This window comes from Erithacus rubecula (genome assembly GCF_903797595.1).
Source record: "Erithacus rubecula genome assembly, chromosome: 14".
Classification (NCBI taxonomy): domain Eukaryota; kingdom Metazoa; phylum Chordata; class Aves; order Passeriformes; family Muscicapidae; genus Erithacus; species Erithacus rubecula.
In genome coordinates this window covers 15538754-15610842 of record NC_136666.1, presented here as the reverse complement: position 1 = coordinate 15610842, position 72089 = coordinate 15538754, and the positions used below count along the sequence as shown (strand labels likewise).

Genomic DNA, 72089 nt, shown 5'->3' with positions numbered 1-72089 from the left:
CATCAACAAAATGTAGCAGTTACTGAATGGCACCATAAATTAGTGAAGCAATTCTGGTGTATCAGTTCAGTATAAAGCATTCATGAGATGGATTCACAAATGAAACAACATTAATCTGGGCAACAAAAAAGTTATGAGAAAGTGAAGAAAGTATAAACTGCAAACTAATTCTTATATCCTGTCAAACCACACAGAATTCTCTTAATAAATCTCCACAAACTGAGCACATCAATCAATATTCTATGTGCTTATGCTAGGAGACCTAGTTAATATGATAATTTGTCATATACTTGCATGGTTTGTGAAACAAATGAGTTATATTTTCATTAGCATTTTACTCCTGTAAGTCTTGTAACCATTTTGCACTTCACATGCAATTTATGCCACGATTCATAAATTGCTCTACAAACTCATACAAATTTCTATCTGCTCTGGAAAATGGCAGAATTTTTTTGCATTTTTCAGAAAATTGCATGTTTGAGATTACAAGATTTCTTTTTATCTCTGTGTCACATTAAGTCACTGTTATACCAATGTTTTTTTATTACTGTACAAATTTATGCTGGCATTGCTATTCAGATCCTTTAATGTTCTCTACCTTCTCTCTGTCAGTGAGCGGTTTACATAATGCTGCTTTATAAAGTTTTTTAAAGCAAATAATATTAATGCCCTCATTATGACAAAAAACACATGCCTTATTCTAGCAACGAGATTTTATTGGACATTAGTGTCTGATGAAAGTTCTAAAGGTGAAATCAGAATAATTGATGTGTCAGAACTTAAATTTCAACTCCAGTTTCTTGACACAGTACTTGTCAGTTTAAGCTGAGCCTTTTTAGTGTGCTATGGTCTCAAGTTATATGGTCTTTCCTGCAGAAAAATCTTTACAGCAATTCACAGAGCTCCTAATAATAAGAGTAGCAGTCCATGGACTGTGATGCTACAGAGGTTTACACAACCTTCAAGTTACTCTTTGAAAAGTAGAGACACCTCCCTAGCAATTGTGTCAACTTGAGAATCAATTACAGCAAAGATCCAGCTACTCCTGATTTAATGCAATTCTATTCTAGATGTTAGTACCTAATTTTATTCCCTTCACCTCTGGCTCATATTTATTGATTTGCATTCTGTGCAATCAATATGTCTTTCAGTATGGATCATGTCAGTATCTGTTCTTTTAGGATCCTCATGGTAGATATCATTAATTAGTCTTTCTTCAGGGCTCCCCAGCACTTGCTGCAGTATTATGTAAGCTGCTTACATGATCAAAATTGGCTTCTGATAAGAGATCACCTCTCTTTCCCATATTCTTTCCCCCAGTTAAGAGCAGTTACAAATTACAGCTGCTGCCAGCTAAGTAAAACCATAAGTAAAGCTTCTTTGACTGTGCAGCACATCTCTACTCACTCTGCTTTCACTGCAGAGGTGACCCAGAGCCTCAACCCACAGACACTTTTCCTTCTGTAAAAACAAAGACTTTTTTTGCAATTTGTTATACCTCCAGTGTAGTTGTACAGCTGGAGCTGTCTGTGGTGAGTGCTGATGGCTCTCAAGGTCACTGCCCTGTACTGGCAGCAGATTGTGTGGGCACATCCAGTGGTGCTGTCTTCTTTGTAGTCTCATTAACACAGAAATGGGGCTTGCTTAAAACTACTGAATGTTTGCAAGAAGTCTGTCTAAGTGCCATTCACCTTGAAATAGGGATATAAAATTAGAGCTACTTTTTTCAATTCATGACATTGTTAACATTGCTGATAGGATAAGTAAGACATAATTGCTCAAAAGATTTTGTAAATGAATTTGAAATCTTTTCCATATCTTTACATGGGTTTCCTCACAAAATATGTGATCTATGTTTAAATCAACAGTCTTGTTCTTCTGCATGTTCTCCTGTGCATAACTATTGCTGTTATATTGGTTATGGCTGCTGTATAAGTATTGCTCATTTACTGTCACAATAGTCTTGGTGTAAGTTGAATTGAGTCTGACAAATTTATTCTATAGATAGTCTGATCCCTGATTATCAGGTTGGGAGCTGGGTATTGTGTGGACTGGCTCAGTATGACCAAGGCATAGTATTTACCCACTAGAGGTGGTGATCCCATGGCCAGGATCCATCTTGGATTGATCCTGGGTGCAGCCCTGGCCAGGCTCTTGTACTGCCCAAGGTGGATCCTTTTAAGGCCTTTCAATAAATACTTATTTTATTCCTTTTAGCTCTGTCTAGTCTCTGTTCCAGATCAGCCTTTCTAAGCATCAGTTCCAACTTTCTCTTGTGATTTATGTATTTCTTAGGGATTGTAGATGGGGAAGATTGTTCAAGAAAAGTGCTACTCATCAAACCAAAAGCATTACAAAAGGTATTTCAGCCTTTTTGTTTTCACAGTAGGAAAAAACCTTATTTATAGCAAGAGTTCAAAACATTTAATACCCTTGTACATCAGTAGAACTACTTAGTCATCTCTGAGTTACCCAAGGTAATGGGAGATAAGAATGGGAGAGAAATTCAGTGTAGTACAAATTGTATGTAAATTAGGCTGATATCTTCAGTAAGTTCATTTTTGAAAAGCCTCTAAGCAGTTTTCTGTAGAGAATAGGTGTGGGCTGCTTTAATCATCAGAAAGCAGAACAGATGCAAGTTCCCTTGTGTGACTGGAAGCAGGGAGGGAAGCAAAGGAAGGACCAGTTCTGGTCCTTTGCTCATCCCAAACTGTGCATTGCTGAGAATGGACTGTAGATCCAACTGCAGCCTCAGACAAGCAGAGAAGGGACAGATTATAAGCAGCACTGAAGCACTAAGTCAAGCATAGAAGAGGATTTATACAAGTGAAAAAGAGATTTCCTAATCACAAGCTGTTGCTGTAACTACCAGCACAGGATCAGGATCTATCTCTGTTGGCTCATTGTGTCTGCTGCACCCTGTTCAGCTGTAACATGCACCAAAGGCCTGCTCCTGTCTTTTAAGGAAATCATAGGAAAGATTAGAAAGCTCCAAACTACATGCTGATTTTTTTCTCTTTTGTATTTTGTCATGTATTTTCTTTCTGAAGTAGGCAAAAAATTCATTAAATGTTCACTAATATTGAGAAAGCTCAGAGGTGCAGGAAAGAGCCATCTATTTCATCCTGAGAGGATTTCCTTGCTGTTAGGATGTGCATTAAAGCCATCTTTTGCCTTTGCACACAGCATCTCCTCACTGGAATCCAGTGACAACGTAAATAAGGAACTGGTTTCATTTTAAATGTTCATTACTGAGCATACAATTTTAAAAATTTTGAATAAACAAGTATTTTAACTATTCTGTGAATCACTGACATTGCTAATTTTTTTCTTCCTGTATATCCTCTGTAATAATTATTCTTACCTGTGCATTTACTGATTACATGGCATCTTCCTATTTATTTTGGTGTGCTACATGCTCTTCAAAATACTCAAATATACACAATGTGCTTTCTCACTCAGAAAGGGATCTATTTACAGAGTTAATACAGACTACATGCTTCTTGTACCTAAAACAAGTAATTTTCTGTTTTCTTTTATTGAAGAAATATCCTGTTTAATATATAGCTGATCTTAATTCCCCTTTTCTTAGTGATAAAATTGCAGAGAAGAGCACATTGGAGTTTGGCATGTGTGGCCTTTGGTCACTGATGACTGTCCTTTGTTGATGATGCCATGGAAGTATTTCCATTATGGTCCTGTACTCTGGAGATCCTTCATTTAAGGTAAATATGTTGCAAAGGAAATTGGGATCTGAATAATAAATTGGCATTAAACCCTCTAAATTATAAAAATACATAGTTTATTAAGCTACAAAAGCAGTTGTTTGAATTTCTTTGAGTGAGCTAAAGGAGAACTCTGAATTAGTTAAAAATGCAGTTGTGGTATTTCTGTCCTCCGAGATTACATATCTTTTCATTTTAATACTTTTCAGATAACAAAATAGAATATTAATTTTTTCTGATTGATATTAATTATTATATAGTTATTAATTTCATTTAAAATTTGCATTTGTATATCCTTAATTAAAATGCAGTATAATGCAATTAGGCTATATTCTGCTGGTAATATCATCTAATACACACCAAAAAAATGCAAATTTAAGGCTTAGTCTGTATCTAAATGTTATCAGGACTCCTTGAGGGTAATGCTCTTTGCATCCAGCTACTCTGGATGTTCTTTGTGCTCTGTGAATGCTCAGTAACTTCTTGGGGCCATGTTTTTTATTCTGTATATTGAAATAAATCATACTCATTCTTTTCCTGTCAAGGTGTTCAGAGTTCTGACAGATAAAGGAGACCATAAAGGCCCTTCATTTGCAGTCAGCTGCATTTCTGCCTTTTAACAATATCTGAGAGTCAGAAGAAAGACTTTCAGTGTTTCAATCCATTTGAATGTGGTTGCAAATATTTCTATTAAATATTGTGAGTTAGCCTGTAACCCTTGAGGAAAATCAGGTGGGTACAGAAGTAGTTGAAGGTTTTTTTTCTCAGGAATTGAAATAAATTCCAACTACATGTTTAATTTACTAGAGAACAAAAAAAATTAATTTTGTGACATGATTGTATCTTCAATGGTCCAGTGAGTTTGAAGGCATGTTGAAGTGCATAGCTATGCCATGAAATGTTTTTTTTTTCTTTAAGTTAAAGTTTTGGAAAGAACTAGTTTGTGCTCTTTGGATTTTATATATGGACTCTTGATCTTTGGAGGAGCTTAAACTTTTTTTCTTGAGAGCATTACCTTTTCCCAGATTCCCAGATACTAAACAGTTCAGGTTTTCTTTATATTGACCACTCCATTTTATGGGTGTCAGTGCAGCAGTGAGCACCATGGTAAAACAGTGTCCTTTCTTGTCATGGCAAAAGTTTACCTTAAAATTTATCTCTTTTTCATTTCGTTCACAACTTGTTCATAAATTCACTTCTGACTGCAGTGTTTGTCCCCACTTCTCTCTCTCCCAGGTATTAGCCACTCATCAGATCTGTCAGCTCAGCTGCTCAAATGAGCCCTGACCTGTTCCAGATAAAAGTGGATCCAAGGGAACTTTAGCAATGCATCAGCTTTCCAAAATAGTGATCAGTTAGTGTTTATTTGATTAATAATTAACACGACCATGCTCTTGCAACTATGCATTTTTTATTGCTAATTCCATTTTGATAGTAATTGAAGGTGATTTATATTTTGTCTTGGTAAACAAGTAAGACTGTGTCCCAGTCTCACTTTGCCAATGTCTGAAATTTCCTTTGTAGACTCTTCATTCCAAAAAAAGAAATAGCTTGAAACAATTATTAATATATCTCGAAAAAAATTTAAGCTTGCTTTAGTTTATGGCTTCTGTCACTTTTATGATGCAGCCTTATAAATATCTCATAGCTTATTGCTTTCTTTGACTTACTTTGTTCCTAACTCCCAATAAATGAGGCTTTGAGTGATGATGCTGATGGAACGGGCAATGAACGACTTCTACTACTGTTTTTTGGTTGGTTGGTTGGTTTTGTTTTTTTTTTTTTAATCTGCTTGGGCATGGTGTCACATTTAGCTACATCAGACTATGGCATTTACATACATTTTATTATCGGTGTTATTTTCCCATAATTTTTTGTATTGCCTGCAAGACACAATGATCCTCTTTTGTTTGCCTCAGATGGTATTCTGTTTCCCACTGAGCTGTAAAACCAGTTTCCAGCTTTCACTTAACAACTTCTGCTTATGTTATTCATGGCTTAAATGGTAGTAATTACTCAAGTGTAAAATAAGTATGCATCCCCTGTGATAGATTAATATGTTTTTCCACTGTGCAGTACTGTCTGTTGATTTATAATGGATAATTATAACCTATTTATATAACCATATTTAACCACATATAACCATGTTTATGTAACCTTTATAACCATGCTCTGCAGATACTTTGGGGGTATGTGCTTTATGATTATGCATCCAGAATAACAGCAGAGAATAGGAATAAATGTGTGTGACTGGGAGCTTTTTACAGCAAGCAAATATCTGTGGAGTGTTTGAAGCTGATTTTACTTAGTGAAACTCCCTAGAAAAGGTGAATGAAACCACAAGTGAAAGTGTTGCCCAATCATGTAGGGTGCTCCTGTTGTACACGTGAACAGAATTGTCTCCAGAGCTTTTCTTCCTGCTTCTGCTTGGGCTAAGAAGGAAAGGAAGCAGTGGCAGGCTTTCTGTAAGGATGGAGTGGGCACAGATGACATGAGTAGGTTGAGCCAGTTTAATGAGGGTAGCCCTGCATTGAGAGATGCTATTTGATCCCAGACTATTTGTGATGTAGCAATTTCATCTAGTTCTCTCCATCAAACCTCAGTGCCTGCAGCCCTGCTCTCCAAAGAGGGCCTTGGTGCTTTGTTATCCTGAGCCATCAGCACAGTTCCCAACACCTCACCAAGACAGGTTAAGAAAGATCTTGTGTCATAGTTCATGTGTTCTACTGATAGAGAGACTGCTGGGGCTAAAATCCTTGTTTCCAGCTTGAAGACTGGATAACTTTAAACCACAGTGGAATTCCTGTGACTGAACTAAGGGAGTGGAGCCAAGCCATACCACCTGTGGCATCATCTCCAGATGTTGGATATTGTGACAACAAGATATGTGGAGATGTGGAGCTTGTCCTGTGCTTCACAGCAACAGGCATTTTTACAGGCACTGAGTGCTGTGTCTGTTGTTGGGAATCTTGCCCCTGTGGTGACCATCCAGAACAAAATCCAGTAGCTTCCATTGGTTATCCAAGCCAGGCAGGCTAAAGTTCTGTTTGTGTCCAAACCAAACACAAGGCAGCACTGAGCAGCTGTAACTCCAAAGGGAAATCTGCCTGATTCTGTGTGCATTCTGTGGGATACTACTAGGAATGTTCTATTAGGAAAACCAGGGCAAAGATGTATGAGGTTTTTCCTGTGTGTACATTAGGAGAGACACTGGGCTTTGCCCAGGTCAGTTCTACTACCCACCAAGGCACAGAGTTTACAAAGTGGTTTTCTTGTACTTAAACAGAAAGAGTTGAATATAAACAAAAGGATTGAATTAAAATAAATACATGGTAATGATTTTTTTCTCCCTGCACAGTTAATAATAATGCTGCTATTCATAGTGCTGATGTGTTCAGAGTTTCAAATTATTAACTAGAGCAGATGAAGATTATTTGGTGCATCCTGAAGTTAGCATAAATTTCCAGAATATTGGGATACACTGATAATTCATGTGGTAGGAGAAGGAAATACTGCTTTTGGCTTTTCTTGTGTTTCCCTAATGCACATCTGTAGCATAATGATGAGATGTTCTGTGTGTGCCTGTTTGTGCTGGTTGCTTACAAAGAACAGCAGCTTGAGGGGCTTATCAATATTAATATACCTCTGCAAGTCTGTAGTTTCTTTCATAAAATGAATACTTACAATAGGAGGCTTGGATACAAGCTTCTAGAGAAATGTATTTAGATGCAGACAGAGAGAAAAGGACCATTAAAGGTAATGTCTAGTGTATGTTTGTGTATATATTATTTTATACATGTGTTTTTAGTATGTGTATATATATATATATATGCATTCATGCATAAATACACGTACTCACATATATATGTGGATGTACAAATTTGTTCTTTGCTGTCAAAGTGTAAAATTAAAGCCCCAGAGTAAGTTTCTTAGGCAGCTGGTGTAATTCTTCTATATTTTCAGGATAAATTTATAAATTATGCTCATGCATCAATGTCAGCCAAGATTTAGTACATAGAATTCAAGGAGTATAATTGCAAAACACTTTGGTGGTATTGTAAGACTGCCATTCTCAGGGCTGACTGTTATCATGGGGTTTCTTTGTGCTTAATTGCTTAGAAGGGGTTTGTTCTGTTTTAATCTTCATCTGACATCACAGCTAAATGCTGTCTGGAAAAAGTAGTGTGGGGTTTCTGTTTAACTCTGTTACTTGCTGAACTTTGGGAAAAGACTTCACAAACTCTGTCTTGAGCTCTGAGATACTCCAGCTTAGTTGGGAAGTTTCTTGAAAACTTTAGCCAAGAATTCTTTCTGGCACTTCTTTGGAAAGGATGCAGAGGCAGCACAGCACTTCTGGAACTGATTGTCCTTCAGTTAGATGAAGTCATTGCAGTCAACCATTGTACTTCAGTAACCAAGGGCATTATTTGGACATGTCTCTGCCAACTATTTGAAATAAGTTTTAAAAACTGTTTTAAAAGGTTACTGTACTGTTCAAAAATTATAGGAAAAATTGTTTTAACTTGACCAAAGGAGGAAAAAATTTAAACCTTTGATCCTTATTTATCTTTTCAGATATCTGTGAATGAAACAGACTTTTTCACATAATGTCCCTGAAAAGATACCATTTGATCAATTGCTTGATTCCAAAAGTAGAGATAATATTTATAAGAGGGAAGAAAAGAAACAAAATCCTGGTTTATTACATTTTACAATAGTGGGGGCACAAAAATATGAATGCTTCAGCCATGAGCCAGTGACCAATGAAGATGTACTGCAGTTGTGCTAAAATGATGTGGTGCTGCTCATGTTTCTGGTATATTGCTAGGTCATTGCTTTGATGCTTTCTTGTTCCCTAAAGAAAGGAGTTATTATGGGATGAATGATGCCATAGTGTGTGTGCCCTTGTTGTTCATCTCTAAAATTATGGCCTATTACTTTGACTCTCAAAATAGAGGGGGAAGGTTTGGTATAAGTAGCTTAAAGATTGCCAGGGAAAGGATTATATCCATGTCCCTGGTGTCTATATGAATACTTGCCTCCATTTCCAGTCAGATTTATAACCTTCTAAATCAATAACTACATTCACTTGATGGATGGTTCCAGCAGGCACAGAGCCCTTGTGCTCAGCTGAAAGCAGTTTACAGATGGAGCAATGTATACAACCAGGGATAGGTTGAGGGCACTTTACTCACTGGAGTTGTGAAGCTGATCCCACAGGCTCCCAAGGAAACCAGACTCCCCCACAGGGCACTTCCAGGTAGCTTGATGAGTCTGTCCTCAGTGCTGAGCTTTCCCAGGAGAAGGGATCCCACTGCAGCTGTGAGGAGCTGCACAGGCTGGGGAGCATCAGGTCTGTCCCTGTGTGCCTATGGACTCCTCCATCCCATACAGAACAGGATACCCTGGTGGTTCTTCCACTGGGAAGGATGTTAGAATGAGTTCTCTATAGACAGGGGGTGCATTCTTCATTTACAATGAAGTTAAATCCAGATAAGAGAGAATCTCACTCAAAACAAAAATTAATAAAATAATTTGCTGTTGGAAGCCTGAATTTATATAAACATAACCTTTATGCCTGCTTTAAGTACAGCTTACAAACAGAACATGTTTGAGAGGCTGCAAACAGTAGGAGTCATCTTGGTTGGTTTAAATGTGCATTCCTCCTGCTGTGATAATTAGCAAAAAGTTGAAAGAGAATTAAGCATGAGGGGTTTGTTTCTTAAACATTAACTTTTGGATGAAGCATAAATAATGTAGCAAAATATGTCCATAATTAATATCATGTCATTCCTACAATTCATTCAGTATTAGATCAAACTGCAGGAGCACTAGAATATTAAGTAGTTTGTTCTGCTCTTTAAGGAGCTGATACCAGACTCCTGTTCACACTTCTTGTTTTTGAGGTCATAATGCAGACCTATTTAGAAATGCACAAGCAGTGAAAAATTCAGCTTTATGTAGGATTGGGAGTTAAATAAGAATTATCTGCTGTTCACAAACAGCCAATTTTAGAATTATTTGGCAGAAATGTAGATTAGGTACTTGATTTTCAAAGTAGTAGTGAGGAATATGTCTTCTCTGTTGCCATTTTGAAATATTATGTGAGGCTGTCCAGGCTTTATCTGGGATAGGATCAAATTTAATATAAAATGATAGACAGCTGTACACATTCTAGAATGCTGAAAATAGATCTGAGCTTTAATTTAGAAATAATAATCTGAACTAGCTCTATGAATTCTTTAATAAATGCACTTTGCATAAGAATGCTATAGATACAGACTAAAACTGTATAAATATAAAAAGACCTAAAATGCTTTTTATGATGTTCTAATCGCTAAATGCTTCTGTGTTACTCACAAAATCATGGTATATAGATGCTCATCTCTGGAGAGGAACTTCAATTTACATGGTTTAAATCAAATCAGGATCAAAGGGATTGTCTTATTAATGACACATATTCAACAATCAGTAAATTCAGAATCAAAATGTTTTCTATCAAATCTCTAAACACAGGTATGCTTTCAAAGTTTTTATTATTTATTAAAATGAGATATCCAAATTCCTTTGCACCTCATTAAACACCAAAAAAACCTTTCCATGCTTGAAATAAAATTATTTCGAGTAAGAGTAGCTGTTAGAGCTAAATACAAAGTTCTGCCTGCCTTTCCTGCTCTCCCAGGGAGCAGGGAGCCAGCAATCAGAAGCTGAGATGTTCCTGCTCTCCTCCTGACCCTGTGCTCTGCTGCTCAGAACAGAATGGGACAGTGCACAGGAAAAAGGTGATACAGGGACAAAGCAGGCAGTGTAGGCAGCAGTGTTAATTATCCTTCTGTCGTCTAGATGCAGCATTTGGGAATTGATAAATTACTTTGGCGGGGATGAAATGTGGCACTACAGTGTTTCAGGGACAATGCAGCTGAGAAGTTGTGGTTTATATTAAGGTAATCCAGTAAACAAGTTTAAGCTCCTTGGTGATTATATGGGACCCCATCCTGATCAAAATGGGATGGTCTGGTTGTTTATTGCAGCAGTGACTTGTGTTGCTTTCTGTAATGTTTAATATTTGGTGAGTTCAGGTCATTAAAAGAACATAATAACCTTGGATCCACATCTCCAGTTTAATTCCTAATAAGCCGGACACTGTCTTGGAGAGGCTGGCAGCTTGAAATCTGTTGCAGATGAAGAAACTTTAAAGAGAGTTTCTCCATTTGGAACTTTGTAGATGATGGCTTGCAGTTCTGATACCAAATTGTACTAATGAACTGAATCTTTCTAACACGATGTCAAATTCTGTTTCATTTTTTATCTTGCATAGGGTGAGATGGTTGCTTTTTCAATAGCAAACAGAATGTACGATCAAAGAGAGCTCTATAACTCAAATGTTCCAAGTATTGATATTGTGCATTAACCCATCTATTTCCAAGTATTTCTTAAAAGAATCTGTTTTTCTGACATGTTTGCAGAGAATTGGGGATACATTGGAACACATATGGTCATGAAACAGTCAAGAAAAGGTTGAGATTTTGTATTTTGTATGTAATCAAGTTATTCTTGAATTTCTATACTTGCTGAACCTTTTGTATTTGATTTTTGGTTTTTTTTTTAAAGGCAACAAATCAATGTGAAGCTGAAGTGTAAAGTGTTTTGCTTTCCCACTTTCATTCTATATTGTTTTTTTCTTATTTTTTCTTTCATATTTTTTCTTTTCTCCATTGATTAGTGTAACCAGGGGCATATTTTGCAGTAGCTTGTAGATCAAGTTCTTCCTGTCTGCAAACAGAAAAGTCTTTGTATTCATGTTGTCTGTATAGTCTCAGTAAGAATCAGGTAACATTTAAGTGCCCTTGGAAGATGAAATGCCAGACCTTGCTCATGCATCAGCTCTGTAGCATAATTAAAGAATGAAAATGCATCATACTGTTTTATGCAGATATTTGAATGCTAAGTGAGGAAAGCTTCAATCTTTTTTCTTTTTAATTACATTGTAGCACAAAGGTTAAATCAGATGAATTATGACTGCTATGCTTATGCTTAACATTTTAGTTACATATATCCTGGATTATATGACTATTAAACATGACAAATTTTTCATATATTCATATATAATTTTATTTATGTGCACATACACAAATACATCAATAGTATAAGACAGTTAAAACATTCAGCCTCATGATTTGTGGAAAATCTGCTGCTTTTCTGTTGGCAGCTTTGTTTCAAATGAGGGAATTGTTGAGTGCTGTAAAGAGATACACATTGTTACAATAACTTGCTGAGCAATTTTTCTTTCTGAACTTCTGTCTTAGAAATAGTCTGGCACCTTAGGGCTTGCATATGTGAATATATTCCTGTGAGTTCTCACCAAGAAATGGAGAGCACCTCACTTTTCCGTATTTTTTTCAAAATAGAGAAAAAAGTTACTGAAAATCTGTATTGCTGGTGAGTGGGAAGACTCTGCAGTCTCCTTGTGTGACTTCTGAAAATTAAACGTGTGCCTAGACATCAGCTCAGATTGAAGGGCCTGAGAAGGGAACAATGCTTAGCTAATTCAATGTAAGGTTATTTTATTGCTAGTTTTACTTAAATATAAACCCTTAGGAAGTAATTAGCTCCTTATTAAGAATGAGATTAGTTAGGGTTTGTATGCAATTTTTAACTTGACTCAGGTAATCATTACACACAATACAGAAACCATTAAGAAGGAAGTAAGTGTGAATTCTCCATTGTTAGTGTGGGAGGCTACTGCAGTTGCTTTAGCACTCAACAAGAGAAGGAGTAAGATTTTTGGAGGTGCTCCATGATTGATTTAGCAAATGAGGAGAATCTTACTTGCCTTCAGACATAGTGAGAGAAGCACATTTCTTCCTGGTTTTCTTCATCAGAGAGGAGTCTGCAAAGACCTGTTGAAAAGTCTTCTGTCACTTTTACATTTGTAGCAACTCATTTCTGTCCTTGCATCCCAAGTTGTCCTTTATGCTGACCATAAAAAGCAATTATGTTCAAGTGCAGACACTTCTGTGGTGGAACCAGAATGCAGGAGAGGAAATGAAGAAAAACATCATTTCCAATTAAGGCTGCAGAGAGAATTTAGAAAGACTGAATGTAATTACGTAGATTGGAATCTGTCCAGTGTTCCAGGTCTAACAGCTCTATAATGAAATAAAAACCTTCTGTTTACAAATATTTTCTTCTCATGGGTGCATCCTACACTCAGCTCCAATCAATTTCAATATTACCCAAAAGAAATAAACGACAGCCTGATGCTGTGAGTGGGAGGAGCATTGCAGGGGCATTCTTTTATTGATTTCTTCGGTGATTTTTGCCTTCTGAACCATGAGATCTAATTTGTCAAATATAATTTTTCTGTTTTTTCATAATCACCCCTACAGTAGATGAAACCTTACTTTGCTGATCTAAAACAGGTGGTTCATTACAGGAAAGACAGATCTGGCAGCATTTTTTTTCCTCCCTGTCTCTCATAAAGGATATTAGGGAGGCAGGAATACCAACAGTTTGGTATTTGCCTTTTGTTGCGATTAACTAGACTTGGTTTAAATCCATTTTGCCTTCCTTGATGAGTCTCCCAAAAACTAAACCTGAAGGTCAATGTAATTGTTTTACCTATTAAAATATTTCTGGTTAGTGTATGGGGATCTTTACCTGGAAAAGTAAGTGCAGTGCAGGGTTTGGGGGCAGAAATCAGAAATTAATTGGAGTTATCAATATGAGCTCAGTCTGTTCTTGAAGGAGATTCTCCCTGGTGTGTTCTTGTGCACACAGCTGAGGGAAGAGTGGTTACTGCAGTGAGTGTTGATAGCCACTGAATAAATAGGTGGATAATCCAGCTGGCACTTGTGATGGATGGAAACTCACTCCCAGTGTTTGAATTAACCGTCTGCAGTGCTGTGTCCTGACAGACCTTCCTTCAAGGAAACTTGCACTCAGACTTGAAGAAGATGGTCCAAACAAAGACAGAGTCTTTATTATTCTACACTGTGAATAATGTATTCAAGTGAGAAAGACATCAAAAATTCATTGACCTTCAGTAGCAGAGAAACACCTAACTCTTTTAAGCTGATAGAAAAATTGGTTTAAAACAACGCAAAAATAAAATGCATTTCTAACCTGAGCAGCTAAAACCAAAATTTCAGCCTTGGGATATCAGTGATGAATCTCCTTTGGAGAAAAGAGAAAAAAGGGGAAAAAAGGCAGTAACAAAAGTGTTAATGGACTGTGACCTACAAAGGATAAGGCTGCATGGTTGGGTGACATTTATGGCACTGTGACTTGGAGCCTTTCACTCTGATATGGCTGGTATACCCTTGAGTGGTGTTTTTAGCATACTTGATATGAATCATGTGTTTAAAAAAAAAAAAAAAAAAGAAAGAAAAAAAGGCCAAGTCTTCCTAAATACAATTCCTTTATCTATTTTGAAAAGGGAAGTGCTAACCAACTTGTTTGTAATGATACAAATTCTTACATTTCAGCCATACATCAACCTTCTAACTATGAGAAAATTGCAACTTACTGAACACTGCTGGAAAGAGGAACTAGAGTGTATTAAATATTAAAGTAACTGAAAAAAATCCTTTCCTGAAAATTATTCCATAGCTATAAAATGCAAGTTTTACTTTTCCATAATAAGATGTAGTCATGCAAGACAGTTCTCCGATTTTATTACAGCAGGCACTTGAGACTTCAAAAAAGGTACCATAGTAGATTAAAGAGTATCAGTAACAGGCTCTGTAGCAGTGGTCTATGAAAAAGAAAGTCCTGAGTACGGAATGTGCAGTTGTAATGAGGCACTGAGATGCAGAGTTTAATACCCAGTTAACTCTTGAATCACTTGTGATGCTTGGTTGCTTTTGTAGTGCTGATACATCAGTCCTTTAGGAAAGAAGCACTTGCAAAGGGGAAAAAATAGTGATGGCTTACAAATACCTGCAGCACAGCACATCCACAGTCAGGAGATTGCATCTCCCTAACACAGCCTGCCTTCACCCTGCCCTCAGTGTTCCCAAAACAGACTTCCTGACAGGATTCCATCATCCATGCATGAGGAGGAACTTGAAAGCTTGAATTGAACTTGAATTTACTTCTTCTGCTTCTTGTCATGATATAGACAGCTGGGTATGAAACTTGGAAGCTATGAAGTGTTTTCCATGGTCAACAGGCATACAAAGATGGGAGCAGAGCCTGTTACTGTGGTGTCTTTTTGATTATCCTTGATACTGCTTTGTTGATTCAAACAAAAGGATGTTGTCATTTAAAACGTGTGATTATTCTTAGTATTTTTCTCACTCTTTTGAATATCTTTAATACATGTACTAACATGAGTGTCCATAACATATGTTTAGGAGCCAAAAAGGTCTTTTTCTTCATTTGTGTAAAGTCTGTCTCTTCATGAACTGTCCACATTGCTGGTATAAGGAGAAAACCAGTGTGACCCAACAGCACACAGTGTGGTGCCAAGTCTCCAGCTGGCTGTTTTCCCCTGCTCCATTTATGTGTTTAGATCTGCAAGCCAGCAAATACAGCAGGAGGAAAGCAGCAGGCACAGATAGACTCCTTATCCAGGTCAGCCCAAGGAAATGTCTTCACATGAAGCTGTCTGACAAAATCAAAAAGCCCCACATACCATGAATGGGTGTACACCTTCATGTAATTATTTCATAAGTAGTTAACCTCCCAAAGCTTCCAGGGGTCATGGAATAACTATAAAATTAAGGTGGTGTTTCATTATCACAAATTTGTATTCCTGTAATGACAAAAATCTGTATCTGCAGATGGTGATTAGTTTATCATATCTGAGAAATACTACATAAACTTTAGATTAGTTGAGAATAATGTAAAACTATGTCTGTGATTTTTCTCATGATTAGTTATAGCTGTGGTGGGTCTGTTTTTAATATACTATTAAATGTCATCTTGAACATGTATTCAAAGGTTGTTTTCCTGAAGGCATTACAGGTACAGATATATTAGTGAAGTTACTACCTGGATCCACCCTTTCACTCCATTCAGTAGTATATGTTCAGCCTGATTTCTGTGGATCTGCAGAATTCAAATGCCAGGGTTTCAGAGGGATGTCACTTCTCTGTGTGTTCTTTGCTATTCTTTCTTTTGCTCATGTTTCCTTCTTCCAGTCCCTTAGTGTAGAAATCATTATGGTATCCTTGGTAGGACCTTCCAGGAATGTTTTAGGACTACAATCTCTGCTTTACAGAATGGCAGATAGAGAACCACTGGGGAAAGGGTAGGGACCACCCAAGACATGCCAGGTACCCAACAGGAGATGGCACCAGCCCGAGTTTTGCTGTTTGAAGCATCCTCACAGTGCATGCACCAGAAAATTAATGCTTTTTCTGCCCACCAAACTTAAAAAACTGATCAGGCCACCACATGCTTTCTTGTTCATATTCTCCAGAGGCTGCTGCAGGGACAGACATTGTTGCCTTTTTTCAGATGGCTCCAGTGGTTTTGAGCCTTCACACTTCTCAGAATGAAGTTGTGTAGGAAGCTGCCTTCTTTTAGGAAGAGATGGATCCAGTGGACTCAGTGGGAATCTTCAGCATTAATGGCTTTAGAAAGCCTAATCTCAAACCCATAGTCAGTTTAATAACCCCATTGCAGTTTAAATTCTGTCTTGTGCCCTTTAATCCTTTTACCATTCCTCATCTTGGAATTAACTTGCTTCTCCAAAGTGAATCTGTCAGTTGAAAGTCACTCTATGTTTTGTTTAATCTGCTTGCAAAATTTTTAATTAGAATAGTTCAAGAACTGAATCCCTCCAAAGATTTTTCCTTGCCTTGCTTTTTTCATCTGTTATTTAGGATTATGCAATTTTCCAGGGAAATACCCTTTTGGAAGACAGAATGAGGTTAGCAGAACAAGCTTTGTAGAGGATTTAGAGAACATTTACTAAAAAATAAATTTCAAAAGAAGTCTCAAGATAATATTACTTTTGTACTTCTTGCAGTACTAATCATGGGTTTGAAATAATTATTTTGTCTCAAAAGTTCTTGTGATTCTCAAAATATGATAAAATAATGCTTTTTTTTAATGGAAAAATGTGTTTGTATAGAGCTATAGCCAATATATATAAGCTATAAAGTGAATTAAATGCATTTTTACAATTGTATTTACAAATTTATAGAGTGATGTGTAATATTGGTTCTTCAAAGAAGTGAACACATGCTGTAACTTATTTCCTCATGCCGAAAATAATAATAGTTTTAAAGAAATTTAAAACCTGAATCATTACTTTCCCTTTTCCTCAGGGCAGACCTCCAGGCTTAAGACTTTTCCTGTCAAGGCAGTTTTTAACTGACATTTTTGATATAACTGTATTTCCTTTATTTTCCAATTGCCTGGAAAGCTCCAGAACCAGAACATTTTAGAGAATCAAAAGAACTTAAGTCCACAGATAGATACTGTGCTTTCCCTGAGTTTTGCAATAAATTCTGAATTATTTAAAGGACCCTGAGGATGGGAATTTGTGATAAAATTCAAGCATCAGGTGCTTACAAACTGATACATTTGAACTTGAAAAGACAAATTTTGGAAGGGGAAGAGTTTAACATCTGAAGAATTTCACATTTCACTGGTTATGCAATCCATATACTACAGTGCAGTAAATACTACAGGCATGGATACATGAGGAGTATGTTGGAAGTTTGCAGAACATATAAAGCTTGTTCAGAGCAGTGTAAACTGCTTTTTTAAACTGAAGAATTGCATTAATAGATTTCTATTCATAGAATAGAAATTTCTGTCTCAGAAATGTTAATTTTATTTTTCTTACATGAGTAAAATATAACAATTATAGATTTTCAGTTGTCAGGTCGCATAGGTACCATTTAACCAACTCTGTGATTGCCAAATTGGAAACTCTTTAAGGTGAAATGAAGCATACTGAAGGGTTGTTAGACAGAATAATAGTGGCTTTTTTCAAGACCTGTTAACTTCAACAGCTAAATTCACTGTCTTGTTGATTTAAGATAATTACTGGAGTGGGAGGAGAGGGAGGGAGGATTGGCTGGGGTCAAGGCATTTCATAATAAGCTTGGTAATTCCTGCTCACAGATTGTCTCTCTTTCCTGCTGGTATCTCTTAGAGTTAATGTTTGATGTCCTGTGGCTATTAATGATCTATAATAGCATTTTAATCCTGCTCCACAGCTCTTTTACAGTTGAATTTTTAGCAATCTTTTTAGTAGGGCACTCTGATGCTTTCTTGGAAGGCACAAGGCCAGGTGTAACAAGAAAATTACTGCAATGATAAAATAAAGAAAAGGATAACTCCAAAAACAGATTGGGTCATACTATAGTGTCATTTTAATTTGAAAATTTTGTACTTCCTCACCTTTTCTTCCAATTTCCTCGATAACTTCAATACACCTTTGTAGCTGCAGCTTCAGGCATTCTGGTTTTGTGCTGCCTGTTAGGTTATGCAATCCTTTTGTGGGAGCTGAGAGCTGACTGGGCTCAGCTCTGGGAGTGCTTCACAGATATGCACTCCAGCAAGGACTGGAGAATGCAGCTGTATATACAGGCAGAATTTTACACAGGATAGAAAAGTAATTGTTACTGTCAAAATTGTATTTGTATATCTATAATACCAACTTATTCTATGCTATAGATAATTCATATTTTGACAAAAAAACCCTATTTAATATATTTTAAGTGTCTTCTTGATGTTAATATTTCACATGCATAGGTCACAGACATTTTCAGGTTAGTAACAGTGCATTGTGCCATATTTTTCCATCCTTATGAGGTTTCTTTCACAGTCAATGTATGGTATTCCACACAGAAATGTTAAAATCCCATCTCTCTTTTTAGTGCAAAATTTGTATATTTACACTGAGGCATTTCAAAATATCCCTGGCCTGTATCCTTTCTGGTGAAATCATCTGGTGTCCCCCAACATTTTCATAAATGAGTACCAATTTAGCTTACAGTAATAAATTAGTATCATAAAGTCAGCTATTTATAATGCAGTAGTATCTGGAAGTCAGTCTCTGCTAAATTTATTATACTATAGCTCTGCTAAATTTATTATACTATAGCTCTTCTCTGGAAGCAGGAGCACTCCCACTCACTTGCTCTGCCTGTAAACAGTGTGCTGAGAGTTATGAGAGCTTTATATGGAGTCAAACTCAACCCTTTTCTTTTGTAGGATGGTATAGACACTCAATTTTTATCAGCACACCTACTATATTTTATTAGCATGATCTCATCAGAAATTCAAAATGCTTTCCCAGAGATAAAATAGGAGGTTTGATAGCCCAGCCACTCCCTTTTACATATAGGTGTCACTGACTCACTGACAGGAAGTATGAGGAGCCAATAAACACCACCAGGAACCATTTGCAGGTTTTCTATGAATCTATGTGTAAATACAAGTCATGTTAGGCCATATCAGTCCATCAATTGCAGTGAAGCCAAAAGAGGAAGAGCAGGTACACCAGGCTGGAGAATGAATTACTGTCATCAAAAAGAACTTGTCTGTGCTCACTGCAGGACTGCAAAGAGGGACAGGATGAAATTCTTCCCCAAACACAAGCACTGAAAAGAACTGTTTGCCAAGTGATAGCCAGTATTTCTCAGGCCTGTAGTGCTTTTAGTCCCTGAGCACATCCTCCAGGAGGGGCATTTTCCTTGGGACTTGTTGTCTCTGCAGAATCAAAGGTCTGTTAGTTTGTTTTGCAACTTAGGCAAGCTTTTCAGTAAAATGAGAAGAAACTATTTAATGAGTATTAGGCACAGTCATATTGGCAATAATTTAAAGAAACATTGCAAAAGAGCTCCTGATAATTCCAGGGATATTTTTTCCCATTTTTCCAAAATGTTTTGCTGGTTTTCACGGGGCCATCCTGTCATCCTACTCGCAAGCTCAATTGTAACTCTTCAGCAAACTGTGATCAGTGAGGTTGTTGACTGAACATTTTTGAGGATGCATTTTTTCAGGAGGTTGCATATCTGTTTCTGAAAACTAATTTTCTGATCCTCACTGTGTTCCAGGTGGCTGCATCACCTGGAGGATTCCTGCCAGGATGCTGCCATGGATCTCATTCTCGTTAGCCACGCAGGCCAGCAGCGAGAGCACGGTGACCTGGGCTGGGCAAAGAGAGGCAAGCACACAGGGACAGGCAAACTGAGGTGAGCAGAGCACACACGAGAGAGTCATGGAAAGAACCATCTCTGAAATGTCAAAGAATTGGTAAGTAAATGAAGCTATTTCTGAGCCCAAGTGGTCTAAATATGGTTTATATATGAAAAAGTACAAAATCTTGGAGAAAACATATTTCTGTTGCTGTTATTACTCTGCCTGCTGTGGAGAGACATGATAACACTATTCTTTGGGTCTTTGGAGCTAGGGGCAGGTTTTGAACTTGCAGAAGTTGCAAAATGAAAATGTGTTTTTTATATAGTACTGAGCTTGATCTCCTGTCATTTACACTGATATAGGATTACAGTTAAAAGGATAAAGCCAATGCATAGGGACACAAATCTCACTGTGCTAGTTTTAGTGCACTAGGAAAAGTGTGTGAGAAAATAAATGGGCACAGATCCAGTCTATCAGAACTGAGGCTGGACACTTCAGATGTCTGCAGTGACATTCATTATGGGTTGGCTCCTGTTAGGCACATCCATTAAATGATTGCAAAGAACAGTGAGCTTTTCTAAAGGCAGGCTGTAGTATGCTTGGCTAAAAGCTGTGCTGGCCGTAGGAGTTTTCACTTATACCTCATTTGACCCACACAGATTGCTTTGAAATTTCAGCAAGAAGGTTGCTACCCCCATTCCATTATCAGCTGGCATAATAATAAAAGCCCTGGCATATTACTGCAACTGAAACCTACTGGAAAACTAGGAATTCCAGTATATTTTTAGCAACAGAAACCATACTGGTTTTGAGCTAACATAGAGATTTCCTCTGCATAGATTTTTCGGAATATTTTACAGATGTTTATTTAAATCTTTATATCCTGTTTCCCTGGAAGAGCTGACTTTATATGTGTATGTAGAAATAGGGGGAGGACACTGAGGAGCTCTCTGAGTCAGATAAAAGGTACTTCAACCCATAACCAGCTCTAGGCTTGCACCTCTGTGTCACCATAAGAAGTGCAGTCCTCACAAATGAGGCACAAGTATGTTAAGGACCCAGACTGAAGCCTGGCCCTCTGTGGCCTCTCTGTCCCCAGTCAGTGTGGACCTGTCCCCTCTCAGCCCCACCTGGCACAAACAGCCAGGCTGTGCTCAGCTGTGGTGGCCAAAGGGACCCTGCTGGCTTTCTGGGCTTTGGGGTGCAGGTGTGGTGCTGATGACATGACATCCACTCACCCTCTGCCAGTCCTTCATGTGCCCTTTTTATCTTTCACAGTTTATTTTTAAAGGTATAGTACTTTGGCTTCTTGTCCTTGTTTCTAATCTCTTCACTGCAACAGCTTTTCAATTATAAACAATATGCACAGTGTAAAAAGTATCATTAAGCAATGTTAGCACTTTGCTAACTGCAAACAGGAATATGCATATTAATCTCAACTGCAGAGAAAAATGAAGTAGATTAACTTCTATAGGTTTTGAAAGTGCTTATCAAAGGGAGAACTACAACCACTGCCCTTACCCTGAATCTGGTTTCAGCTTAGTCCAGTTTGAGACAATTACTGATGGTGTTAAGAAAAGACCAATTGAGCTATATATTGCAACCTGTAATCCTCAAGTATTTTACATTGTTACCTCATGAAAAGAAAATCTTGCTGCCTGCTAAGTAAAGACATCATATACCCATTTTGTCATCGTACAGAGCATAGTCAGAAGAACCAGGAGAAATTACTTTCCATGCCCCATGGAGGGATGGGAGAGCCTGATTTGTTTGCCCTGCCATCTGGGAGGGGCTCCTCCACTGCCCAGGCATCTGTGCACTGCAGGGCTGCCATGAACTTCTCATTGAAACATCTTCCTTCTGGCACAATTTGGCACAATAATATCAGATTTTTGATGACAAGTCAGAAAACTTAAGTCAAGTGTTAAACTTACACAGGATTTCTGAATGTCAGTCCTGTAACATTTCTTCTGATCAAAATAGTCTGCTGATTAGGTTTCATGTGGCTAGAATTTGGAAGAAGGACAGGAAGCAGTGAATGTGCTGTGCTAGCAAAAGCAATCTCAAACTGGAATTCTTTCATAGGAACAAAAGTTGTTATTATTGAAATATTTCATGGCTGCATTTTATACATGTATACTGAGAGATAATATTGTCTTAGGGATGTTGTGCATATGTCCTGCTCTGGGATGTAGAACTTTTTTTTAGCCTAAAACCAATCTAATATAAATATTTAATATTTGGCTTATTCATTTACATACTTACCATGAACCAGACAAACAAAATGATGGCTGTGAGGTTTGTTGGATTGAACATGATCTTCATCCCAGAATTTCAGACTCAGTAGAAAGATCTGTCTGCCTTATATAGGCACTGAGATATTGAGTTATAGCCTTAATTGTTTAGAGACTAAGAGAAAAGCCTCTATAGATGTTATTCTCATGCACATATTTTCCAGAGTAGCATTATAACATGTTGCAATTGTTAAATTCCTGCTGGGTTTTGTTTTTGTTGGGATTTTAAAGGTAAAAATAAGTAGATAGCTCAAATTATTTTGTTGTTTAAACTGTTATTCCTGTAAAGCATCATTACATGGACAATGCAGCTCTGAAAGTCCAGTGATTTACTTGTGATATCTTTACACTGATGCTAAATTTCAGACTACTTCAGAATACTTTCATTTTCTGTGAATAAATTGCAGTTTTGAATGTGTTCATTGGGGCGTGAGAGATTGTTGTTTCTTCTCTCTCTAAGCCATCATCTGCAAATTGCTTAATAGCATACATCAATGTCACATAAATGCTAAAGTTTTCTCTTAAGCAGCAGGAGCAATGTAACAAAAAAAACCCCAAGAAGATAACAGTAAAAGGCTTTCATTTTTTATGGTTGTAATGCTGATGAGATCCTGTTGGATTACTAGGTTAGATTTGTTGTAATGTGGAGATTCTGTTCACAGCCTTTGAAGATTTACTGACTTTTGGATGAGGTTAGGCTGAGAAATCAATATTCTTGAATTAAAATACATCCTGATACACTGAGTATTAAAACTAGGTGGCTGGTACTGCTAATCTCTGTAGCCACAAGACCCAGTACTCTGATGGGCATTGCCACCCAGAGGGCAATGGCATTGAGTGAGCTCCTAAAGCCCAGCAGCTCTGTCTGCTCCTGAGCCACCCAGGTGCCCCAGAGCAGGAGCACACAGTGCTCTGGTTTTCATCCCACTCTGAGGTGGTGCTGAGATGGAGTGTGTGTGATGTGGGTCCATGGACAGTGCTGAAGTCTGACAGTAGATGTGACACAGATTGTCCTGCTCCTCAGCACTGCACAAGGGTGGGGCACGCTGGCAGGGGGAGAAAGACATCTGTCTTCCTGTTATGGCTATTCATGTTTTCTACCACTTGAGTTTTTTCCAGGTTAGGAAAATGAAAAAGAATCAAAAGTCTCTTGATCTAAATCTTTTATTTGTACTGGACTGAAAAGGTATTGAGTTGCTTATATGACAATCAGTACCTGTCAGATGTAAGATCTCTTTCTAATGCCCTTTATGCAATGTTTCATAATGTGAAAAACAGTAAAACAAAGAAAAGAAAATCTGGGGCTTTGGTTTACCTTCTTGTCTTGTTAAAGAAGGTGAAGAATTAAATTGTCACAGGTGAACTGCAGCTAGAGAATGTAAAGAGAATTTAAAGAAATCTTTAAAAAAAGTCTTACATAGTATTATCAATTCCTATATAAAATAATTTAATTTTTAAATACTTTTTAAATAATTTCTCTATATTTAAAACTAAGTTTTTAAAATTTTGTGTTTGGAACCTTTTTGGTATTAACACTTAAATAGTTTTTTTAAATATTAAAAAGTCTTTTAAATATTCCATACATTTCAATATAAAAACAGAAAAAGTAATATACATTGTTCACACGTAGTATTGTACATGACACCTGAGCTCTAGAGTGAGCTTTTGAATTTGTCAGGCAAGTCATAGCTTAGTGGTGAACCACTTCTTACTCTCTATCTGGACTCTTTAAGATTATTACAAATCTTTACCATCAATATGTTGACTTTAATATTATATACACATACTGTATACACTATTTAATTTCCATCTCTATGCCCAGAACTGTAAATAAATATTTTTTTCACAGCATTTAGATCAAAATATTGTTTAGCGCATACACAAATATATTTAAGACACACACAAGTTGACAAGAACCATACCGATTTTGCTCAGCTCAATAACAGGAAAATTGAACTTATAGGTAGCAAATAACATAATGGAGGAATCACTCTTATATTTAAAATGTATCATAAACTTATTACCAAATGTTTACAGGTTTTGCGAACAGTAGGAAAATGAGGGTTCCCTGGTCCCCTTGGTGCATTTCCATTGACTGCCAGCGGCGTGGGCAGAATGCTGGTGTCTCACAGCCCCTTGTCAGCACCCACAGCTCTGACAGCTCTGCTGGGACAGACTCTGGCAGCATTTCACTTAAGGCCTAACTCCACTCTTTAATGGTACACGTCTGCCACTGAAAATGAGGTTTACTGTCAAACTGTAGCTCACTTTCTCCATCCTCCTGTATTTAAGAAAGATGATTTCCACTGATACTGTAAACAGATTTGGGTGGAAAGAGGGGGTCTCTCATGCTTCCTATACCACATGCATCATGTACTATGAGTGCAATAATTGTGTCCTATTGTGCAAAGTAGTTCTCAAAAAATCTTCATTTTTCGTGAAAAGCTGTCCTCCAAGAGGACCCCAAAACTTTATGAAGACTAAATGGAATGCTCTACACAGCTATTTAGGGATACTTGCAGCAGGAAAAAATGCCAATGCAAATCAACATTCTCATCAGGACAACTAGTCTAGAAAGATTTCCCAATAGAGCAGCACATGCCACATGATATGTGCAGTTATTCACAAATGAACAAAACTCACACTTCAGAGTTTGCACTCATAGTTTCCCATTCATATGCAATCTATAAACTAGAAACTATTTGCAGGAATTATTACATGACTTAGTCTTAATAATGTTGCTCCTGAAAACATAACTTCTTTACAAGTAATTCTGATACATGGTTTCAGGATGAAATTACACGAAGGTTTTGAATGTTCTGCTCGTGTCTTTAAAGTGTGACATTCGGAATGCACCTTCAGGAAAACAGAATTCACAAACAGAAATATCCTGCCTGCCTTTCACTCCTCCTGCCCTAGCTCAGACACAAGGGTGCTTGTACAAGGTGTTCAGTCAGGTGAAGAGTGCTACCTGGGGTTACTCTGGGCTTGCTTTCCACGAGATTTGATTCTCCTGCTTTCATGGGAGCAGACTCTAGAAGGAAGTTATTACCTAGGAGGATAAGCATTACAGCCACTTTATTTTAATCAATCTTAAGAGATAAACTGAGGCCTTGAGTTTATTTTACAGTAAAACAGGCCTTTGTGTCTCTGAAGACCTCAGCCAAAAAATTTGGATTCTGTAAGCTAAAGGAAGCAACCAATGCCAAACTAATCTTCTCCCACATCTTTTACCACTTCCAGCACTGGTTAGGAATACTGGTGTGCCAGTGAGGGACTAATTCTCAGCTCTTTTGTACACACAGAGTTTCAGGTTCTGGTATTCTCAGCTCAGCCCTTTTCATTAAGACATCAAAGTGACATCAAAACTAAGCATATATTGACAACAGAATTTCAGAACCAAAAATAACATGAAGTCCTGAACTACTAGTTTGCCTTTGCAAAAGTCTGCCTAGACTTAGGAAACTTTGTATGTAAGTTTTTATCATCCTTTTCTTGGATGTAGCTGCAATGTACATATATAAATATATATTTATACAGTTAGTAGTTTATATCAGAAACAAGAAGCTTTATTATTCATTAGTATCCATCTGATGATAGACTGAGCAGAAAAGGTGCAGTTTTTTGTGTAAAGACAATGCTACAGGGACTCAACAGGAGGAGTTCTATCAAGGCTAAGCATACAACAGATCAAACATTTAATTTTTAAATGAAAACTCTGGATTTAATGGCTTTTCTTGATTTAGATTCTTTGTTTATGCTTCTGCCTGTACAAGATATTGAGTTACTTTTTCCACCCTGGAACAAATGTGGGGGTTGGATTTCTTAAACAAGTAATAATGAAGGCATCTTAAATCAATCATTTTTCTTTTTTATAGTTAAAATGGTTATTAGTTGAAAGAATGCCTTTCTGGGGAGAAGGAAAAAGTAGTAAACACTGCAACAATTACTATGAAGCTTGTTTTAGAATTCAAGCCAGATTTCTAGGTCAAATCCAGATATACTTATGTGGTGTGTCCTCTGAACTTTGAGGTTTCTGGTGTCTCAGACAAATTCAAAATCCTGAAAGTTGTATATGTTGTATGCAAAGTGCATGGAGGGAGTTACAGGGCATGAGTGAGGAGCTGAAGTGCTACATAAGACATTTCTCCCTTTTCTTAGTTGAGCAGCCATTTGGATTTAATCCTCTCCTAAATGTGATCACTCATTCAAATAGATAAGATGGACTGTGCTATCCTTTGCAACAAAGTCTGGAAGAAGTGCCATTTCTGGCATTGCCTACCTCTTATTTTGGAACAGCCAGTTTGAACATGTGTAAGAGATGGTGGTGCAATACCCTGTCATTCTGAAGGGACTTGCAGCCCCTTGGCATTTTCCACAAAAGAGTGCTCAGAGGAGCTATATAGACACAGCCCAGAGAGAAACTCTTGGCTTCCCTTCTGAAATGGTGCCATCCTTCCAAAAGGAACTCAGGAGCGGGGCAGGGGCAAAAGAAAGCAGACAATGAGAAGCATTATACTCATTAAAAACAAGCAATCAAAAGACCCCACATTCTTATTTGCTACATACCAATCAGAGAAGCAGGTTTTAGTTAGGAGTTAAGCAAAATCTTTAGACACAGCCTCTACAAAGTTTGGTGCTGACATTAGAATACCAATTGTACAAATGATTGTGAAGACTGAAAAGGCCATCAAGCAGAGCCGATCCACTACAGAGGCTGCAAATTTCCATTCATTGCAAATGGCTTCCTCTTCATCCTGGTCTCTGAATCGGTTTGCAATGTACCTGACCTCTTCCAAAATCTTAGCCAAATCTGGGTCACCTTCAGAGGGGTGGCCACTGTGCAGCAGGTTTTCTTCATCTGTTGGTGAGCAGGTCATCCTCCCGCAGATGACGCCGGAATCAGTGGTGGGAGTGCAGTGAACCCCTTCCAGCCCCCTGAAGCCAATGTAGAGCATGTTGCCATTGCTGGACTGCTGTGCACTCACAGTGTTCATCTCCACGCTGGACAGGCTGCAGCGACGCTGCTTATGTTGGCAGGCAGGACGCACCTTTTCTTCCCCTGGCCTTTTCATCCTCAGAAACCAAGCACACCAGTTCAGAAGGATGATTCTTGTCTGAAAGAAAAGTTTTGAGAATAAGCATCTCTTCACACAGCCACTGTCTCTGGTGCTGCTGGTATTCAGGCAGCTGGGGTGACTGGTCCATGGTCTCTGCTTAGCCTGCACTGCATTCTAGAAAATGTGCTGGAGTTTTCCAGATGATTCATTTACCAATCACTGGGGTTCTTTTCTTATTCTAGCAGTGATATTGATTGATTCCTCAGGCTGACTGTTATTACTGGGACTGTCCCCTGCTCTGATGGAAGTGTCCATTGTGTTAATTCTTCCCAACACTTGAACAGTGACATGGCAGCCTTTTCCACCTTTACTAAAAACCAGGGGTTAGACAAAACCAAACCAAATCAAATTCTTACTGAAGAACAGTTACTTTTTAATAGTCTTAATAATGCTGCTTTGGATGTCAGTCAATAAAGTTACAATTCTTTTTCTCTTATTTGTGCTGTAATATTAAATTCATTGTTACTGTTTGGGTGGGGCTGCTGAAACAGATTTTGGACTGCACTGGACCACCAAGTCTAAAATCTGATGGCCCTTTTCATATTGTGTTCCCAACAGTTGGTTGCAGATTTTAGAAAAGAGATCTGAATTTAACATGAAGAAAAAATGGAAAAATTACTTTGATTTAAAAAAAAAAGTATTTGCAGAATTAATGTGTGTGTATCATTTTACTGTTTTCCACATTGCCTTAATTCAGCCTTACAGAAAATGCAGGAAAGCCAGAGACTGTTCCACTTCAAATGAAAGCTTCTGTGATTTATTTAATTCAGATTTTAAGAGCTCATTCCAGCATTTCTTTTTCAGAGTTCTAATGAAATATTATTGTATCATATAATATGTAAACCTTTTCCTGTAGTTAATATTAGATTTGGTCCATTTATTCTGACTCTGGATTGTTACTCAGAGTAGATGTTATATCCATGCAAATATCCCAGCCAGAGACAGATCTTGCCCTATTACTTTTTTTACACTATCAAGCTTCAAGAAGGATAATATTCTGTTAATCGAGGGCCTGATCCAAAATCCACCAGTGTCCAAATAATGTTGATTGGACTAAAGCTTCTCAACACTACAGCTCACTCCTCAGCCTCAAGTTTTCTGAGGGTGTTTGGCTCAGTACTAAACATTGTCCCCTTTAGGTCATCAAACACACGTCTAAAGAGATCTACCTTTTATACTCTTCACTGAGATTTATTTTAAAGTCACCACCCCAGAACAAGCCAGGGAATATCTCATTATCTCTTGTCCTCAGGGCACTGCTGTATGCACATTCTTTCCAGCTAGTAAGGATAGTAATAACTCATTGTTCAAGAGAGAAAAAAGAAGAAAGTTTTTCCATCTTCAGAATGCCTGATGCTGCCGTGAGCTGGGTGAAGTCAAAGGAGAGGACATTTAGCTGATGACAGCAATGTGCAGTTATCTAATATCAGCACAATATTCTCTGTAAAACCCACCCCTGATAGAAAGACATCATTTTAAAAGTCTTATGTGCTTAGAAAAAATACTTTAGTTCTTTGGACTTTACAGATGCTCTTGAACAGAGATATAAAGATCAGGATTTTCTGAGCAAATTCCACTTTAACAGCCATCTTTAACTGATGCATTTTAGGCTATGGATGTTTCTGTTTGGGCAGCAGCTAAGTATGTAGCAGCTGCACCTCCAGACTAGTGTGCTTCATGCATTTATCATCTCCTTCAGCACCTTACTCTATTCTTCTACCTGGTTCAATTCTAACATCTGGAGATTATTTGAAAACCACCTTCATTTATATATTTAGGTTTTGACAAAATCCTGAGTTGCATGTAGCTGTTTTGAAGGACATGAGAAGTTAGTGGATGTATATTCATTCTCTCTTGCACACAAACATTTTCTAAGAAACCAACCACATGGAACATACCTGGACACCTCATTTCTAGTGAAACTGCTTTTCCAAACAAAATGTCTGGGAAGGATTTATATGTTTTTAACAGTAGGAGGAAATCATGGGCCACTAGCTACTCAGTCACATCCCTGAGCTGGACATTTATGCAATGGACAGCAAAGGAAAATCAAACCTTACCCATTTAGGCATTTTTCCTCCATCTGGGTCATGGTGGTGGTATTGTAGAACAATAACGGTGACAACAACAGAAAGACCAACAATAATCATAGTGCTGGCAAAATACTGAGCTGCAAAATAATGAAATAATTACAGGAGCATGCTTTGCCTGATATAGCTTTAATAAAGGGTGTTTATATATGCATTCATAGCATTTAGTTCTTCCAGTGTAGTGCTGCTCTAGGTCGTTTTTAAAGATTTCTCAATAGCACAAAGATTGGACATTATTTTGAGGGGATAGTCAGTGTCTAGCTGCTGTTCTAGTGGAACTGAGCACCTGCCTTTTCTAAGAAACCTTGACACAGGCTGCCTTCTAGTTTTCTTTCAGCATTATACAAACTGACTAGTACTTGTTTGAAAAATTTCTTTTTGTTTGAACAATTACAGTGGGAAGATTTAATTATGTTTAGCTCATGTATTCCAATTTCCTAATTGGAATTAGAAATACAGAACACAATCTGGCCAATTGTGTCAAAACTGGAAGAAATTCTTCCACGGAAAATTGATTCTTTTATGCTTTCCCCAAATACACATTGGTTCTCTATTTCATTCAGAGCAGAGAGCACCCATCAATTGGCAATACTTTTCTAATTCAATTGCATTCATCCATTGTACAGTTGGTGATTTGCCTTAATGCTGACCTTTGTGCAAAGTCACTGCACCTTGTTTACTAAAAAATCCAAGTGACTAAAAGCTTACCAATTAAGGGCACAGAGTCAGAGGTTGCTGGCATAATTTCAGCCACAAGCAGCATGAAGACAGTGAGAGACAATAAAACTGTTATACCTGAAAAATAAAGTATGAAATCATATCACTAGCTTGTAATTACAACAGGGAGAGAAACAAAATGAATGTGAAGGAGAGCTCTCTGCAAGATGGAACCCCACTGTAACCCTGCTCCAGCACATTAGGGGTACTCTGTCCTTCCTGGTCCTGGCTCCTCTCTCTCCTTCTCCTTCCTCAAGTTCAGGATAGCAGTGCTGCCAAACCAGTAGCAGTGCTTGCACAGACATGGATATTTTTAGATCCTTGTAATGGTTCAACTTCTATCATCATTTGCTAATTAGCTGAGGCAAATCAAAGCAATTCTTGCACTGTATTAGCTTTAGAAACATGGTGTGAATCTGAGTATTTGAGCATGTGACACTTGATTAATTGTCATAGAGGCTACAGGAGGTATAATACATAAATTTCCTCATAAAAAATCAAAAGCAGATTTGCTGCCTTGCACAGACTTTGGTATCCTTTGATATTAGTTCTGGGTTCTGCAGGGGATTATGCCCAAGCAGGATTGACTCTTGATTTTTGGAGTTTGACTTCTGCTGCTCAGTGATGAGTTCCCATCTTTCTGGAAAAAGACTTAACCCTCTTCTCAGAACTAGACTTAAACAATAAAGAGTCATTGTCAGGTGGGAAAGGATTAAGGAACAAAGAATTAATCTTCAAATATGGTGAAGCACAACTTAATTAAGAAGGCTGCTACTCCTGAAACCATATTCTGGAAAAATATCAATTTTTCTACCTTTAAACAGCAATGTTTACTTAGTAGAAGTCAGTCATTTGAAATTTGTATGAGAAAAAATATTTCTCTACCTATATCAAGTACTCAAAATCAGATTTGTTTCACAAACCATTGCTGAAGTTAAAAGTCACTGTAACAAGTAAAATCGGAGCAATTAGGATGAATTTTTCTGAGAATAAGTCTTTCTGAGAAGGCATCATAGGCTCTTAATACAACTCAGTATTAAAAGGAAGTATTAAAAAGAATTCAGTGTTAAAGTGTTCAAATATGTAAACTTAAGCTTTACCTAATGAATGTGGGATTCAGCAAATAAATGTCAAAAACTGAAAGCCTGCTTCTTAAGGAAGGTGCTCAGGAATTGTTTATGCCTCTGCTGGTTCAGCATCAAACACTAAAAACAGCTCATGAGCCACGACAGGTCACACAAACTATTCCTCCTGCCTAAGACTGTTTAAAAGTAAACTTTAAAAAGACAATTTATTTTGGTTTAGTCATATTTACAATATCCTATTAATACTTTACCTAGAGAGATCTTTTCTCCTGAGTCTGCTGGAAGCAGGAAAACCAACAAGGCAAGTGCTGATATCAGGACACAAGGAATAAGGAGGTTGAGCCCATAGTAAAGAGTCCTGCGTCTCATAGTAACGGTGAAGGTGACATCTGGGTAGGGTTCTTTACAACATTCATAAAAGCTCTCAGTTCTCTTCCCAGGAACTCCTGTGTAGGAGAAAAGAGGAAAAAAACCCAGAAATTAATGGAAATAAACTGTATACTATATAGGGCTTATTTTTTAAACGGATAAATGTAATTTTCCAGGTTTTACTACAGGTAAAACTACTTAAGCTTAATTCCCACTCTTTCTCAGATGGTAAAGGAAAATCAGATAAAAGATACTTACAGAACTCAAGCAGCAAATTTGTGGAGTTTTTTATATCTATTTCCATCTGAGATCTGTTCTCAAGAGTTTCAAATGCCACTGGCTAGGTCATTTATGAATTTAATTTCTGTCTTGATTTCCCAGTTGGTACTCCATCCATTTCAGCAGTGGAGAAAAGGCTGCAAGTTCACAGTGTAAATAAGGAATCAAGAGCTTACCTACTAAATCCCACTCTCCATTTGAAATATAGCCAGATATATCTGCTTCTTGCATTTGTAGGTCCAAGGACCAGCCTCCATAAGTCCAGGATCCAAACTTCAGGTTACATTTCTGAACATCAAAGGGAAACCAGCGCACATCTATGTAGCATGAGCTCTTAAATATGCCTAGGTGAGATTTTAAACAAGAGCACATAATTTAAATGCTTGTTCCACATAATTTCAAATAGATTTTGTAACTAGAACCTGTTCTACATTGTGCCTTCTGTTTTTCATTTATAAAGCATATTTAATCTCAGTCCTGTTTTGGCATGTAAAGAGCAGAAGCCAGTCATAAAGAAGAGAAATAACTGTACCATTAATGTATTGATGTTATTAACTATTTTTAAAGATGCTCTTCCATTTTAACACATAGCAGAAGAATATTCAGAGAAGAACTCAGATTTCTAAATACAGTATTTCAGGAAGAAATGAAGCAGAATATGTAATCTGTTTCTATTTCTTTTACTGACTGAAATAAGAAATGTGGAAATGTAAGAAATCCTGAAATATTTATTTGCTGTTTTATTAGATTTATATGATCTTGATTTACTCAGGAAAGCTATCTTCTTCTTTTTTACTTGTTGAGTCAGACTCTGTCCTTCAGCAGCTTTCAGAACTGAATTGAAAAACCCCCACCAAAAGGAGCATCTTAAGAGAGCATCTTAAATCAAGAAGCAAACCCCTGAAATCCTCTGGATATCTTAGGCAGAAAACCTAATTTGTCTGGAAGTACTGGCTTTACTGCTGTAGTTTACAAAATTCAGATGCTAGGATGAGTTAATTCTAATGATTATGCTAATTGAGTTGGGGAAGAGAAACAGTGCTCCACTGCTATACATCCAGACAAAAATGGTTTTGAAAATTTCAGACAGAAATGCATCCAAGATGTTACTAACCATCTTACTGTAAAGTTAAGATATTAATAAAAGAAACACTAAAATAATGAAATAAAAATTTATTGAGGCATTACCGTTACTTTAATAAACAACATCTTTTTATAGTAAGGATTTCCAAGCTTCTGAAATCATGCATTATGACAGAAGAATTTCCATAATTGTAATAAAACTTGTATGATGGTTTTCATGCAAAGGTGTTAACCATACAACCATTATGCATCTAGACTTATATCTATCAAATCATGTTAGCTAAACAAATAAAATGTAAGAGAATGTATGGCAAATTTGAAACCACACCATACACAAGTCATCTATCAAAATTTATGACATGCAAACCGCCTACCTGGTGGGAGGTATTGGCAATGTCCTGAAGAATTGACTAAAACATTAGTGTGAAAAGTAGCATCAAATCTTTCATCAGCACTAGAACAGGGGAAAACCAAAATGGGTTATTTGCTCTTTGAATGGCTGAAGAATGTCTGAGACAAATTTATTCTCATAAAAGAGCTATGTCACCTCAAAAACTTGACAGTTTTTTTTCCTGCCATAAGTTTTCTGTGGCCTCAAAATAACTGACCTGATACTTCTGGGTTTGCTCCTGATTAAGAACTGTAAGTGAAGGTCAGGTACCTCATTCTTGCTGCTCAACTGCCCACTAGATTCATTATAGTACCTTGGCTCTATTGATTTCCTTTTGGAAAGTAAGCACTTTTTAAAAACTTCTCAAGCAAGTGCAGGGAAATCTGTTCTCTTGCTGTCTGCATTAAGAGCAGCTGATGAATACTGAGGAGATGGATACTCCAGTGTCTGTGTCTGCCTGCCTCTTGCATGGGTGAACATCATTACTGCATCATACATGAGACCCTGTAATGCAGCTCCAACCTTCATCATCCACCTCAGAAGCCACAAACTGTGTTCAGACAAGAAGAGAAAGCAGCTCTATTGAGGTGTCAGTGTAGTGGTGTGGCCAGCACTGCCCTGGTGTGCTGTCCTTACAGGTCTCTAGAAAAAGAATCATAATGTCATTTAGAGAGTGCTCCAAATTATGAATTGGCATCTACTGCCAAGGAATATCTCAGTTCTGTCTGGCACTATGTCCCAGGAATTTACCAGGCATTAACATTTTAAGGACTTCCATATGGGAAACACAATGAGACTCAGGTTACTGTATTTGGTGTAGTGTTGTGGTGTCCAACCTGTCACCTTGTGGGTGAGGTGGCACAGGAGGCAGAGGCAGGGCACAGCAGTCACACAAGCCTCAGGGTCCTGCAGCAACCTGGACTTTCAAATCCTGTGCATCTCCAGACTGACTGGAACACTACAAGTCTCTAATGTCTCTTGGCCCATTAGTGGTTTAGTATCTCATAATTTTCTAATCCCCTTTTAAGACATCATCAGAAAAACAGAGTAAAAATCTGAGATGGTCATAAAGTGAAATATTCATAACTCTAGCAGAAAATCAAGTATATTAAAAGGTGTTCCTTAGCAGGAAAACCTTTATTGAAACATTCTTTTTTTTGAAAGAGGACTTTAATATTTGATTTATTCTGATGCAAATTTGTGTCTCAGAAGCTAAAATAAAGCAACTGTTACTTTAGAGATTTTTAATTTGCATTTTTAAATTTGCATTTTATTTTCCCTTATGCATTTTAAGAACTTAGATTTTTTAAAAAAAAAATCTGGTTTGTGAAATTTGCAGACAAAAAAAGCAAAATCCAAATAATTACTTGCCCATCTGGAATTGCACTTTTTCCTGTGGTGAGCAGAAGACTCACAAGCATTGAAAATACTTGCAAGTATTTAATTTGAACTTTGAAGAGGAGCAGAGAAGTCTCAGTATTGTGCATGTGTGGTGCCTGATTCCAGCACTCTGAAAGGAAAAGGCCATGGGACAGTGTGAGCCACTCCTGCAGCTTCACAGCTCATGGCTGGATTCTTCTGTTTGTGTCACAGCTCTTCTTCCAGCTGGAGCTCTAATTCTTCTCCCTCCACATCTTGGCTGCCTGGTTTTGTGATATTTGTAAGAAACTGGTGCTGCAAAAATCTCTACTGATTGCACTGCCAAATTTGGTGGTGGATACTGGGGAGAGAGGCAGCAAGATCACACACACATTCACACATTTGTGGATTCACAATGGGTGCATGGGTCTCATTTCCCTAGAAAACCAGACCTAAAGTCCTCCAACAACATCCTGTATTAGACAAATAATTGCTTTGACTTGAAATTAATAAGGGTTAGAGATAGAATTCAAATAAGTAGTCAAATTTAGGATGTAAAATTATCTATGCCACACAAATCACTTGTTAAGTGGAAATTAATGACTCCTGGGCTTGGTTCTGTTCTTCTCCTCTGGAGTGGAGGGCAGTTAAACACCAGGGAGCTGATTCTAAGACCTTGCTGCTGTTTCTGGTAATTGGTAAAAATGGAGTTTTCTCAAGAAGACAAATAATCAAGGAACCTTGATTTCATTGCCACATGACTTTGCCTTTCATCGGCACATTCTTAAAAGAATATCCAGTGGTAGTCAGATTCACATATGAAATTCTTTTTTTCTGAAAAAGGAGTGTGTATTTTTTCTATGCTGTGCTTCTAATCATTTTTTGAAATGAACTGCTTCTATTGGGAATGCACTGAGTAGCTTGAAGAGACTGGACTGAAATGTAATGGTAGAAAACCATTTCTGCTACATTTCCTCTTCAGGATATAACCACTTAAAAGCAGATATTGATTACAGGACACTGAGATGACAAAGCTGTACCTAGCAGATAGGATCCCACTGGGACCTAACCTCATGTTTATAAAACTGGAAAAAGGAAACTATTAAAATGAGATGTACTTTACAGAAATTTTGCTATTCTATGAAGTACTGAACACTATGTGACCATTTGGAAAACAATTTCACCAGAAATGAGCACTTTTAATTAGTGTAGTTAAAAGTGGAAGACAGTCCACTGTCCACTGTGACACTAGCACAGTCAATCCTGGAATTTGTACAAAGGCCTAGACTTTCTTTCCTCACAAAAACTACAGATAAACTGGCCCTACTCTCCCCACACAATAGACTGGATGTAAAATTTAATACAGCTGCCACAATTTCTCTGTACTAGGCTGCAGCAAGATGTGTAAGAACTCAAGACAGTGAAACATGCATTCATTAAAATGGAGAGTGAATTTATGGTTCATTAATTTCCCTGTAACTGCAGATGCATGTCCCTAGTGAAGCACAGGAATTGAAAGCATCTTTCTCAAAATGGCATGTCACTAGAAGGGAACATCATAATATTCCTTCAATGTAATTTCAGACAGGAATAAGAATTTATTTTAAATAGATTTGCTCTCTGACTAAACTCTGCATAAGATTTTTGGATTAAATATGTGCTTGTAATAGAGAAACCGTAGAATAATTATTTTGTGACTGAGTCATAGTTAACAATCTGAAGATTTGAAAACCTGTATTAACAGAAAAATTGTGGTTTCAGTTTTCCAGGTTATTATGACCCTTCTCACTATACAAACCACTCCAGCTACAGTTAGTATGCATATATTAATATCACTAATTTCTAAAGCATTGCCCTTTCATTTTGGATGTACTTAAATACTGAAGCCTAAATCATCAGGCACATTGTAAGTCTCTCTCAGGTATGTGTTATATATAACAGGAAGAATATTGTCATACTCATTTTTTTGGAAATCACTAAATTGCTGTTGTAGAGTACCAATTTTATGGTATACAGAATGTGTCATTCATCAGGACAATGGAAATGAAGGTGTCATTTGTCAGATTCTCCCAAGAGCACTGTCATTTATGGAATCAAGGTAGCTAGAGATAACTGCTCAAGAAAACAAATTTGCATTGAAAATTACATTAAGATTAATGTTTCAAAAAAGACCTGTCTCAGGCTGCTCCATTTTGTGTGCAGAGTGTTTGAAGGAGTTTTTTAGGCTGGCTTGTGAAAAATTTGCCCTCCTTCAAGCAGAAGTGAGCAGTGACCTTGCCAGGCATTACCCTGAGTGTGAGCTGCACTGGAGCTCTCCTGAGCACTGGGTGTCAGCTGCACCTCTGGGACTGCACTGCCACAGAGAGGCACTGGGAGCACCCAGAGCCTGGCAGATGCTGCCACTGGTGCTGTTACCCCATGACTGCAACACTGAACATAAAGCTGCTCACCAAAGGGAAAGGGCAGCAAAGCTGCAGCTGGCACTGGGAACAGCTGTTCCCTAGGTCTTGGCACAACAAAAAGCAGCTGCTGGAGTGGGAAGGGGGATCAGGTTGATAAGCACAGCAGGGTGTGTTCTTATGAGACATGGCAGAGAAACAAAGGAAAGAACACCATCAGGAAGATGAAAGGTTCATGTCATCTGCACAGACAGCAAAACAATGTACCCTGGCTACCCCAGAAGAGCCAGTGCTCCACTGACACAGCAGGTGTAAACTCAGTACCTGGGCAACAGCACACACACCCACATCAACTGCAGCAAGAGGCAACTTGCACACTGAACAGGCAGCTCTCAGGGTTTTGTATTTTGAACTAAATAAATTCCACAATGGGAAGTACCATATAAAAGTACAGCCAAAGGATCTGTCAATGTCAGCCAAAGGTTCTGCAGTGGATTGATGGCAATTCGTCTATCCCTGAAATAGGCCCAACTCAGAAAAATTTGACAAGGAGAGAGCAAATATCCCAGCTACTTTTGTAGGAGGAGGAAAGAGTAAACACTAAAAGTGGACATTGAAAAATGCAAAGATCCTTCCTGGCAATTCCCTCTCCTGTCTGTAGTGAAAACCAAACTAAGCCCTGACAAGCAGGCAAACATCAGTTTTGAATTTACCAGTAATCATTTAGACCAAAAAAATTCAGAGAAAATTATCACTATTCATGCCATTAAATACCATCTCATAAAAGCTACTCAATTAGAATGGTAGCAGGGACAATATTGTTATTCACAAAGTATCTGCAAATATGTCCTGTTCTGTGAACAGGACACTGGTAATTTTCCAGTATTCCAAACACTTAGAAAGTTCTGGAAAATTATTTTTAAAATCTAGGCACTTTGGTGAGATGATTATATCATTTAGCTCTTCTTATCTTTGTGTTTGAACAGGGTGATAGAAAACTCTGATTCCCTTTTCCAGGAAGGTTGGAGCAGTTGAGATTTCAGGGGATATTTTGTGAGTCTGTAATTCTACGATCTTCTCTCCAGCCCCCCACACACAAAAGAAAACTCTCTCTACCTGTTATAGAGAAGAATATCAGGCTTCCAGATCAGTCCATCAGGAAAACGAACATTCTTCACCCCTGGGTACTCAGACACATTCCACTGCAGGTAATGATCTGTCCAGTACTAAGCCACACACACAAAAAGTAAGTTAGGTCATCTCATCACTGGTTTACTGTAGTTCTCTAGGGACTGGATGGGCTGAAACAATAGGTGTTCTCTTGTTTAGCTTCAGGGACTGAAATGTTTGGAAAGAGTGAATTAGGCCACCTAAAGCACAATGGAACTCCAACCCCTCATTTTCAATACTCACTACAGTGCACATTACAGCCTAGAAGAGATTTGGGGTGCTTGTGCTTTGTTGTTCACACTGTCTCAGGTGCCAGTTTGGGATTTAACTGCTTTTATAATTCATACATTAACTTCCATTATCTTCATAGACAACTTTGTTTTCTGTGGTTGGAAAAGTTCAGGTTGTAGCACCTTGCTAACAGCCATGGGGTAGAGCAGCCAGCATTCACTGCTGGCAGAAGGTGACTGATGGCACAAGGTTAATGCCAGCAGAAGGTCTTGGCAGCTCCTGGGAGCTGGCATTGGGCAAACTCTGAGGCAGCTGCTCTGTAGCACTGCTTGGTCCCACAGATTTCCTCTCTGGCTGGTACTTCTGTGCTGGAGGTGGCTGTCCTGGGGCTGTCTCTGCTCCTTTCAGCCCAGGCTGGCAGAGTTTCACCAGCAGGGTTTGATCTGAGCTCAGCACTGCTAAATCAACACTCTGCCATTGAAACATATGGTGGTGCAAGCCATAAACTAGAGCAGAGCCCCAGACTGCAGCCAGCTGAGCACTGTGGCAGCCCCAGCAAACTGCTGAGCTCCTGTGCTCCATGAAATAGCAGCATGAGCTCCTGTATTTTCCTGAAATTGAGGTTGTACATCACTCCTTACTATGCAAGCGACTCATCATGACACTAGGGCAGTTTCTATTGTGCACCAAGGGTATAAGGAATAAAGTTTAATTCATTTTACAAAATTTACAAAATTTTCTCTTCTGTCTATGCTTCATTATAATGCACTTCTCTGTATCTCTGTTATTATGTTGTTTACATTAACTTCATCTGGCTGTAGGCATCACATAACTTACAGTGGGCACTTGTCCAGATTTACCAAGCTGTTGCAATGCCAAATGTTAATTTCTTCTAAACTTCTAAATGGGTGAGTAAATTTACAACACTTACCCCTTCAGTCTAGTGGTGATTGTCAAAATGTTTGATAGACATTAAGGTCAGGATAAATTGCCAGTGGGTATTGTGGAGGTAAATGTTACTGATCATTCTCATGGGGTGTTCACATCAAAGTGGTCTATGTAATTCCTTGCATTACTGTCACAGGCCAAGTTTTGGTGTGATACACCAAGTCCCTAACTCAAACATGAGTTAGCCTCATGCTGCAGGTATTCAAATACATCCTTGTATTTTTACAGCAACATAAATGACCATTTTGATGCATTCAACATAGCCAATAGCATTCATCATGCAGCTTTTGTGAAGTGGTTACTGTACTTATTCTTGGCCTGTGCTTCTATATTTATCTCATTTGTTTTTTACAATGAGTTTGTAGCAAAACCAGACAAAAGATCTGAGTTGTCCACTATTTTCTCCTTTAGCTTTACAGATAATATTTTTTAACAGAAATCTTTAATTATTTGTCTCTGCTCATAGTTTTTGTTTTCGTGCTTCTCTACTTAAGATACATGTGTTGCTCACAGCCACCCATACACAGCTTCTTTAGGCTGAGCAATTGCTTTGCATATTTTTTCAGAAATTTTACATGCATTTTCCCAGTAAACTGTTTTACATGAAGTTCCTGGTTGACAAATGTCACTGTGATTTTTTTTACCACTTCATCTTTGTGTAATGTACAAGTCCTGAGATGCCAGGATACATCTGCTTTTTCCAGCAATGGGAGCAAATGAGCTGTGTGGGTTTGAGGCACTGAAAGCCATGGTTTGGGTGACTCGTTCTCAGGATTGCCAGGCAGGTCATGATGGCAGGGCCAGGACTGGCAGGCTGTGCTCACTGCCAGCTGAGTGCATCCTGGATATCAGCACATCCAATCATTTCTTATCCCAGCTTACGTCAGGAGTTACCATGGCCACTACTGGAGTGCAGGCTGATGCTGGGTGACGTAAAGACAGTCCAAGGGCAAGAGAAAACTTAATATTCAAGCCTGTCTTAGAGATAAGGTCGAGCAGATTTTATGAGTGCTTGGTTTGCCTTGTGTACAGGGTGCTCACCCATCCAGCAGGGCAGGATCTGCTTTGTTCTGCTTTAGTTTTAGAGCTCCATCAAAGGAGCTGAAGCATGTTTAATTTGGATTACAATAGCAAAGAGCTTGGGGTGCTTTGGTTAGTACCAATCTGGGTGATTAAGCAAGGTTTCTGCTATAACTTAGATTAAGTTGTAGATTCTTAGATTAAATTTGAGATTTTTGATGTTGAATGGTATTGCCATGGAATGGCCAGTGGTCAGATGAAATAATCTGCATGTATAAATACTAGATTTATATTCCCCTTTCTCTCAAGTAACTTTTTGCATTTAAGTACTTTGGGGATAATTACATAAAGTATATTTAAGATACATTGCTGATTACACATATATATCAAGGAATGCAGTGAAGAGTGATTTCAGGGAAAAAACTTATTTCAGATCATTTAAAATAATAAAATGACATATGTTTGTCTTAAGCATGCTTTGAATCTCTCTAGAACACCATTAATAGATAGTTAATATGCAAACACTTTTATTTTTATGTGTACACAAGCCATGAGGAGTGGCTACATTTTTTTGCAGTAACCAAGTGATCTGTTCATTGCAGTCTTAATGTGCTTCATATCGAGTCTGTGCTAAGGTGAATAAATCAAAAGAAATACAGAATGTATAACATAATCAAAAATTTCCTAAGGGGAAAAACAAACAAACTCGTAAAGGATAAGGATGCTGTGAGATAAAAGAGAAGGAAAATAAATTATGGCCTCTTGAGTATGAATTATTGTCTCTTTTACTGGTAAAATATCATAGCAACTATGGTCTTTGTAGCAAAAATCCAAAAACATATTATATTTGACAGTTTTAATCTTGCTGTACAACAGGCCTGTAAAAAAGCATGATTTGAGTGCTTCTTCCATGTCAGATTTTCTTTGTGAATATATGAATAGCCATGCTATCTATGCAGGGCACCAGAACATTCTTTCATTTGTTTCCCAAGGCCTACCCCAATGCAAGTGAGGTGTTCTATCTAAAATTTTGCAATACAAGAGAAATAATGCCTTTAAACTGAATGAGCTGGTAAAAGAAACTGAAAGATGTAAAAGCCATGTGATTGTCTGGAATAATGGACATCTTCTGTAACTTCCTTTACTTAACCCAAACAGTTCAGTTTCTGTAATACTGATGGGAATTCAACTAATGGCAAATTCTCATTCATGCTGCTATAGATGGAGAAAACTCTACACCACCCTGTCTTTGCAGAGCTTAAGATAAACCTTTGGTGGAAATGTTTGTGGATGCATTAGGACTCCACAGGAGTCAACATGCTGAGAAGCACCTTGGTAACTCTGTCATAATGTAACCTTTCAGAGAAAACAATTTCAAAATACTCTCACAATGTTCTTGAATTGTCTATTATCTGTTCCATTTATTAAAAAGTGAGTAAAAATTGACTCCTGCCCAGCAATGCTGGCCACGAGTTAACAAGGATAAAATTCTCTGCTGTGGTAACTACTGGCAGCAAGGAAAATCTGACATGGAATTAGGAGTCAATTTATATTTCCTAACAGACCTGAAAGTTTTCTAAAGTTAAAACTCTTCACCAGATTAAAATCTAAGACTGAAGAGGAAAAGCAAACATACTTTGTTTCAAAACTTACCATTTGTAGCCAAATATTTGTTGTTAGTACTTGATTCTTTTCATCCTGGAAGGGAGGAGAAGAGGAAGGAGAAAAAAACACAAACCACATCTTAGTACTGTACAGATAAAGTAATACCATTAAATGCATTTGAATATTATAAAATAGCCAGTTGTGCTAAAGTACCTTCAAAACAATGGGAATCATTGCCACCCACTTATTGGAACAGAAATTTTCACAGGCACTTTTTAATTTCAATTTCATATTACCATAATCAGCCAAATTGTTTCCTGGGGGTATCCTTCTGCCAGACTCTTCCCCTAGGGCACCTTCTTAAATAAAGAATCTCTAAAGGCAAGATTACAGTAGGGACTGCCTGTGTCACCTTTCTCAGGAGCAACCCTCTCACTAATTAACCTTATCCACAGACCTACACAGGCAGCAGAAAAAGTAATGAGCAAAGTGTGGCTCAGCTCAGGTGAGGTTTGTTGTGGCTCAGCTCAGATGAGCTGTGTTGAGGCCATTCTGAGGAGCCTCTTCACAGGCAGGTAGCACCACCCTTGTCAGTGGAGCTATATAAAAAGTGTTGCATCATCTGTGCCAGGGCAGAATATTATTATTCTTTGAAAGCATTTTCCCTGGACTCCTGTGACTGTTTGATGTAAGTTCAGGTGACCCAGCAGGTATCTTAATGCTGAAGTTGTAGACTGTAATTCTTTACTGTCAGACTCAGGAAAATATCAGTGACCTTTTCCTGTGGAGGTACCATATCAGCATCCACCTGGGTTGTGTGAAGATAATGGAATACACTTTATATGTGGTCAGTATTCCACATTTTCCAATGTGAGCAGACAATCCCTGTCCCAATACCAGTCAAAGCTCCTTTCACAGTCTGAGAAAATGTCATAGGAAATTCAGTCACCTGTCTAGCCTCAACTGCCAGAGTTGTTCATATGGCTAGAACTCATATGTCTAGACCTCTGAACTTGTCTGTCACTCTTGGACTTAAACATCATTCCTAAATGCCAAAAAATGGCCAAAAATGTTTAATCACATTTCATACAATGAAATACCTCTTTTTTTAATAACACACTTTACTAAAGGTCAATATTTTTCCTCTTCTGCTCTTGTTTTGTGAACTACTAACCAAAAAGAGCTCCTAAGAGACCTTTTGTTGCAGCCATTTTAGATCAGCACAATAGTAGGAAGTTACACAGCATGTAAAATCAAATACCCTGCAAGGGACAGTGCCATTTTTAAAGCAAGAGAAGCCTTTTGAGGAGCAGCATCAGTAAATATATGACAGTGTTACTAGGCTGCATAATCACAACTAATTGTACAATATACAAATAGATTTTAAATAAAGATGGCAATATGCATGAATAAAGTCTATCTTCATGCATACTCCTACCTTGCTTTAAAACAGAAAGTAAAATAAAAAATATACATAATCAACACCACAGGTAGTCATTCAGCACTTTTCCTCTCTATTTTCTGCATCATCACCCCTATGAACCTTTTTCAAAACTATCTCAAGTGAACAACTCATTTAAATGGCATCCTGGGGAAACAGGTCTCTAACAATTTGGGTTCAGAAATCCATTATTAAGCTCCACTGAATCTGCATGGTGAAAGCATTGCTGAAGATGTCAGCCAGGCAAAGCAGAAATTAATTTGCTCTAGTAGCTGTTATTCTTTAGCCACATAAACATTAATTTGGAACCTCTCTCAACAACTTGCTTATAGTGTTAGACCACTACAAAACTAGTTTGTATGGGATCTTTAATTAATGAATGAAGAAACAATCTTTAAGAGATCATTCATATCATCATGAACTAAAGTCTATTGAGAAGAGTTGCCAGTTCAGGGTGTGTTGAAGAGAAAACCTACATGATTCTGTTCATCAAAGGCAATTTTACATGAGATGGAAATACTGCCAATGATAACTTATCCTCCCAAGTTCAGTTACATTTTCTCAAAGCTCTGTGTGCTGTCCCAGGAGAACATGACAAGTTCCAGGATATAATGCAATATCCTGGCTCAGCACCTGAACAAAGCTGAGAGCTGCCACCACTGCTGGGTGGTTTCTCTGCACAGCCATAACTGGCTACTCAGAAGTGCAGAGCAATTCAGAATCCATTATGTTGTGGGAAGCCTGTTTCAGGACAATTAGCTGAATGACATGTATTCCTGCATGGTTAAATCCTGAGTTAAACTCTCATTTTATTCCCAGTGTGAACTCTTTCTACACATGAATGGCCCCAGCTTTAAATTAGTGATGTTTCAAGAAGTCCTTTTCAGCAGCCAGAAAGAGATTGTACTGAATCTGGAGTGTTGCTGGAGCCTGAGCTGATGCTGTGCCATGGGGATCTGCTGGGAGGGCCTGAGCCCACATCACAGGCATGGGAACTATTTCAGGAGCAGCAGGAAGGAGCTGCCATCAGTGCACATCACAGACCAGGACAGAGAGCTGCCACTGAGCACTCAGAGTAGCAGAGCCAGGGGGGGCAGCAGGCTTTAGACCAGCTGTGCTGCTGGCAGCACCATTCAGCTGCCTGCCACTGCCAGGCACATGGCACAGCCATTGCAGGCTGGCATGCAGGACACTCTGCAAGCACATCTGAAAGCCAAGAGTTATTCTGAGTATCATCTTTCACTCAAACCTAGCTCAAAGAGCCTGTTCTGAGAGCACTGGCTCAAATGGGACTTGTACTGGGAAGACAAGCCCTGAGTGAGGATGGCCCATGCTTTTTCATTCTTTCTGTTTTTTGAAGTATTTAGAGCCTGAAAGAGGGCTACATATGAACTAAGTAATTTCCATTTGCATGGCTGTATTTAAGGTTCCATCAGTGTTTGAATCATAAATCCTACCACTGCTCCTCAGCTATAAAAACTTTACTGCCTGCTGAGGCTCAGTTTATAGCAGTGTTTTGAGGTTTTAGTCATTGTTAGATTGACTCATCTATCAATAGAGGGAAGATTCTGATTTTAGAGGGTTTGTCACTCTCTGTGGCCCCAAGTGAAACTGGTAAAAGGTGGGGCTGGAGACATCCTGCAGGGGCTCCTCCCTGCTTAGGAGAGTTTTCTTGACACTGTTTTAAACGTTTAGGACATCACCTTCTTTCCCAGCAAAGCAAATTTAGCCTGAGGCACCTTCACAGCTAAGATGATACCTGCCTAACTCTTGCCACCCTCTAACTCACACTCTGGCTCCTTCAGACCTTCAGGGATAATTGCAGCTGTGCTCAGAATTTAGTTAAGTATCTCCTGTAGCATTAAGGTGAGCTTTGTAGTGAAATCTCCACAACCCAGCCTGGAAATGTCTTCATTATTGGTGTGCTTCTTGATATTTGACTTAATTTTTTCTAGCTTTTTTAAATCAAATAATTAAACCATAAAGGCCAACCAAAATGTGAGTACTTAATTAAAATGAAATTTGAAAACTTCTCTTTCACTGAGCTCTTAGGTATATTAGATTTGTGATGGATGGCATATAAATGGCTCTTCATGCAGTCTGCATGGTGAAGGACTTTGAAGTAAAGAATGGCTCAGCAGAATTGCTCCTAATTGGGAAAGGTGGAGTTTTGTTGATAGAGATAACACAGACTGGCACAGATTGCTGCCATTATCCATTTTGATTTTTTAGGAAAGTTGATTTTGGACTGTAAATTTATTGAAGAACAAGGCAATAAATGCCTGTTCTGGGGCTGAGATAGTTAATTGTTATATATGGGAAACAGGTAGAGTTTCCTCTACAAACACCTCCTTCTCCCAGTAATTTGTGATACAATAAATAAAGGTTATTGAAGGCCTTTAATCTTTAGCATTTTCCTGGTTTGGGCTGGTTTCACTTAATCAATTGTTCTATTTCAACCCATGTGTTTTACCTTTTCTTTCTGATTCTCCACCCACCAGGGGATGGTGGGGTGAGCAACTGCAGGCACTGTTTCAGCTTCTGGCTGGGGTTAAACCATGCCAGGCATGCTCTCAGCTCAGCCTGCTGCCCTGTGTTCCATAACCCCGAGGGCAGAGTGGCAGTGACAGCTCCTCTGTCTCCTGTCTGAATCCTGGGAGTGTTGAAAAGAACCAGGGCTAGAATGTACAGGAGGAAAAGAGAATGCAGTGTTTGTGAAAAAGCTGAAAGTAGAGTGTTAGGGCAAATGACTCTTGTATGTGTAGGCTCAATTTTATAAACAAATTTTATATATTTGTGGGAGAGGACCGTTGTTAATTGAGTGAAATTTTCCTGCATGGGACAGGTGGGATTAAGGTCTGATTCTGCACTCTCATTCTATTCACTTTTTGTTTCGTTTTGGAACCATGTCCTACATTCAGTAATTCATCTGCCTGGCCATATTTGATAGAACTATTTATTCTATAAACCAAGGAGTGGGCCCCACTTACTAGAAATAATGCTGGATAAACAGAACATTCCATCTTAAGTTACCTCTCCTTAGCAGAGTGCTCTGTTGGTGTTGTTACTTCAATTTTGTGTAGCTTCTCACCTTTAAAATATGTCCTATCTTCATAAATGTTTCCTTAATTAGTGTGTAATCTTTAAAGCTCAATTTATGGAAGCTTTATTTCAGAGCAATGCCTACTTATATAGTTTTCTTTTGTGATGCACTCATCCAGGCTGGCCTATGTATATACATGTAATGCCATTTTTAAAATTTCTTTACAGAATGTGCTGCCTAGTGTTTACTGAGCATTTTCCTGTCTTGATAGTTTGTAAACATGTCTCATCTGGAACATGTGAAATTGTTCAGACTATCTATTCTCTAGTGGGGTTTTTTGTTAATTGAATTATTTTAAATGCAAATATATGAGTAGAAAATCAACAAAACAGTGAGGAAGTAAACCTGAATACAACAGACAAGTATGCTTCTGCTTAGAGCTAAAGTTCTGAGAAAGTTGAAAGGTTTCTTAAGTTAAAATGCTAAAATATTACTAAAGCATTCTGTGCTGCTAGGATAGGACTAGATGTTCATTTCTGACTTTTTGAATATTTCAGGGTTTTTTTTAAAAATTAGAAAAATAAAATTTGAAATTTACCTGGGTTAAGGTTGATTTTGGAGTATGAAATAAGGAGTCTGATTACTTTGCTTAACCTAATTCAGGTGAACTCTGAGGGGGGTTATTTATTTTGCTTTTTTTTTTTTTTTAACTTGCACTGTTTGATTCTGAAAAAGGCCAGCATTTTCTCCACACCAACTCATCTTACATATTTTTGCAAAAAGCATTTGCTTTCTCCCCCCCCCAGTTTCTTTATATTGCATTAAAAGAAAGGCAGTTTGCTCAGACCATACACAGGTCTCCCCAGATAGATGAAAATCCATCACAGCAAAAAGCTGCTGCAGAAAGAGCATAAAAGTCTGTCCTTATCTCCTGTGTGAGAGGAGCCTCCTCAGGATGTAAATGTGCTCTGCTGGGTCTGAGTTGTGCTGCCATTGGCTGCACCAGGGCTTTGTCCTGGCAGTGGGCTGGAGAAGTGGCTTTCACAGAGTTCCAGGAAAAAGAAGCTGAGATTATAAATATGTGTGAGAGCCTCATGATGTACCATTTTTGTTACCATGGGGATGTAATTGTAACAGCAGTCTCTCTTCTTTTTTTTTTTTTTTTTTTCCCAGTACATCATTGTTAACAAGAGATTGTATTTAGATATGAATGCATTCATTTTTGCAAAGACAAGCAGGGATAAGGCATATGAAATGAGTAGAGTATAGCAGAACTAATCACATACATCACCACATCTTGCATGAAAAAATGTATTTTGAAGAGCAAGTTGCATTTTTCAAGTTACCTTATTAATTTCCATGATTAAGTGTAGGTTTCACCCAGTTCAATTTTTGAATATAGCATATAGTTTAAAGTGCAGTTAAATTTCTTGCAAACATGCAAAGTAATAACTGTCTTCTGTTGCTTTATTTACAAATAATTCTTGATTCTAGTGTATTTTGTAGCAGACTCCTGTTGAGAGGAGTGAACCCTGAATCAGTGTTAAATACTGGCTCTAGGTGCTGATTACCATTGCCAGTCTGGCACAGATAGGCATCCCAGCTCTGAACACATGCTGGAATCAGGGAATTAGCAACAGTTCCACAAGATAAGATCAAACAATAGAGCCCCCATAGCCCCACTCATTACATGGTGTTAAAACCAGAGGGAATCAAAGCCTTTGAACTCGATTTATCTTCCTAGAAGTTAGCTGCAAAACACTGAAATTGAAAGGTCAGGTTGCTACACTTGAACGTACCAGCAGACTGATGTGGAAGGAAAGTGTGTTATTTCTTCAAGGAGTGAATAGAAAGTTCTGGGAGAACAAGGAGCTGAACCCCAAGTTGTCTCTTCCTCTCCCTGTGTGTGATCAGAACACAAGCTCCAGTACCAGCCTGCTGCTGGCATTCATCTATCCTATTTTTGTGAGTAACAGCAACAAAAATTTCCACACCTGACCAAAGCATATTTTCCAAGATCAGCTGAAACCTTTGAGGAGCAACAAGCAGCAAAGAATCTGAAAAATATAAAAGCTGAAACCTAAGGCATCAAGATAGCAAAATGCTATTACTCATCCCAGACAGCCACTCTTTACTGCATCCTACCTCCATCTTCCCAAGTATAGGAAAATTAAGCAAGGAGGAGTTGCTCCAAAATTCCTGTGATCTGTGCCATTACCCATTATCTTGGATGTCTTGGGTACTCTGTTCAGTCTAGGAAACAGCACAGACATGACCATGGCAATTAAAAAATGTCCTAGGAAAGGGCAGAGTACAAAATGCATTGCTTATCCTGCTGAATGTCTCTGCAACTCTTGACACAGCAGTATTGCTGAGAGCCTTCAATAACTCAAGAAGATGTGTCATATTACAGAGGTTCCAGTTATTGCTTACCCTACCCCTCTGATTGACATGCTCAAGAGTCCTCTTTTAAAGGGTCTTCCTTTCCTGCTTTTTATGAAAATCCATACTGCCCTCACTTCTCTGACATGCCTGTAAAGAATCACTTACAAAGGCACTGAGAAACTGTGAACTTGGCTGAGAGGAATGCTTTGATGGAAATCAACCATATCTCTGTTTCTTCACAAATGCAACAAGCATCATGACTGAAATGTCAGAACACCTACATGGTCCTTCAGGCTGCTTTTTCTGCAGCACAAAAGAGCAAATTCTCCTCAGTGAAAAGATTATTTCTGTCTGTGGGGACAAAGATGGAGTGAGCACTCCAAAATCCATAAAAATGCTCATCTGAATTTCTTGAACTCTGTCAGTGCTCATTACTTTTTCTGTCCTCATTCTTGCATTTAGTAGTTTTGGAGATGGTGGGTAAGAGCCTCATTCCTTCCTTGCTGCCTTCCTCTCAAACCCTAACCCAGCACACCTGCATAATTACTGACAGCAATTAAGGGGATGCCAAGCACAGAAATGTGCAAACACTTCTGACTGAATGCAGAAAACAAGCCAATAAAAGTTCAAAGTAGCAGTGCTGTATAATGAAATGTGTGTGGGTCCCCCAAGTCTGCACATGGTTATTGATGAAAGGCATACAAGGAATGAGGAGACAGCATTATGAACCATGCAAATGTGGCTTCATATTTCACTACCAGAAGATTTGGGAGAGATGAACTGGTTGAATATCATATTCTTATCTTGCTGCCAATGAGCAGCAGCTTGGCTCCATGCCACACTCTTAGTACTTCACAGGTAGCTGTTGTTGAAGCCAGGGTTACCAACCTTTTGTTTTTACAAATCAAATTCTAGTTGCAGTAACAGGCATGAAAATGCAAGCACAAGTGAAGGTTAAATCTGAATACACATTTACTTCAGGCTGCTTCTGGTTATCCTTGGAAAATAAATCTTTTAATTTTGAATAAATTAGAAAGAAATTGGTTAATACAGTAAAGCAAATTACTTAAATAATTAAAATTTGAAAGGAACTTTAAAAGATTTTTCTGTATAAGTGCTTGTACAAATAGGCTCCCTGCTGCCTACCCATTGCGAGGTTTTTTTTCTTGCTTGCTCGCTTTCCTTCTTTCTTTCTCTTTCCCTTTTTTTCCTTTTCTTTCTTAATTTCTTTCTTCCTTTCCTTTTTTTCTTTTCCATCTTTCTAACTCACAGATATATTTAGATTGGGAACAGTTGGATTGTTTAGTAGTCTATTCAGGCTACTGAACGTGGCAAAGAGTTCAGGAGAAACTAAATAATTCACATCTGTATCATCTGAATTTGAAGTAATTAGCATTTGAAATAATTAACATTTGAATGTATTTATGTTAATATGCTGTTCGGAGATACAGAATTGTTTGCTTCCAATCCATTGACAATACTTTGTTCAACTGCTGTCAGCAATATTAGATTTGTAAATGACTGGAAACTTTTGACAGCGTGTGCTTTGCTGGGAGAAGAGCAGGCACTGTATCTGCAGGGCATGAGAATGCAGCCCTGAGCAGAGACAGAGAACAGGGACAGAAATACCACCTTGCTTTAGCTGCACTTCCTGCCTTCCCTTGCCATCATCCCCAAAATTGCCACAGCACATTCCTGCCAACTTGCAGACCCACACAGATCACACTGCAGGAGAGGGGCTGAGGCCGTGGTGGTTACTTGGGAGCTGCTTTTTCCCACATAATTCACCCAGCCCCCAGCATCCTCCCACAGCACTTCCAGAAGCCTTCCCAGAAAAGAAATGGGCTCAGCAAGGGCAGCCACCTGCATTTGAACTCCCTTTCCATGAATGTTGGCACTGCAGAGGCAAATCCAGCCCAGGAGGAACCAAGGCAGTCCCAAGTTTCTGTGCACAGCAGAAGGGGCTTTCCCAAGGAGCAGCAGGTTTCTGGAGCATGGAGCTGTTCTGTGTGAGCAGAGAGCAAACCACTCACACAGGGCTGCTCCTGGCTGGGGCTGAGCCTGCAGCTCCCCAGGAACATGGAAACAGGGAAACCATTCCCCAGACACAGGGCTGCAAATGCTCAGCCCTGCTTGGACTGCAGGCACAGATCCTTGGCCACTGCAGGTCAGGGGACTTCCACTGGCCAAGGGCAAGAACGTTTTTGTAGAAAAATACAGGTCTTTAATCTTTCCATACACATGACCAGAGACCATAACAAGCTGATCCATATTGGCCAAAACAAAACAGGTGAACTTGTGTATCAAACAAAATGGTGCAAAAATGTGAATTTGTATATCAGTGACATCCTGTATTGGCTACTCTCTAGAACATGACAGTCTTTTTTAAAAAGAGGAAAAACTCTGAATATTACAAAGAGTGCATTCATTTCAATCCCAGCCTTCTGTGAATTAAAAGCTTTGCATAAGACCAAGTATTATCTGGATCTGACTCCCAGGAACTACATCATGCACTGTAATTTTGTTTCATTAGCTGATTACTGAGGACTACTAATAATTACTAGATAATGTGACTTTGCAGATTCTGTTGTTCTAGTAAGAGGCCTTGTGTAAAACCTGAAGGTTTTATGTGGTGGTCCCTGTGCTCTACAGCAGGGTTACAGAGAAATCTGTTTCCTAACACCTTAGCCATGCTTGTCATAGAAAGATTACAAGTCCTTTTCATCACGGCCAACACAGAAGTAGATGTTTACTCACTTTTTAAGCTAATGGGGCATCCATACCAACACATTTAGAAAAAAAAATATGAGGTATGGAGTTTTTTTATGATTAAAACTGATTATTTACATCATAAAGAACAAGAAAAATGCCTGAGAAACTGCTTCTCTTTACTCATATTCGAAAGAAAACCCACACAAATAGAAAAACCAAAGCTGATTTGTTTTACAAAAAAGTTCCAAACATCTCTCCTATGGAACCAGAAAGCAGAACAGAAGTTCTGATTTTCACATGCAATGAACATCTCTAATGTCCTTAAGTGAACTATTATCAGGAGGGTTTTTTATAGGCTTTAGTGAGTCCTTTTTTCCTTCCTCCAAACTGCCTTTAATTAGTGTACATTCACTGCTTCCCATCCCATCCTACACATCCTCCTATGTTTAAAATATCTTTCCAGATCTAATGCTGTTTGAGGAGACTAGGTAAAAAGCTGAAGGAAGAGTTAAAAAATCCAGAACAAATTTAGAAGCCTAAGAAAGATGGACAAATATCAAAGAAATAAGGTTGCAGTTTCTCTTAGTATATTAAGATCTCACCACAGTAGGGTAGGGAGAGGTGTTGTCTGCTTGTTAAATTATTAGAATATTTTAGACTCTTGTCTAATCTGTTCTTTAGATTTCATGGAAAAATTGAATACTTTTTTTTGTTATAATCTGTAACTTTCATGGTATTAAACCTTCACAGTTAGGATGATACCTGCCTAACTCTTGCCACTCTCCAACTCACACTCTGGCTCCTTCAGACCTTCAGGGATAATTGCAGCTGTGCTCAGAATTTAGTTAAATATCTCCTGTAGCATTAAGGTGAGCTTTGTAGAGAAATCTCCAAAACCCAGCCTGGAAATGTCTTCATTATAGGTGTGCTTCTTGATATTTGATTTAATTTTTTCTAGCTTCTTAAAATCAAAGAATTAAACCATAAAGGCCAACCAAAATGTGAGTAGTTAATTAAAATGAAATTTGAAAACTTCTCTTCCACTGAGCTTTTAGGTATATTAGATTTTGGAAAAATAGAATACTCTGTTTTCTGTTATAATCTGTAACTTTCATGATACTTAACTAAAAATATCAGAAGGCACATCCCAGCACCTTTCCAGTTTTCTAAACTCTCAGGAATAAATTATGGTGGAATGGAAATGGCTGCAAGATGAAAGTGCAAACAGTTTCTCCCTTTAGCATGGTGGGAAAAAAATTCAAGCAACAAACTGAGAAGAAAATAAAGCTTGGAGAGATATTTTAAAATGTACACATATGAATGCTAAAATTAAAAGAATAATGCAGATTTGATGAGCTTCTGCCACAGCCATATTGTTTGCAAAGAGGCTGCTGAGGTCTGATAAACAGCTTAGGAACTTCATTAGCACCATTTTTCAATGAGCCTCTTAATTTGGTTGTTTTATTCGTTTTTCCAGATTTAAATTTAGTTTTTTCTATTTTTCCCCTCTTTTGGTGGGCAAGATGGTTTTTTTTTAAGTCTGTTTCTTTCCAGAAGCTTTTCTGCTTCTTTGAATGTCAGTATGATTTTCTTTTCAAAATTTCAAGATATTTGACATTACTATCTTGCCCAGTGGGTCCAGAGTATTGGGTTGCAAATACTGAATTGAAGATTCTTACACGGAGCCTTTGCAAAGATGTAAATCATTGTCAGCTGGACCACTTCACTGTGTAAAACGAAAAAAAAAGGACAAAAACCCTTGAATATATAAAACTAAGTCATGCAAGCAACCAAGGGCAATGTGAAATAAGCAAATTTGACTAAGTTCAGGTAAATGTAAAAAAGTTTGCATGCTTTCATTTATCCTTTGGTCTGCACAAGTGATTTGAATGGCCTAAAGGAACAGGATTTCCCTGGAGATTCTGCTGCTGCTCACTACATACAAACAACTATTCAGCGCTTTTCTTTCCCCTAACTAGAAATTTTTTAAAAAGGGAACAAGAGAAAATGGAAAATAAGCAAAAACTGTTGTGTATTAATTGGCCAGCAAACGTCTTCAGGAAAGATTCCTGACTAAATAATGTTATATAACATAAGTAAGAATTTGAATATTCATGTACATAAGCAGCTTAACTCAACTTTCTTAAATAAATTATTAAACGTTGATTCTAAAAAATTAACTAATTTATGATCAGAGTAGACCAAAATGGTCACACTCATAACCACCAAAATGTTTGTCACCATGAATCTTATTGAAGTCACAAGCTAAGATGTTATTGATCCAGCATTCTCCCAAGTTTTGCAACTTGAATCAGAGCTAGAGCTCACTTGTTTTTTTTTTAATATATGACATGTTAAGTGAAGAACCACCACAGGTAGTTTTGTGAGCAGTTTAAGCTAATCTAAAAACCTCTTACTTTCCATTTTACATCCCATCCTCTTCCATCTAAATTCCACCTCTCTTCCAAATTCTTTTGCTGTATCTCAGGCCTACCAAGTACTCCCACTTCCTCTCTAAATGCTCCCTTAGTTTCCTAGCTCTCCTCTTCAGTCATGCATCCCCAAACTGCATTTTTCTTATGCTGCCTCTGCTTTTACTCCCCATTTAGAAACATTTTGTATAATTTACTATGCCAGCTTTCATTCTCATTACACAATTAATTAATTCTATTTTTTTTGTGAACTCCACTAAGCCGGGGCAATTGGCACTTACAGATCCTTCATTATGTACTGCTGATATGAGCATGCATATTAATGTGCAATACCATTAAAAGAAAAACATATCTACAACCAGGGGGTAGAAAATTTCTAGGTTTAATAGGACAGGTTAAAACTAGAAATAAAAGGTAGGAAACATCTATTGTATTTAGAAAATATTTCATACACCGTTTCCCTTTTCCTGTCAGTGAAGTCAGAGTAGAATGGAAGAGACTTTACCTAAGGAATAGCAGCCACCAGGATCCAGCCTGGCTCAATCTGTTCTGGCAGGAATTTGATGGATTGGCTCTGGAGAGGTCTAACTCCCAATTAGACTCAGTGGCTATCAGCTGAGAAGCCATTAAATTGAATATATAAACTACAGGAAAGTATGATGGTGACACGTTTTGTTTCTAGCTTGTTAAACCAGTAATTGTTATTGCAAATAGCTGTCATTCCCACCAGCATTTGCTTCTTGTTGACAATGAATAAAACTCATTTATTTTATAGCGTGAAGCTTAATTTACTTCATGGTTAGTTTCTTTCTTTGGCTGTCAATCCCAGATTTTGGAGGGAGAAATGCAGAGTTTTATGGCAAGCAGAATGAGCTGTAACTAAACAGCCAGTGCAAAAACTAAGGTTTCTGATGGACTATGAAGGGTGGCTCTTGCAAGGCACATAGGATCAAAAGCTTCCTTTTGAATCATATTAGCCAAGACTGCCAGTCATTGACTACACCCAGATTGGCTAGTGATCTGTGATATTTTCCTTTCATTTTGTATGGGTTTTAATTAAATTTGACAACTCCAGAAGAAATTAACTCCGTGTCCTGAACTTCATCTGATGGGAAGATAATAGAATTTTGAGGTTAAGTACATCTTAAAGACTTTAACTTCCTTATTAGTTGTCATAGCTAGTTGAATTCAGTAAAAACAAATATTGTAAACCCACTTATATATTCTGAGTTGCATCTCTGTGCCACTGTGACAGAGTGAGGCTTAAATTCATCATATTTGAACCCAAAAAGATCCTACAGTGCATTGTACAAGTACAGCACAGGAATACCTATTGATATAGCAATCAGGTGTGGTTATAAATACAGTAGCTATTTAAGCATATAGAATGCAGCAATCTCACCTACATACCAAAGGAAATAACATAATTTGGATTTGGCCAGGATTTCCTCTCCCCTCCAACTTCCAAAACAGGCAGCTCTTAAGTGACCAGCAAAAATCAAGAACTTTGGTTTTGCAAATCCCTCCCAGATTATACTGCTTGTTGGTTCTAAGAACAGTTAAGGATTTGAAAAGCAAAGTGTCCATTTTGAGCTCCTCTATGGCTAAAAATGTTGGGAAATTCTGACAAGAAATCTAAGAGGTAAACTGTACTTCTAAGTTTAGTTATTCAAAGATGCAGACAAAAATTGGCATTGTGTCTTGAATTAGTTATGATTGCCAATTTTTTGTAATCTTCCTTTGCTAAATGGAAAAATCCCCCTTTGAAACAGTTTCCTACAAGGTTACAGACTTACCACATCCATGATCTGCATGAGGCTCAGGGTGAAATAGACAGTGAGTGGCTGGGAATCATTTGCAACTGGTCGCTCCAACGGGTTGTAATTTTTCAGCAACTCCTTGTAAAGCTTCCTTTGGAACTCTCCTTGCAGAGACTCTTTGGGCACAGGAATAAAAAGATAAATAATAAGGATTCTGTATCAGAAAAAGTTCAGGCATGCTTTTTTCACTCCTATCAGATACTATGTCTCTATTATTACACCTGCTGCATTCCCAGAAAAAATGCCACTGTATTTCAAAAGCTCATTAGCTACTACAACAAAATCCTAATCGCAAATATTCATCCCAGCCTGTTAGGGGGATTACCTTTTTGATCATTTCTTGACTGGCCAGGAGTGGTACATTCTCAATGCTAATGATGCTTTCTCAATGTATGCACCCTTCGGTCCAACAGCAAGAAGTGATGAAGAGGAAACACAGTACCTGTGATCTGACACTTGTCCTGGCACAGTTATTACCAGAACAGCAGAACAGAGATATGGGCAGAGGGCACAAGCAACACAATGGGAGAAAAATGGCCACAGGTTAGACTGAACACTGCTCTGGGCTGCTTCAGACAGAGAACTCTTCAGGGCAAGTACACTCCGCTTTGTTCTCTGTTCATGCAGTTACAAACAAAGCGGGGATGGGGCTCCTAGCAGAGATTATAGGCACTAAATTATTATACATGCTAATATTTGGGCATTTCTGTCCTTTTTACACTACAAATTCAGGGAGGATGCTTATTCTGCTGTCTTTCTGTGGAGAGGAGCAGGTTTACATGAATAGAGAAGAGAAGACCGGGGACAGAGGCAGTTTTCCAACGCAGGGGAATGTGCGATAGGGTAGGAACAGGTGCTCTGGATGTCAGCCCTCCCCGTCCCACTCCAGACGGACTTCCCTCTTCCCAATTTTCTCAATTGCCCCCACAAAAGCCGCAGCCTCTGCCCTGGGACAGCCACCATTGACAAGAGTTCGCTCCCTCGTCTCCACCGTCCTTCTCCCGCGTCCCTTCCCGGCTGGTCCCAGCGCTGGCCAGCCCTGAGCGCGGCCGGGACGGGGCGAGCCCCGCCGGCAGCAGCGGCCGGGACCGGGGCAGGGCACAGGGCACGGCCGGGGCAGGGCACAGGGCACGGCCGGGGCTCGGACAGGGCACAGGGCACGGCCGGGGCAGGGCACAGGGCACGGCCGGGGCTCGGACAGGGCACAGGGCACGGCCGGGGCAGGGCACAGGGCACATGGCACGGCCGGGGCAGGGCACAGGGCACGGCCGGGGCTCGGACAGGGCACAGGGCACATGGCACGGCCGGGGCAGGGCACAGGGCACGGCCGGGGCTCGGACAGGGCACAGGGCACAGGGCACATGGCACGGCCGGGGCAGGGCACAGGGCACGGCCGGGGCTCGGACAGGGCACAGGGCACATGGCACGGCCGGGGCCAGAAAGCCGCAGTGCCGGGGGGACCCGGGGCTGCCGTCCTCACCCAACCCTCCTGCCCCACTCACCGCGTACGAGCCCCGCCGCCGCCAGCAGCCACAGCGCCAGCTCCGGGAGGCCCATCCCGGGAGAGCCGGCGCCGCGAGGGACGGACACGCCAACAGCAGCGGCGCTTCCCGAGCCGAGCCCCGCCAGCTCCGAGCCGCGGGTCCGGGCCGCTGCGAACCACCGGGAGCCGATGGGAACCGCTGGGATCCGCCGGCGCCCCGGGCACCTCCGGCTGCTCGGCCCCTTCCTGCGCCCGCAGCCGAGCTCGCCTTACGGCGCCGCCGGCCCGGGCGGAGCGGAGCGGAGCGGAGGGATGCTGACGGCCCGCCTCCCCGCCCTGCCTCCCGCCTGATGGATTTCCCTCTCTTCCCTGATCCTCGAGCGTCTCCGGGCCGGAGGGGAGGGAGGGAGGGAGCCGCTCGCAGGCTGCTGCGGCAGCCGGAGCGATGCGGTGCGGCCGGGCGAGGGGCCCCGGCGTTATAGAGCCGAGAGCGGGGGCGGCCCCCTCCTGCCGGCAGCCGCGCCCGCCCGCAGCCGCTGCCCTCCGAGCCCCGGCGGCACCGCGGGGAGCCCCGGCTGCTCCGCGCCCGCGCTGCCCCGAAAGCCAAGGAGCATCAGCCGGCCCCGAGCCCCCATCGCTCCCCGGCACGGGTCATTCTCTTCACCACCGGCAGCCGCTGCTGCTGTTGTGGGAGGCGGAATCGGCCCGAAGGCAGCAGAGTGGCCCGAGCGGGATAACCCCTGCCGGGGCAGAGGAGGGCAGCGGGAGGGGAGGCAGCCAGGGCACGGACCAGGGCAGGGTCAGACCTTGCTGGCCTCAGCCAGCAGCTTGGCTTAGGTCACATCTGGGGGGAGAACAATGGCCACAATGATGTTGCACACATGGCTGTTAAATCCCCAGCAGATATTCAAGTTTTTGCCTAGATATGATGAAAAAACCATGGCTGAGGGACATTGTGTTTAGTGCTTGACAAACACATGACAGTAAAATGATGGCTGTGCTCCTGCTTGGGACAGGTATAATGCATACAATGCACCACAGTTGGAAAGCAGGCCTAGAAAATTCAACACATTTTGTTGATTGTCTGGTTCACATCTGCAGTTCTAAGCACAATTTTGAGACAATGGATAGGTTCTTTCTTTCAGTTCAAATCCCTGCCCTTCAAATCCAGTTGCTACATTATATGAATGTCCTAGGCAGTTGCACTTGAAGAAGAATAGTATTGAAGATTGTCGTCATTTGCAAGAGGTAACTAAGTGCTTGTTTTTCAAATAACCATCAAACAGCAGTTTATTTAGCCCATGTTAAATCTCAGCTTTAAAAATCCAGGTTTTGGCTTAAGCATTGACCTAATTTTTGTAGCTATTGTTTAAGTACTTTTAAATGTTCAGCACAAAAGCAAATGCATCTTGCGGCAACCTGAGTAGTTCAGCAATTGGTGCATCACATGTTCCAGCTGTCAGATACAGCAGGACTAAAACCTTCCCCTTTTCAAATGAACCAACATGCCAGACAACTTTATTAAGGGGCAGTGGAAGACAGCAAGTGGCAAAGTTAGCTCTCCAAAAGCCAAGTAATAGCTGGTGGGTTTTTGGGGTTTGGTTGGTTCTTTTTTCCATGAGATACTGACCTTTTTGGAGCAGCCAGCAGACAAGAGCGAGTTGCTAGGGGAGCTCTGTGTTATTCACAGAAAAAACAAGTGTTATTATTCATTTGTACTTCAGCCTTCCCATGGCAGTGCTCTCAGTATCTGGATTTTTGCCTTGTCTTATTTTGGAAAGAAGGCTCATTTTCTTTCCTCCTTCTAATGCTATCCACTGCTGTTTTGGCACAGGTGCCCCAGATATTTTTGGGTGTTCAGTAAACAGCATGAATTGTTCAGGCAAGAAATTTGGAGAGGAAATCTACAGTTCATGGCTGACCTCTACTGTTCCCTCATTTTTTTGCTTTACACTTTGCTTTGTTGACAACTGCCTCACTCCTCCATGATGAACACAGGATCAGCATTATGCACCACCCAAGGTCTCAAAAAGCAAACCCTTTAGGGGATGGTGCTGAACCCCCTTACTTACCTCCTTACTTACACAATTTTCTCACTTAGTGTAAGTGAGGAAATAATATTTTTAACTATTTCTTTGATAAATCTTGATTCATATTTTGTTTGCTGCAGTCTCGTTTTCATCTGATGTTAGCAAATTGAATTTTATAGGCACTTCACGAATTCTTTTGCTATTCTTTAATAGCAACCAGGACCTCAACTCCTTGATTAAACTGTGTTCAATCAGATGCATTCTTACTAAAGGTTTTACCTTTCAAGTCAGCCATTCTGCTATGAATGTACATAAATGGCAGGAAAAGGTCTTATCTACTTTCTGTAGACATCCTGGCTAATAAAAGTTAATTTCATAAACATTCATAGATATTGTGTAGATACTAACAAAGAAAGGTTAAAAACCAGTACACTGAAGTTCTCTAAAAGCCTTTATTTATGGCACTGGTTTTCTCTGTAGGATTTGGTGTTTACAACTTCAGAGCAAGCAGTGCAGCCTGTGGCCAGCAGAGGCTTTCTTTGCCTGCAGGACAATACCCACTGTTCTCTGAGCTTTGATTCTTCTCTCTCTGCTCTCCAGCTAGGTGATTTGGAGACAGCTGTTTCCCCTCCCTAGACATAACTTCTTAGACACAATAATGAACGTGAGTTCTTTTTCCTGTTACAGGCTGTAGGAGCTGTGATGGGTCTCCAGCACACCTTCCACAGTTGGGTATTTGCCAGAATATAAACCAGCCCATAATGTCTGTTTGTTTCTCACATACATGGTGCATAGTTAGAGACAGCCAATCGTGTGTCTGTTTGTGAACAACCAATTGCTCAAGGACACAACACTGTGCACAGATCGCGCCACTATATCAAGGTCAGGCACAGAAAATGTGTGTGGCAATAGCCTGCATCCAGTGCTGCTGTGCTGTCTATTGCTTCTTTATCTGATAAGCAAAGCAGCAAATACACCAGTGTACAAAAGGCTTCACTCTAGTACTATTTCAGGTCTGTTGTGAGTCTGAGAGAGGCACAGAGCTGCTAGAGAAACAGCTACAGGTTTCTGAATCAGTGTGCCTAGCAAAGAGACCCTCATCATGACTGTAAGATGAATATTTATACCCAAGGATAACTAGGATTCCTCCTAGCTCAGTTCACAAGGCTAATCTCGTGCGTTGGTCACTGAAAAGAGCCAGGGACTGAAGAACATTCAGAATGACTCGTGCAGTCATTACCAGATGTTGCAGTTGCCCAAGGTTTACAATATTCCAGAATTGCAAGAAATCTCTTTGAACAGATTTGCAGATGAAAAAAATCGTGCATCTTTGTGATGTGACAGAAGATGATAAATTCTTCACTGTGAGAACAAGCCTGAGAAGAGGCTGATAGTGAAGGAGTGACCATCTTGTACTGTATCCATCTAGGCTGTCTGCAGCACTTGCTGACTTTGATCTGATTATTGTGCAGCTGCACTGACCTGGGGCTCCATATCAGAAAATAATCTGCTTTACCTTCTTCTTCTTTCTTTTTAGTGAAATAAGCAAAACAGGCTAGAATTTTAAATGGTAGCTTACAATACATGTTAGATGCACACATTTTCTTGAAAGTTATTTGCGTTAAATTACCTCTTTATTTGTTAGTTGGTTTTGTTTTTTTTTGAGATAGTCCTAGTAATTGCATCCCATGTTATTAGTTATTCGCTGTTGTTTACTTTGCCCAATGAGTAGTCTCAGGGATTGAGAACATACATGTGATAAACTTGATTTTTTTCTGTAAAATGTGCTGAAACATTATATGGTTCTTCCTTACAGGAGGTAGCAAGTAGTTTTGATGTTGAATTTTCTATTGAAGGATGAGTTAGTCATCTGAAATATGGTTAATTTTGTGATTGAACTTTATATTCTCTACATGCTAATTTGAACAGAGGTTCACAGAGGCAGAGTCTTCCCCAAATTCTTAGTTCCTACACCAGTATGTGATTTCCAGATCCATTCCCCAAATTGTCATCTGTTGGAAAGGATAAAGAAGAGCACAGACTATTCTGTTGTTTAAAAATAACAAAGCTGCTACCCTGCCACTTTGTAAAAAGCAATTACAGAGAGTGTTTCTGATCAGTGCTCAGATGTGAGGAATAAGGATTTATCAAATTTTCCTAATGACTGCATAACTAATGAGTAAGACCTGTAGTCATTTCTGTAATGCAAACATTTTTCAAAAGTCATACTTTTGTCTTTTTTTACTGTTAGCATACACTCACAATTAAGTGTGAGCATATTAAACAACAGTGGCAGCACTGCTGTGCTCTTGTGAATGGAACATCAGAAATGCTACAACCAGAGAGATTTCTCAGCAAATCAGCCCTACAGGTGCTTTTCTCTGTCCAAAGAAATATTACACGTTTTCACTGACATCATGCTCCGCACGTTTGCACTTTGATTTCTGTATAAGGAATTGTTGTTCCTCTCATTTCTGCCTCTGCCAGGTCCTTCTGATGCATTTTGTGGTTCCAGGGCTTGGCATTAATTTCTCACTGACATACAAGTCACATCACAGAGTTGCTTTGTCATCTTTTTGGATGAGCGTGAATAACAGAAAGTTGACAAAATTGCATTTCTGCACCCCGGATAATTTTAAACAACTACATAATTTAGGGTTCACATAAGCTAATTAAAGCTGTCAGGAAATCTGCATTCTAGCCCTACAGCTTTAACAGATCCTCATCTATAAGCATCTGAAGATCAAGCTTATTTATCTTGTCCTAAAGCAAGAAACTAGAAATCTTTCTTTCCTGAAAAAATTACCATCTGCTGCAATTTAAATAACTAACATGAATTCCACAGAAATGGTCACTTGGTCTGTAAAAACCATTCTAATAAGGCTTCTGACCATAAAGCTAAGCTGAAACCCTTTCAGAGACAGAATGTTGTATCAAAATTGAGAGCAAATTCATTCAAACTTTGGACTTCTATTTGAGCCAAGGGACATGGGACAGTTTAGTCTTGCAAAGCCAAATTTCTACAGCCAAGATTTCTAAAGGGAAAACCAGTCAGTGTGTCCTCATCTGCTAGAGAATACTGAATTTTGGCCTTTAGAATCCTAAGTTCAAACATACATTTTAAACATGGCTTTGAGGAGAAATAATTGGTTTTTGCCTTGGAATGCATGGATTACAAATTTACAACTGTATCACATTGCATAAAACCAACACTCTCTAATATTTCTTCCTAACTTCTCCTGCAAAGTCTCAGTATCTCTACTAAGGACATCAGTCCAGTCCTTGTATGATTTATTCAAACCAATCACTGGTGAAGCTGGTGTTTTTCAACCATGTGCAACAACAAACATCATGTATCATATTCTGTTTGAAATGAGATCTTGTGCTTTCTCTAATTGCCCCTCTATACTGGCACAGCACACTGAGAGAAGCAGCAGGGCTACAAAGGGTCACTGGAGACAGGGAGAAATTCAGAGAGGAATTCAGAGCAGAATTCATTGCTCTCAGCACTGGAGAGTGGCAGCCAGGTGTGACTCAGTGCAGAATGCTGTCTCCAGCCAGCTGGTGACAGTCCTTCATGGAAACTTCTGAAATGGGAGCATTCAGAGAATGGAAACAAACATGAATAATTTTTGTTGTCAGAAAGCAGCATATTTGGAGGCTGTGGATCCTTTAGAGACAGGCAGATTTTCAGAATGAGATTCCCTACTGGACTCCAAGGAGCTCTCAAAGCAGTTGCTAGATTGTTTCATTGATGGAGAGCTGTGGACCTCTGGAGGAGGAACTGAAACTACTTTAAGTAGAGGGTTTGATGGAAAATTCATGACAAGCAATTCAAAACACTAGATATGATCTATTTTATCTGAATCCCTTATAGAAAAGCAGACTTCATTGGTGTGTTTCTGGAGCACTGCAGGTGGGTTGTAGGTTTGCCATGTTTGGGACTGGAGGCTGTTTTTCCACATTGGCATCCCAGCATGGAGCAGCAGATGAGAGCAGCAGAAAGCTCCTGCTGGCTCCCAGGCCTGCTGGAATGGCCAAGTGTGTGGGAGCAGTGGATTCCTGTTCCAGCTGGGCTCCTGATGTTATCCTGATGTTTGTGGCACAGTCACTGGGACTTCTCCCTGCTCAGAGCTGGTTTCACAGCCCAGCCACTCCGTGTTACATCAGCTGCAGAGCCAGCCAGTGCAGGTGGCTTCTGGGAGGTGGCAGCTTTGGTCTGGGAGAAATCCTGCACCCTGTGGAATTTTAGCTGGCAAAACCCACTCCCAGCCAAAGGACCCTGGGTGGGACCAATGGCTCTTTCCTGCAGTGTCAGGGAGGTGACAAAGTCTCTCAGAGCCCCCTGTGCCCAGCACTGCCCTAACACGAGCCCCTGCTGATCAGCCAGAGATGAGGGCTGGTGCACTGGGGCCAGTGGATGCCTTGTAATCTCATATTTCAGTAGCATGTAGGAATTACAGCCCCAGTCATATGTGATCTCCTGGAGAGCCTGGCAAAGGACCGAGGAGCAGCCCCAGCACAGATGTCTAAGGAACCATTCCATGAGCCACAATCAACACATGCACAGAGGGAAGACTTTTCCAGTGTTTGAGCTGCTTTTGATTTTGGGGATAGTTAGCTCTCAAAATAAAATTTCTCTCTTTTCCAGTAACATCAAAAGGGTTTTTGTGAGTCACAAGTGAATGCAAATTGCTTTCAGTGTATTTTTCTTGAGCTAGATTTAAAAGACCACAGATAGTTCATACATTTATTATGGACAATTCTTTTCTAAAATGTCTTTTTATTATGACAGAAAGAATGAAAAAAGGGAGAATTGGGACGGAGAGGGAGGAAGCAATTGTCTGCTTTTTTCAATGCTTTTAATTAAGTGGGAGGATTTTTCAAGCTTAGATGAACTTCCAGGTATTCTCTTAAGCGTTTGTTTTGCAGGAGAAATTTTAGATCATTGATTATTGTAATAACTACTGAGGAGTTAAAAAAATATTATAAAAATAAAGTTAAAATCTGAGTTAAAATTTGCCTACTGATTAGACCATATTTGGAATGTCTTCATATGTTCACAGAGAATTTTGCCCCACACAGCTTTAGGAGTATCTTTTTCTGCATGTCTTGCTAGTGTTCTGTTTGATATGCTTGATATGCTTTATATGATTTTATGAGAGCATGAGAAAAATAATCACAGTTACCTGAGCCAGGCAAATAAAAAGAGAAGTTCACAGCAGCTTTCTATTTTTGCATTTTAAATTCATCTTTAACCAGGGATGTTTGGATACCCAGATGCCTTTTAATGAAACCAAACTTTCAGAGATTTGTCTGGCTTTGCTCTCTATATGAACATCTACTCACCTAAAATTGAGTTTCCACTTTTGCTAATTTACATAAGTAAACCTTAATTTTTAATTGAAATTATTACTCCTATTAAATCTTCTGGGATGCCTAAATAAAAAATCCATGGGTCTCTTAATGGCTGCAATTCGAGGCTATATTTTTATCATGGTCAAAATTGTTCTTGTGGATTCCCAATTAATTGTGAAGATAATGCAATGTGGCAGGTCAGAGGCAACAATGACATTGCTAATGCCAGGGTGCAAGGTTAGCCTGTAAGTAGCTGAGATGGCTTGAGTATTTTGAGTAATTAATTTATCTGTTTATTGATGGATTGCCTGTGGTAGTGATTTTTATAATGCAAAAATGTCAATGTTTTCATGATGATGATCATCAGAAAATGTTAGTAATAGTAGAGTTTTTAAAAGCCCTGCAGTGATTTAGAGTCTATGTCATACTTTTTAAAGAGATTCTGATTATGTGGGAACACAACAAATTTGAATGCCTAAAAGTGAGTTTTCTAAGCAGGTAGCTGCATTTTATTCTTGGCAATAAAATAAATGATAACTGCCAAACTGTATTTGAAAATTTGCCCTCTCACTGGTATTAATTTTAATTTTTGAAGTTCAAATATTGTGTAATGGACACATTGAAACTGTTGATTTGAAGTTGTGAATGTCCAAGTCCAGAAGTGCACAGCTGGGTGTGTTACAAGGACAGTTTGCCAGGTTTCCCTGGCAGAGGGAGCTCAGCTGAGCAGGCTGTGTGCAGCAGGCACAGGTGCTGCAGGCTGCTGGGGCTCCCTGCTGCCAGAGCCTGGCACTGCCCTGCCAGTGTCACCCTGCACTGCCCTGTCACTGTCACCCTGCACTGCTCTGTCACTGTGACCCTGCACTGCCCTGCCAGTGTCACCCTGCACTGCCCTGCCAGTGTCACCCTGCACTGCTCTGTCACTGTGACCCTGCACTGCCCTGCCAGTGTCACCCTGCACTGCCCTGTCACTGTGACCCTGACTCTGCCCTGTCACTGTGACCCTGACACTGCCCTGTCACTGTGACCCTGGCACTGCTCTGTCACTGTGACCCTGACACTGCCCTGTCACTGTGACCCTGGCACTGCTCTGTCACTGTGACCCTGCACTGCCTGCCAGTGTCACCCTGCACTGCCCTGTCACTGTGACCCTGCACTGCCTGCCAGTGTCACCCTGACCCTGACTCTGTCACTATGACCCTGCACTGCCCTGCCAGTGTCACCCTGCACTGCCCTGCCAGTGTCACCCTGCACTGCCCTGTCACTGTGACCCTGCACTGCCTGCCAGTGTCACCCTGCACTGCCCTGTCACTGTGACCCTGGCACTGCCCTGCCAGTGTCACCCTGCACTGCTCTGTCACTATGACCCTGCACTGCCCTGCCAGTGTCACCCTGCACTGCCCTGCCAGTGTCACCCTGACCCTGACTCTGTCACTGTGACCCTGCACTGCCTGCCAGTGTCACCCTGCACTGCTCTGTCACTGTGACCCTGACTCTGCTCTGTCACTGTGACCCTGACTCTGCTCTGTCATTGTCACCCTGCACTGCTCTGTCACTGTGACCCTGACTCTGCTCTGTCACTGTGACCCTGGCACTGCCCTGTCACTGTGCTTCTGGAACTCTGGCAGGCCTGGTGCAGGACACTTCCCTGGGGAGCCTCTTCCAGTGCACAAGCACCCTCTGGGTGAATGGTGACATTGCAAAGGCATTGTTATTTCTAGCTGCAGATTATCCCATATACAGTCAATTTCCTGACTTTTCTGGATGAATTCTGTAAGGTTAAGCATCTGGGACAGAAGCATTCCCCTCCCTGAATGTTTTTTTAAGACAGACGAAAGAACTGTTCTTTCTACAAGTAAAAAAATGAATGCTGTCTTTAAAAAACATTCTTCTCTCCCTGGGGGAAGTTTGATTCATCACGAGTTGGTTTTATTTTTTTGTCTTATAATAGGGTGTTATTTATAAAAGTTCTTGAAGTGAATCACAGAATTCTGAACTTCGAAACTCTCTGCAAATAGCAGTGAAACTTGCCTAAAGTGTAAATGAGCAGCGATTTAAATATTAACTATCAGTTGATATTTCACATTGCTTCCCACATACTCATTTATAAAACAGTCAAGCTGCAAGCTTTGTATAAATAGCATTTACTTAGTGCCATGGTTTAATTGAAAGTTTGATGTTTGAGGCTGGTTAATGCTGGTACACAGGAGCTGGTAGTGACTGTCACACTTGCTGTGTCATAGCTCTGCTGTGTAGTCTTGAGAGATGACTAAAATTAATGGTGTGCCATTCCTCTAACCTGAATTGTTATCATCCCTATCTAACAGGGCTATTATAAACTGGTAATTGTTTTATCATACAGCAAAATTGTATTGGTGTGCTTGCACATAACTAGAGTGCAGCAAGAATGTGTTTACAGAGTTCTTCAGCTTCTGGGAATTTGAAACCATCAGATTCCACAGTGGGTGAATTAAAGATTAGAGTGGCTAACCAGACTCCATTAATATACAAATTAAACGGCCTTGAGTAAAGGAAAACAGATTAGAAAGAATAACCCTTACTTGCCTGGAGCACTATTTTGCAGGGTTTTTTATCTGTACCAAACTGGGCCATTAATGTCTCTAATACCCTTTTTTTTTTTTCTTTCTTACCTTGTGCATAGATATGGATTTGACTGATTGTTACAAGAAACCTTAGGGGGAATAAAACGTGTTCCAGGATTATGGGTTGTTGGTCAGTAGTATAATTAAAACCAGAGTTACAGAAAGGTATCTGAGCAATCTGGAAGGTATCAGAAAGGTGAGCCAAGTATTTTGTGCTCTTGAAAACCAAATTTGTTTAGATGTAAAATATAAATATAAATGTATTAGCCAGCATTAAATGGATGAGGGTTTTGGTGTCTGCCTGCACTTCGCTCCTCTGTGTCAGAGATGTCTTATTTGTGGAGTTTCTCCTATTTTAGTGTTCTTTGCTAGGGATCAAACTGTAGCAATGCAAGGGGAGGAGGAGTTTTTGCCCCACTCAGGTGTTTGCCACTTGGACTTCCTGCCCATTTGTGCCAGGCAGTGCCAGCCTATCCCCAGAAGACATCAAGGAAATTCACCCTTAACAGAATCCCTGTGTTTGCCCTGGTTAATGGATTTGTCTTAACAAGTGCTGTCCATAAGGCATAATCTTTTGACTTAGTGAAATAATTTGTATGACTTTCCCTGGGGCTTCCTACCTGCTGAAATTCTTTCCAGAGCTGTCAGTTCTTGCAGACACACAGCTTGCCTGCCTTTGCCTGACAAGAATAGTGGCATCAGGTGGCAGTGGGGCCTCAGGGATAGAATAATACTCAGTGTCTTTGCTTGTTTTTTGTTTTGGCTTTTTTCTTTTAATTTAACATGGTGTGGAAGTTATTGCAGTCTGGACAACCTGATAAATGCAAATAATTAATTTACCACTAGATAGTTTAAGTTTGCTGAAATAAGGAGCACAGAGCTATAGATAATGGGCCCAAACTAGCCCAAAATCTACCAAGATACTCAGTATCCCACCACTATACTCTGTCTCATGATGTCAGTATTGGATTTTCCTTAGCACCTCTCCCTCTGGAAAATGGAGATAAATTACTAAAAGAAACACTGATAATATTATACTATTCATTTTTTTGTCTTGTTAGGCCACAATAACTGGAAACCCAAAATGTTAAATAATGGTTAAGATTTTGCTATTAATGAAAAATCTTTCCCAAACTAAAAAATTCTATTATTATAAGATACTGGGAGACCTTACTAGAGACCAGCAGTCCCTTTTGGTTTGAAACATAAGCCATTAAACATGCAAAGAGGTAAGCAAGCAGTTTACACTGTGAGCTGCCACATTCATTTTAGGAAGATTAATCTCACAAAGGAAAGCATATGTGGAACTGGGTCACAGCACTCCACATATTCAAGCTTGTGTAAGATACAAAGTGATCAATCCCTGTAAGATCTTTATAAAGTGAACAAGGTTTATTATTTATAGTAGTAAACAGGCTGGCATTTATCTTTTCAAAGTATGGCAGTGGCATAAAATATGTTTTAACTTTTGTTGTTTCCAGTTATTTGCATTCTAAAAGCTCTGCTTTGAGTCATTATACCTTTCTTGAATTTAATGATTTCTATAAGACAAGATACTTGGAATGTACTGAAATTAAAATTCTCAAAGCTAGTGAAGAAGGAAGGAGTCTGGACATGGAAACCCAGTGTTATTTATGCAGCTGTATATATATGCAATAATATGCTCTAATATGCAATTATTGAACCTCTAAGTTGTTCTTAGGGGAGATGGCAAGATCACAAAGGCCACCTGGCAGGGTGGGTGCCTGCCTCTCTGTCCTGACACCATCAGGGATTGGCAGCACAGCAATGAGACAGCCCAGGCACTGAAACATTCTTCATTTACAGTCTGCTCCAACTTCAATCACAGAATGGAAGCCTGTTTACTGCCCTGGCATTAGAAAATGAGCCTTAGCAGAAGCTGAAGTCAGGTTTAATGAGAGTAACTGTTTGGAGTATGTGCAGCAGTGCACAATGTGTTCTATTTTAATTCCTTCCTTCTCATACATTCCCTTGTTGCATTATGACAATTACTGCTCAGTTTTCTTCGTAAAATTGGTCCTGGTTTTTTGTACATCACTGAGCTCAAAGCATTTTTTCACTGATCTGTGCCAAAACCTCACAACTCTCTCACATATTTTGCAATGTTTGAGGCTATTCCACTGTATTATTTATTGAGATAATCCTTGCATAGATTGAGAGTAGTTTTTTGTGCTGGACCCAGAGCTTCATCTGGTAGTAAGTGTCGAGATTATGCTGTGCTCTTCCAGCCCAAGCCAGTCTCAGAGCAGGAGGCAGTGCAGGAGCCTCTTCTGCACATCTGCAGCACTGTGAAAGGCACATTGCTCTTTGGGCTGTACATGATTTAAGATCTAGTGCGTTGGAACTGTCTCCGATTGTTTTTTCTGGGTTTGGGAATTTGGTTGGGGCTTTTAAAAGGTTTGTGTTGACCTGACAGAGTCCTGCTGACAGAGAGTTTTGGTCCCCACTCAGGGAGGATTCTTCACAGATTGTTTAAAGGAGCATCACAATCAGAACATTTTACTTAATTAATCATCTGCCTTTATTGTGATTTTACACAGTGACGTCTTTAGAATATTTTTTTTCTTTTGTCAAAATACATGGTAAATACTTTCAGCCCCACCCCAGTGGAATGGCAGCGTCTATGGATCGCCCAGGTACCTCGGGCCCGTCCCTCCCTTGCCGAGAGTAACAGTGACACCTTGTGGCAAATGGAGCAGAGCCGTGCGCCAATTCCCCCGGCTTCTTTCACCTCCGCCTCCCGTTTCCTCACACTGCAGGAGTGTCGCTGCAGGAATTCCCCCCTGCGCATAGGAGCGAGTCATCACATTGTCATCCTCTCTTATTAGACATTTCCATCCTTGGAAGACCTGTCTAATGAGCACTTTAATTCTCAGATACAGAGAACACTCTGCCCCAGATGGCCAGATGCTCGTGGAGGGGGAACACAAACAGAAATTGAGAAAAGAAAATTTTGCATTTCAGTTTAAATTGATGTTACAGGAATACACCGCTCTTCATTATCATTCATACTGCTTTCCTCTAACATGGCAACTGTCCATTGAACTATATCAGATTGTAATGACAAAGATATCCACAATATAAAGGTATCCACAACACAAAACTCACTACATAAACAGCTGCATGTGGAAGTTAGGGTCACCCTTTGAACTTCTTACTTGCACCCTTCCTTTGGTTTGTTTAATGAGTATAAACGGCACAATTTCTCTGTAATTACTGGCATAGTTCTGATTCCAGCCAAGTCCCTCACTGCACAGTACCATGGTTCTACTGTGTTATCACACACTAATGTAAAAGCCATGTACCCAGTTAAACATTTCCCAATGAGTTCAACACTCAGTATGTGCTACACAGTTGACTGAACAGTATGGTCTGTACATTGCAAGTGATGTAAGCCTCATGCAGGTTAAATAGCTGGCAAAAGAGAGATTTTACAACTTCATGACAGCAAGTGGTCTGCTTTTGGCTGTTTTGGGGTTTTGTGCTGGTGGTTTCTTTGGATTAGGTGTTGCTGGTTTGGTGGGCTTTATATGGATATAAGAAGGAGAAAAAAAAAGTAGAAATATTGGGTAAATAATCCTGTGAAACTTCAATCAAATCATCTTTTATACACAGATTGGCCAAAAAACCTAATGAACATGAATGAAAGAATGTAGTAAATTGGGTTTTGTCCTCTGTGCTTGAAATTTAAGGCTATTACATCTTGTCCTTGTTGAGATGTTTGGGTGGCAAGGCAATCTTCTTTAAGCAGTGGAACAGACTGCAATAATCAATGGTTTATTCTTAAAAGATTGTTATAGTTACAGAAGTGTCTATGGCAAATATTTTAGGTAGGGTTGAATCTATTTCAAAGTAGAAAGGTGGAGCAGATGACTTCCTAAGGCTCCTCCCAGTCCTTCCTTCAGTGAGTTTATGGTTGAGTCAGTGATCTTGGTGATTTAACTAGTACTTTGTGCACATCTATTATTTTACTTTCCCAAATCTCATTCTGGTGCTCCATTTCCATCCACACAAGCACTCCCTCCCTACCTTGTTCCTTTTGTGAGCTTGGCAAGGTGGCCCTTGGTGCACAAACCCGAGACTCATGGTGCTTGTGCAGAACAAAGAAAGCACATTATTTCCACCATCAAAAATGGGCCTTGGTGTCCCTGAAGGACTGGAACACAGGAATCCCATTGGACACCAGCATGGAAGGGAACAAAAAGCAGCAGCCCTGCTTTCAAGCACTGCTGTTTCCATTTGGCTGTACAGGATCTTTGAGGGTCAGTTTTCAAAATCAGTTTCCATTTAGCAAAATGAAGCTTCCCCAGCTCAGTGTCTGCCCTTGTGGCTTCTCAGCTGTTCCCCTGAGGGGATGCTGTGTCTGAGAGGATTCTGCCCTAACATGTTGAGGTGATCAGAGGATACTCCAGTCCTCAGAGGGCTCTGAATTCTCCCTTGCAGGACTCACTTTTCACATACCAGCACTCCCTGGCAGACAATGCCCAGGGCTGACCTGGGCCTGCCTCCACTCAGCACTTCAGAGCTTGAAAACACTACTGGGCAATCACTTGAATATTGTTTCATTTTGACTTTCACTTATTTGCTTTAGCTGAGATTTAGGGGAAAAACATTTTTAAGACAGAAAAGGTAAAAATTGGATAGGGTTTCATGTGTTGTTTTATATTTGGATCAGTCACATATGATTTTTACAAGAGAAACAATTTATTAAAGTCCGACATAAATTGTTTCTGATACTTTGTATGCTCTTCATATCATACCAGATT

At 39.5% G+C, this 72089-nt stretch overlaps 2 protein-coding genes across 4 annotated transcripts in view; both read right to left on the bottom strand.

Moving 5' to 3' along the window:
- Positions 1-23276: 23276 nt before the first annotated feature.
- On the bottom strand, positions 23277-57758 carry CHRFAM7A (CHRNA7 (exons 5-10) and FAM7A (exons A-E) fusion). 2 transcript variants are annotated; one of them, XM_079318481.1, is made up of 10 exons: positions 57331-57758; positions 55805-55944; positions 42044-42088; positions 38138-38247; positions 33247-33326; positions 31966-32133; positions 31393-31587; positions 30048-30134; positions 29310-29419; positions 23277-27246 (listed from the first exon to the last, which is right to left on the bottom strand). In XM_079318481.1, the coding sequence occupies exons 1-10, from the start codon at positions 57383-57385 to the stop codon at positions 26728-26730; spliced, it is 1509 nt and encodes a 502-aa protein (XP_079174607.1). In that variant the 5' UTR covers positions 57386-57758; the 3' UTR covers positions 23277-26727. The 2 variants fall into 2 exon arrangements, with proteins under 2 accessions (XP_079174607.1, XP_079174608.1); XM_079318482.1 differs by lacking the exons at positions 55805-55944; positions 57331-57758 and adding an exon at positions 42209-42480 and having other exon boundaries at positions 23309-27246.
- Positions 57759-69763: 12005 nt separating this feature from the next.
- Positions 69764-72089, bottom strand: part of FAM81A (family with sequence similarity 81 member A) — a 19293-nt gene continuing 16967 nt past the window's right edge. For both annotated transcript variants that reach the window (XM_079317586.1, XM_079317587.1), the window contains exon 10: positions 69764-72089. This exon is cut by the window's right edge and continues 2026 nt beyond it. The gene's annotated coding sequence lies outside the window, so the exon portion shown is untranslated.

Coding starts and splice junctions, on each gene's coding strand:
- CHRFAM7A (XM_079318481.1), bottom strand. CDS start 57,385: ATGGGCCTCCCGGAGCTGGCGCTGTGGCTGCTGGCGGCGGCGGGGCTC. Junction 42,089..55,804: donor TCATGCAGATCATGGATGTG/GTAAGTCTGTAA, acceptor CCTCCCTTCCAG/GATGAAAAGAATCAAGTACT. Junction 38,248..42,043: donor CAAATATTTGGCTACAAATG/GTAAGTTTTGAA, acceptor TGTGTGGCTTAG/TACTGGACAGATCATTACCT.